Consider the following 72089-nt stretch of genomic DNA (forward strand, 5'->3'; position numbering starts at 1 on the left):
CAAGGTCAAAGGAAAGGTCTAGGGCGAAAATGTTGATGCCATTGAATAGCTCTCATCAATTTGTATAAGAATCTAAAGATTGGAATAAATATCTTGAATAGTTTCTTTGAAATTTTGCCAAACACAAACTTAAAATCAAGGTCAAAGGAAGGGTCAAGGTCAAAATATTGATGCAGTTGAATAGCTCTCACAAATATTTAGCAGCATATTAGATCTGATTAAAATATCTGAATAATTTCTTTGAAACTGAGCTTAACATTTTAAGAAAAGTGAATTCATTGTCAAAAGAAAAGGTCAAGGTAAAAAAAAAATTTGATGAAATTGAATAGTTCTGATCAGTATGTATCAGCATATAAGATTTGATGAAAATATTGAATAATTTCTTTCAACCTAATATAAACACTTAAGAAAAGTGGGGTCAAAGGAAAGCCAGGGTCAAAAAATGCTGATGCAGTTGAATAGCTGTTTTCAATATGTATCAGCATATGAAGTTTGATAAAAATATTTTGAATAGTTTCTTTGAAACTGAGCTAAAAGCAAAGTGTGACGGAAAGACAGAAGATGGACATGACAAAAACTATGTGCCATGGTGGGGCATAAAAACTATGTCCCAAGATGTCCTCATACATTTTATGCAACAGCCAAATCAACTTTTGAAATATGATCGGTGTGCTCTATAGATAATCAATAAAATTCTAGAATTTACATTTTCCTGGGACCAATTAGGGGCCAAAATTTAACATGCATTTTTTAAAATGAAAAAAAACTTCCTTCTAAAACTCTTTTTTTTAAAAAAAGAAAATATTCTTCTTTAGATTCTTTGATTATATCCACACTTCCTAAAGAAAGTTTGGTTACATTGTCATTATTCTACCCATCTGTCTGTCACACTATCTTTTTCCTCAAACTCCTCTCACATTTTAAACAGTAGCTATCATCTTTTTTGAATATGATTGTCGGTGTCCTGTAGATATGACATTTTCATTTTCACCATGGAGGGCAACTGGGGGTCCAAAAACGATGTTTATATACAAAAACCTGGTTTCCACAACTCCTTTTAAATTTTAAGTACTAGCTAAATCATCTTTTAAAAATTGATTGGTACACTGGAGGGTATCCATTACTTATCTGCTTATTCCATGAAGAATGGAAATGTAGCACTAGGACTCCACAGAGAGAGGCCAAGCTAAATATTTAATAATATATGTAATACTTGTATATGTTATTGTTCTTTTTTTTTTATTTAAAAAATTTATACATTTTGTAGCATCACTGTTTTGTAACAATATAAACATCTCATTAAATAGATGGTGCATACTGAAGTACCCTGAAAATAATGAACAGCACAGGACGGTGTTGGTAATCAAACATAAATGTAGACTATAACAATAAATATGTTACAGGAATTCCCTTCTGATACTTTTGCTTCCCTTCCTCTCATTTTTCCCCTTTATTTTACCATCCTACTATCTTCAAATCAGACTGATATAATTGTTAATGATTTTTTAAAAGTTATATGTAAACATATTTCATATCTTAATTTACCTTACCTTGTAAAAATTTAAGTGATTTCTAACTGATATGTATATGACATATTTTTATAATCAAAATTTTCATGCATATGTACTGTTAATTCAATCTACATTTACAACTGAAAGAGTGCATTTATTCAGGCATAAAATAAAAGAGATAAAACATTGTTGATATTCGTGGTATCGAAAATATCAAAAAACAACAACAGTAATAATATTAGTCAAAATGCGTAGCTATATCAATATATTGGGGACGTATTACAAACCGCAGGTTTACATATGAGATAACATTATTCTGAAAAGGTTTTATTTTCCCAAATCACTGAAGTTTTTAAAAGGAATGTTTTTTAGGAAAATTGAGTCAGGATATTTGTATTACATCATGAGATAAAAACTATGTACAAAAATTAGGTCTCTTCTAAAATTTAGCACTATAAAATTATATGTAAAGTTCATTAACAAGTGTTAAAATAAAAATATTTTAAAATGTACACATGCATAACAAATATATCATTTTAAAAAAAAATAACACTGGATATAAAACATGGAATGTTTATAACAATTCTTTCTTTGGAACTTTAAAAACATTCCAGATACAAAAAAAAAATATTTTTTCTTTTCTCCTAGCTGTTACCTTAAAATCGACCACAAGTCCCCAATATTACAGCAACGTAATATAAGTACTCAATAAATATTAAATACTTACAAAATGACTGAGATCCATTACATTAAATATAATACAAGCTAATGTTTTGAAATATGCATACATACATACAAAGCAGACCAAGTTTTTAAACAGCTTAAAGTCAATTTCATTTCACACAATTTGATATGCTTCCAACAGTTTGCTCCCTTAAGCTATCTATTTTTTAATATTTACAAAATGCACAAAACCACACTGGCAGTGTTGTAAAATGCTTGAAAAAGAAACAATATTCAAGAAAATACTTGACTTTAGTATGCCTTTGAGGCTGGTGAAAAATGAGATTTGAGATGATAAAGTTGATGAAAATCTGCCGAGACTACATGTGCACCGGTTGCATTACATGCATATATATTCAAGTAGAGAATGTAGACTATGCTTATCTTAATTCAGTGATATATAAGTTTGTGTCCATGAACAGAAAAGGATAAACGTCTCATAAAATTAATAATTAACTGTTACAACAGGTGCTTTGAATAATACAGATACCCATCACTTGATAAAGATGAGACTTTGTGTTGGAAGACATATTAATTTCACCTATACTGTCAATGGTCAGCGACAGCTATAAAATGGAGGCTTTTCTAAGATTGTCTCTGAGTATGGAATCCATGACAACTTGAAAAACTACTTGAATATTGCTTGTATCTGTGGCGGTGGTGAAATGTGGGTAGATGACTTTGGATGCTACTGTATTTTGATCCATGAACTGTTGCTGTATAAATATGGCTGCTGATTTCACATCTTTGTCTTTCCCTAAAGGGTATAAATACATTAAAGATAATTTCTATTTTAAATGATACTACTTCAAGAATCATTCTTTTAAACATTATACAAGAAGATTACACAGCACGTTTAATGTTTATATAATGCTGTAAACGAAGACTATAATTCATCTAATTTAAAAACATTAAATTCAACATAACACATTCTTTATTTTAAATTATTTATCAAACACACTAAAAATGGTTAAGTCAAAAAATTTTCATAAGTAAAAATTGACTTGCATAAACTTACCTCTGTATTCTTCAAAGAAAAGCCTTAAATGTCGACCAGAATAGCGAATTTTATCTTTGAACAAATCCAGCTTATTAAGGAAAAGTATCTACAAAAAAAAAGAAACAAATAAACAATATACATTTAATGCACCGACAGAGGAAGCAACAACACAAACTGTTAGACAATTAGAGTTATGTCCCTTACCATTGCTGCCTCTCTGAAGAATCTATTATTGCATATCCCCCTAAACAAAGTTAAACTCTCTCGAAGACGATTCTGGAAATACAAAAAAGCACTTTAAAAATACATATATTTTTATAAAACTGGAGTCTTGAAATTAATTTCAAGCACACCGAATATTTATATTTACTCTACAACAAAATCATTAAAGAAAAAACTCATTCAGATTATAATTTTACATTCTCATACCACATCAGGGTCTTCATATAAGCACATGTCATAAGCACTAAGTGCCACCACAAAGAGAACAGCCTTGACACAGTCAAAACAGGAGATCCACTTCTTTCTCTCTGACCTCTGACCCCCAACATCAAACATTCTATTAAAAACATGTTAATCTTTCAGATAGCGCATCACTCTCCTGATATTCTCTTTCACAAATAAAAAAAAATTGTTTGACAAAATGTTGTTTAATGGCATATTCGTTTTTTTTTATTGTTTTTTTTTTTAATTGTTTGTTTTTGTACCTGATGACGACATTTTCGATCTTGAAGCAGGTTTCTAGGACCCCCGTAGTCCGAACTCTGACCCTCAGCACATCTTTAGAGTTTGGCACAAATTCTGGCTTACATATTCTGTCCATATTCTCAAAGTAACTGGAAGAAAATTAAACAAAGTATTTTTTAAAAATATCTTAAATCATTTCTTTGAATTTTTAAGAAATATAGTTTCAGATGTTGTAAATAAACTGTGCTAGTTTTCTATTCTTATATTGCACGTTAATTTGTTTTTTTACTGAGAGTGGTTTAAATCATGCACCTGTAAAAATCTGACATCTAAATTCTACTTATCTATATTAAGACAAAATATCAGGTTTTTGCTTCCATCACTTTCTCATCTAGATACAACTTTCAAATAAAATCAACTAAAATTTGTACAGATAAGGCAGGTGAATTTTATCAGACTAAAAAAATGCAGATGAAGCAGTTCAAAAATGCCTAGTCATGTCAGATTCCTTGGATAATTGGAATTTTCTTTAAAATAAATCAACAAAATAACACCTGTCTTTCTGATGTCTTTCTGCATAACTTCAGGGTAATATATGCAGGTACATTATGATAAACTTAAATTTGAAACTCATAAATGGTACCCTAGTCATGACTTCTATTTGAAATCTAAATCTTTTTTATTACTTATTCAATAGATCTACTTAAAAAAAATACAAGCAAACACACAAAAATATTGTTCAAAAGATCACAGATTGTATTTGTAAAATTGTCAAGTTTTTGTTTGTCATTCCTAAACATACACCAGCTGACCTCATAAAGAAATTGTCCTACTGATGGCATAAAGAAAATCATAGACTGAGAGAGGTAGGAGCCTGGTATTTATCAAATTCACAAATCATACAAGCCTGGGGACAAAACTATAATGATGTGGTTATTGAAATTCATTGCTGATCTCAACCCCACATGGTTTTTAAAAAAAATGTATAAGCAAGGATGGGAAGAAATTTATTGTTTCTTTCAAATGTTTTTTTTTTTCATTAATTAAAAATTCTAATTTCTGTAGAAACTTGCCTGGATTAAAAATATAAATATAATCAAAGAGTATTTTTATCAAAGATAATGAATGAAATCTGTCAAAAATTCAAATAAAAACTGAAAAAGTACACAAGTTCAAATGTTTTTATCTTGAAAGTTCTGGTTTACCTAATGAATATAAAAATTGTTTCAATGGTGTAAGATTGATTGATTGTTTGTTGTTTAACATCCCTCTGGAGAATTTTTCACTCATATGAAGACCCCACCACTTGCAATGGTGTAAGAAAGATAAGAACAAAGATCAGTACAAGGTAATGCTGGTTGGTAGAAATCCTATATGTTTTATACATTGGAGTACATAGAACTTCAATCAGATATTAAAAATGTGTTTTTAACAATAAAATCAATTCAGACCAACCAAATAAAGACTTTCAAGAATGGGTACCACTAACTTGTACATCCCTCATCAACATTTAATAAGGTTAGACCATTATTAAAAGTTATTATCCAGATACACTGCCAACACTCAGAAAACATGCATCCATGGGATAAAAAAATGCTTACTCCCCTCCCACCCCCCTCCCCAACGACAAATATAAACCCTCCAACTTTGTTAGGCAGGGATAAAAATAGGGTATATACTGTAGATTCCTTATTTAATGCGATTACTTAATATCGCGAAATGGCCCAAGAGCGTCAAATTGCGAGAATAATAATTCGCGAATGGGTGATTTTTCTAAGAGATTTTACATACATTAAAGCACCATTAAAATAAAAGCGAGTAATTTTATTTCGCGAGCGGTGCTTCTCGCGTAATTACATGATAATTTATTCCTCGCGTATATTTAGGAATCTACAGTAATTCCTTTTCCCCTCTTTGAAAAAATGGATCATCATTTCCAAACATTTTGCATAAAAAAAAATAGATTTACTATATTTAAGAAAGTGTATCCAACCAAGAGATCCACAAATTCATAACTCTGGAAATCAGGCTGAAAAAACACTGCATGGACTTACTAAATAGCAGAGTCATTCAGTTCGTACTCGTATCCCCTTGAAACTGCATTCCTCACCCCTCGGTCTTGCCATAGGGCTCGGAGTGCTGTATACACCTGTGGAATCATGTCATGTCGCTTGTCAAAGCAACAGGTACATGTTAAAATCACCTGGGCATGGTGCTGAAAATTAAAAAGAAATTCAACAGTAAAAATTACTCATCAAAAAACATGCTATTCTTGTTACTTTTTTACAGGAAGAATAATTTTCTAAAAGCTGTTCATTGCATTTCTTATGGGACTTTCTGACTTTATCTGGTGAACCAATCACATTCAGTCAAAAATGTTTAAAATGCTCAATTTTTTGTTTTTTCTAAAAGTCATCAATCTTATTTACCCTGTTCTTTGGATTTTCCAGGTTGATGCGAAGCAGCCCCATGCCAGTGAGAACATACTTCATAGAGCCCAACAAATTGTCAAGAACTGCTGGCTGTAATTTAAGAAAGAAAATACTTTAACATATAATTTTCCTGAATTCATTATGTTCTTTTCTATATTATATCCTGTTTCTGTAAACCAGCTACTTATAAAAAAGTATTGTTTACCCAATTTTACCAACTACCAGATCAAGTTGACGAGTATTTTTTTTCTTGCAATTTATGCAAAGATTTTATTTCAGATTGGCTGAAATACTATAAATTGTAAACAAAAACTATTCAAATGTCATCTGATAGACTTTAAGATCTACATCTGAAATATAAAAAGATCTGGGCTAACAACCTTAAAATTAGTTGACACGTATTGTTAACCTAACTCCTGCAAGATGCAGATGGTTAACAGACTTTTGATTAATATACAGTGTGAGCCCATGACCACTCATATTTTCAACTCTTGTTTATGAAACAGACACATTATTAAAAAAAAAATTAAAAAAATCTCTTCCTCAATCGAGCAACTAAGTGCACATTCAACTTGCAGCCAGCATAGGCTAGCACTATCAAAATTCACACCTGGACAAGTAAGATACTTAGCCACAGGTAAATGTAATACCTACACGTATTAAGTAACAAATTAATTAAAATACAACATCTGTGCTTATCAATCTTCTTCAATAACTTCTTTCAATTTAGGCAACATCAACAAAGGCATCCTATTACACTGTAAACAAGGCTCTCTTGCCTATAAGGTACCAGGTCTGCCTATACATCAAATTTACTTAGTGCCACTGCTTTCAAAAGATCAATTCTTAGACAATAAAGATCTAAATCATAGTTCTGAAAGAAATAATTGTGTGTGCAACAGCTGTGATCAGCAAAATAGAACCATTGATGTTTCTTTCAATATTATATGTACGCATTTACAATCTATATTTGTAGTAATATAATACACTAAAAGCTTAAATATTTCTGTGTCCACTAGCTCCCTTTGACATTAAGATTTTTTGGCAAAAGCATTACTTTTAGAATAGAGAAGGTTAATTTCTCTGAATTGTTCTATTGAAATAAATCTATACATGTACTTCACTTTTTCAACTGACCAAAAGTTGGACATTTTCATTCCATGACAAATACCTTAAATAATCATTTTCTCTTGAAGCAGTTTAAGTCAAGAAATTTTCATACACAAAATATATGCAACTTTTTTAGATCATTTTCTCTGAAAAAGAAAGAGATTCTTGGGGACTAAACATGTGTAGTATACACACACACTAAATTTCTTCCATAAAATTGGAAATATTAATTGCAAATAAAATATTTGATAAAATCAATGTCTGAAAGCTTTTTGATGGAACAACAAAAAACACATTTCCTCATAAAACAAACTCACTAATTGCAGTAATAATGCCGGAAAATAAAAAAAAATGTTGAGAAATCAATTTCCCATAACTTAGATCTAAATCTGGAAATCAATGATGTTGCGGGCAATTAGAATCAAAACAATGGATGTTATTGATACTGGTGTCAGTAAATAATTCAATACATCTTCCAAAGACTTCAAGAGTCATCGAATGCTTCTTATTTATAATTTAAAATCATGACAAACTTGATTTTGGAAATGAAAAAGAAAAGACATATTGCAATGCTAGGTATCAAACTTGCAACTTTGTCTTTTAAAGAAAAACCTTCCACTAAACTGATTTAAATTTTTTTTAATGGAAACCAGGCCACCTTTAACAATAACAATAATATTCTAATCATTACCGGACACCCCTCTCATCATTAAGTGTCATTATCAAAATAGCGTGTAATCCAACAATAAATTTGATCCCGACACCATGTGAACCTTTTGTAATCGGGGCAAAATACTATAGCCGAATAGACATGAAAGACCATTGTGTATCTACCAAGACCCAACATTGCTGTGAGAGCCCTGGGGTGATGTTTTAATACTCTCCTAATCGCATTTTTCATCTTTTTCACTGATGGCCATTTTGTGGAGAAGATTGTTTATGAGTTATTTCATTTGGGATAGTGTCAATCTGCCCCCAAGATTCAGACTGTTCATAGCCATTCTAAAATATATGAATGATAAATATTTGATGAATGGTATCTTTTTCTTGATACCAAGAATCAGGAATTATTGATCTTGCGCGCTTGAACTTTTCCCTGGGTATTTGGGAATTATATTTATATTAATGAATTAAAAAATTCAATTTCAAAGTTGAATTCAAAACAATTATCACCAACAATAAAAAAAAATATTTTAGTAATAGATTTCATTAAAAGTTATTTGAAAAAAAAAAAATCAAAACTCCATCACATAATACATGTATGACCATTGCCTAATACACAGAAAATGATTGCAGGAATTGTCAAAAACCCAATATGAAGAAATTGCTAGAAAGATTTGTTGAAAGCCCCCTCCCCCTTTTTAATCATGCACTTTGAAGTAATATAAAATCCTCTTTTTTACGTGGGAAAAGCAAGCAAAATATAGAGGAGTATTTTATAGCCTGTTTACCTGAGTATCTTCTAATCAATATTTAAATGCATTTAGCAGATATTTTACTTTCCTGACAAATACTTCCTTAACGTTTTTTATCAGTATGATGTTTGCAAAGCACATGCAACTTTTAAAAAAAGGTCCAAATCTTTCATGTCTCCTCAAATATACTTTATTTATCAAAGATGTGTACCTTTCTTTGCATATTTTGACAAGTTTCTGAATGCATACAGAGGTAATTAGATGTCAGACTTCTTAAATATACTGAAGCTCTGAAATGACATTCAAGCAGTGCTTATATTGTAGACTTATGAGCACTTGTTAGCAGGAGATTGTCAGGTGCCTGTATCTATAACAAAGATACCTAATGGTCTGAGAAAGGTTCAGATATCATTTTAAAATCACCACTACACAAAGAAATGTTGATATTTTGTATCTTGATCTGTGGAGTTTGTACATCATAAAGTCACACCCTTCATCAGATCTCTGATTAATTAAGATTCTACTTTTCTACTGGTGTTCAATTATTTATAATTCCTAATAATAAAGTGTTAATAATTAAAAGTATATCCCAATAAAATCATTTAATACTCCATACATGAAAACTTGAATTAACACATGTTTTTCTATATGTCAATCATTCAAAGGTCATCTTGAAGATGAATGAGATCATTCTCTATTTTTGCCACTATTAGACACCTTAACTGACCATGTATATCATACATCCATAATCTGTCCACTGTTACAACAAATTACCATATCACATGCCCAATAAAATACCTTCTCTGGTCAGTCACTGAAGTAACATTGATTTATGACTTTTCTAACATAGAGATGTCTATTAAGGAGAATTGTACACTTCCTCTTAAGGGGTCTCAACCTTAAATGGGACATAAATCTTGCACTTTATATAGATGTTAACATGTTCAGGTGAAATAAGAAGTGTGCCCACATAATGTAGATGGTTTGTTTGTCCATCCCCCACTAACAAGGTATTTAGTGTTTGACACAAAGCGTTTATTGCCTTCTAATGAGCCCCTTGCTGATAGGTCCTCCTTATAGAGAAGCCGAGAGGACAAAGTATTGTACAAGCCTCACTGACAAGTAACATGTGAAATCACTCTAGTAGTCCAATTTCATTTCTGGAGAGGGTTGTTTGTTTGATTGTTCACCTGCACAGAGTACCACATTTGTACTGTGTTTAGAATAAACAAATTAACAACACTGTTTTCTTTTTCCCCCCTTTAATTGCTTCTCCATAACAACCTTTACCTTAAATGATCGCAGCTCATCGAATGAGAAGCCATCATTATGGATGATCTTCATCTGTTTTACCAGGGTACTCTTTCCACCTTCTGCAGCCCCTGTAAAATTACAAATATATTAACCACTACTGGCTTAAAGAACTTGTGCACTTTAAAATCAAAGAATGAGTCAACAAAATTTCAAGATGAGCTCATCTGCACTTTGCACATGAAATTCAGTCCAAAGAATTTAAAAATGTGTGTTTAGCTAGTTCACCTCAAACTTTAATTAGAGGCATTGGTATACTACATTAAACTTACATGTATATGATATATTTCAATAAAGTTCTCTAGCAATGCAGCTATAGTACAACATATTAAGAGTCCCCTAGACTTCCGGCTCATAATCACTGCTACAACAAACAACTTTTATTCCATAGACCATTCCTTTTTTTGACCGCAAGTACCCCCCCCCCCCCCTTAATTCTTAATTTAATTAAATAAGTAATTTCTTCATTCTCTTTCTGATCTGGTTTTGTCATTTTATTTAACCTGCAGATTAGTATGTTATGAAGTCTGTTGAATAAAATACAGAAACTGTAATTCAATTTATCTGAAAATTGTTTCCTTTCAAATAAAAGAAAAAGACAGACCAATAAGTGTAACAAATTGATATTCTGGCTTGAGATGATTTCACAGATATTCATCTAAAACATTACATTCAATATCTTTTTTTGAGATATCAATTGCGTAGGCTAATTCAATAGAACATTAAAGCCTGCTGAACTATGAAATACTCGTGATATTCAATCCAATAATTTAATCTTGTATTTTAAAGCATTCAAGGAATGTTTGGAATGTCAAGTTGTTACACAATAATCAATGTATTTGTTGCAATTCTCCTGACTGACTGCTTACTTTGTGTCAGTTTAAATTACCTTATTTTGATTCTTAATATTGGTAAAACTATTGAGAATACCATGTTTTATGTTGTATTTAATTAAACCAAAAACATCTTGTGCATGCAATGCTTTTCTATAAACAAGTGACTATGGAAAATTCTTCTTTAAGTCAAAGTTGACAAGTTTGTACGACCATTAATGTAAATTTTTACATACCATATACTGATAGTTTCTGTAAGCACAATGATAAATCAGAGCCTAGATCAGTCCGAGTCTCTACAAGTTTATCCCTTTCAATATGTAGATATACAAAAGTGGTAGCTAAGATTTATTTTTATTAAAGTTGATTATTATAAGACTTAAATTGACAAAGCACTGATGTGGATTTTCATAAAATTTAATTACAGGGATGGACCTTCACCCTCAATATACATAATGTATTCTCATTAATTGATATGAAGCTGGGTGTTTTAAATCAAAATCTTAGCTTATTTCCTAATTGCTGGAAGTTAAGTATTAGCCTAACCTGTCCCAGTCAGTGCATGTTCTTATAAGTAAAGAAAAACTTTGAAAAGCAGTGAAAATCTAAAATTAATGTACCAGGTACATGAAGGGCTTGGATCAGAATGTTTTGTATTTCACTTAAATACACAATCTGATCTACTACTGACTTGGAGAACTTGAACAATAAAGCAGCAATCAGCAATTCATTTTTCATCCTATTATTGTATCGATCCATACATTTCTTTTTATAATACCCTAATCTAAATGGATCATCAATTCCAAATTTATTTAAAAGTTCTCTTTAATCCAAATGTTGAAATCTGTTGACATATCCAGCATTTTCAAGAGGGGGATAAATCCTTTTTCAACTTTCACAATGACATTTTATCTGCATGGTGTTTGCAATAGGAGGAAATTCAATGACACAAGAATTAAAAAAGTCCATGTTTGGCTGGATATTAAAGGAACAAGGGTAGTTTTCTTTTTTCATGTTAAACATATTTAGATTTCACACACACAAAAAAAGTCTCTCCTATGCATAATTCTTCTTATGAAAAAGGATTTGTCAATTAAATGCTTGATCAGAAATAAATTTAAAAGGTTTCTTAAGTGTGGAGTAAATTAATGGTTACCATATTAGGAAAATCCTTTGGGTTTTTTGTTAGACAGTGCATGAAAAGTCATACCCCCACTGTTAGGACTTGAATTAAGAATACTTGTAACTCAATCCCTTCCGTTTTGGGTTGTTTATCAAATTTGACAGTCCCAGGTAACACAATATAATTTAAGGCGTAAGCATGAAAGTTTTTTTTTTAACTTTCTTGCACGCTATTTTCTTGTCCTTTAAAGATCAAGGCCCAAGTATTCTGATCAATAAACTATTCACAACAACTTAGGAAGTACCTTTTCTGAACCTTTAAATCAGCATCAACCACAATACAATTGCATTTCATAGACAGGTCTTATTCACTGAGCATGTTCTCTTTCCAATCACTTTATATGTCCAACTGGGGAAAAGGACATTTCTTCATAATGATGTCCTAGAAAACAATCATTTTCCTCGTATGGAACTGCATAAGGGCAAAGATTGTATATATGCAGTTTCATGGTATAAGATGCCAGAAAGCTGTTGCATAAATCAACAGCCAGTCTACATTAACTTACAAATATGTCTTGTCATTTCAGAATTTCAATAATGTGTCAGATTCTGACCTCACAAAATTTAATTTAACTTTTAACTTGCATGCTTTGAATGATGTTAATGTATATACAGTCAAACCTCGTTATCTTGAACTTCAAGGGACCAATAAAATACTTCGAGATTTCCGAGGATTCAAGATATCCAGGGTAAAATACTTAAGAAATAAGTGCTTGGGACTTCAAAAATCACTTTGACATATCCATGGTATTTCAAGATATCCTTGTTCGAGATACCGAAGTTCAACTGTATGTGTTTACTCTGGGTCTGCAACCAACAAAGCAAGTAGTAATGGAATCTACAACCAACACAGCAAGTGGAAATGGAATGGTACATAATTTTAAAACTACAAAGACTATAAAAATTACTGCAGTTATGTATATTAATGGATCTCAAACTTTATCCAAGGACTGGGGTCAGTTGAATCATATATAACCACAAATTACTGCTTATGAACAGATTGCCTTGTGATTCACTTCTACCATAAATAAGTTAATGCCATGCAAGGATGTTTAACTTAAGAATGACTTAAATTTAGCATAATTGGCTGCATTATGTGTAAGGTTTTAAAAAGAATTTAAAATTTTAATCTACACATAACAACACATCAATTACAAATCCCATTTCTTAAGAACTTCATATGGTTTAAAACCAGAGACTTATTAATTTTTTGCCTTCAGCCATTTTAAGTTAAGCTCAATAAACTAAAAAAGATGTTCAAGTGGCCAAGATAAAAAAGCTTCATTTATATAATTTCAAAATACTCTTCTTAGGTTGCCTTTTAACTTTGAAAGTCAACCACTTTTTGTATCTTTAGAAATTCTAGGTTCTTTGTATTCTTTTATATGTGTCATAAGCCTTTAATCTTCAGTGTAACATTTCCTTCAAGCTGACAAAACAACTAAAATGAACAAAATGAGACCTGCTTCAACCAGAACACCTGATACAAAAATATTTTTTGATGTAGATAATACCCAGAACACAGAATGTGCCTTAACATTGCTTTTAAAGTGCATGGTATGGGTGCAAATGCACATAATGTGTTGAATTTTCCGTAGCCTTATTCTTATGAGAACAGCTAAAATGAATGAAATTGAATTATTCTAGAATGATTTGATGCCACAAATATTTCAAGGGATTGCTAATTCTAAAGATTCCACTGAAGCACAAATATAAAGGTTATATCTATGATCCCTGTCAAAAACTGACAATACATTCTCAGGATGAATAAACCTCTATAAACATGCTCACAGAGAAGGAAGAATGCAGAATTATATATCAACGAGTTCTGCCCAAGACAGACAAATCAAAAAATAGACTGCGCTTATCGTGTTTGATCGAAGGCCAGTCTTTGTTTGTAGGTAAGCGTGGGGTGTTACTATTCTTTAACAATTCAAATACCTCTGATATCAGAATTTCCACAGGCTCTCTGGATGTGTTCATATATATTAAATACTTATCATTTTTCCTCCTGCAATACAATGCAGACTAACTCTATAATACTGATTGACAAATCCTGGACACACAAAAAACATTATATGTGATGACTTAAAATTCAGACAATCTTAATACTGGCATCAAGTAATCAGTGGACTATGAAGTTTACTATACTTACAATAAAACCTCATTATCTCGAACAGGTCCAAGATTTAACTTCGAAATAATGAGGGCAAAAAACAAACAAAATGTGGTTTTGGACTGCCAACTCATTTCAACTTATCCCTAGTATTCAAGATATTGGTCTTTGAGATGATGAAGTTAAATCAAATACTGTTAACATGGAAACACTGACAAACAAATTATGAATGTCAAAATATTTCAATGCTAATCAAAATTTTAATTATCAATAAAGAAATTAAGCTGTAAAATACTTGTTGACTGTCAAAGTTTCACCGTCAATTTTTTTAGATCAAGAATTAAATCATCAAACTTTTAAAACAATGTTTACAGTATTTCTTTTGTAAAATTGCCATGAATACATAATACAGAGCATGAGTTTTTCAACAACCTCTTCATTTTGAAGATGTTTAACATTCTGTTATTGTATGTAAATTTGTTGTTCTATAAAATAGATCAAGGTCAACCCCTTCCATCTGTGGACATTAAGTAGTTAATTAAATCAGTTTCACTGTCTCATTACACATTTCAAGTTTGTTAAATCAGGTGTTTATAATGCATATAAATTCATCTCCTTGACTAGAACAACTATACCCCCTCCTCCCTACTTAATGTTCAAATTATTCTTCAATGTTTGAGTGACCATAATAAACAATCGAATTTCTTGACTATTAAAGTTCAAAAGTTTTGGTGAATGATTAAAAACATGCCTTAATTTTAGATATAAAAATAATTTCCCTAGAGTTAAAGAAATTGTAAGTTGTGACCTTACATGTATGATCTGATGATTTCATATACTGGGTATTTCAAAAGGAGGGGGGGGGGGGGATTCTGAAAGCAGTTCATGACCCTGTTATTCAGAATGACAGTTACAAGTGTGCCCTCCTTAAATTATTGGTCAATATTGATTTGTTGATAAACTTGATAATGCAGAGATAATATCAAATGTTACCTTGCTTTATAAATATGTGAATTATAAATTAATCCTCGGAAAGATTATTTTACTTTGAGATCGGAGACAACAGTGAGAACAATGTGATTCAGCATTAATATTTACACTGATATACAAGATAATTTAGCAGATGAAGTCTAGACCACACCTACATGTATTCAATATATACTTTATATAAGAGAATGTGAATTTTGGCGAAAATATGTACATGTACTTATACTATCTTGCATATATTCTATCTCTCTTTCATTCATGTTTTGAATCCTGCTGGAATAATTAAATATGAATGCTGCAAAATATGAGGGAGAAGGGAGAAGTGGGGGGCATTTAAAAAAAATGAGAGAACTTTCTATAAGGAGGGGTTCAAGGAAGTACATGCGGTTCTTAGTTAAAGTCATTCTAACATTTATTTTTTGATCTTTGTTTTCTTTAAACTGAAAACAATGACATATAAACTTAATCTCACTGGATTATCTAAATCCAATAAACTCCTTATAATTGTGATAATCAAATTAATACAATCACAGCCTTGAATGTTTTTATAGTAATGTGAAACTCTCAGAAGATCACATGAAGTCAGCAGGTATAAACTGATTGTTCCAATCTTTTAACCCTCTTAATGCTGACTTTTGGCATCCGAAATTTTCTCACCGAAATTAGTATATAATTATAATTTATTGAGTCATATGACATAAACTTTCTTGTGTAGGCCTACTCATGGGCCAATTTGACTGGTCATTAAAATGTTTTTTTTTAATAACAATGAATCACGGTGTCAATGAATTGAAAAATACTCCGATGCATGAAGGGTGTCATGAGAGAATTAAATCTACAAAATTTTTAAGTCCTATTTTCAGACATAAATGCTTATGAAAACATAAACAAAAGATCATCTTGGTGTAGCATTCATAATTGAAGATAATTAAAACTTTTTAAAAACCAACGCTAAAAAATTTACACATGGATACCAACACGACATAAAAATTCAAAAGACCAGATCATTTAAGTAAATCATTCAACAGCTAATCTTAATACTCTATCAAAACACTCCATCAACATTCTGTGTTTGTCACAAACTGTCCTTTTAAACAGTTAAAAATATGGCTTTTTTAAGGAAAAAAAAATCTATCCATGCGAATAACTGTTGAGGAAACGCAACTGGATACCTGTGCTTTAAAGCAATTAAATGTGTTAGAAAACAAGGCTATGATATATTTCCATTGCTTATGTCATTTTCCTATTTTAATATGAAAACCAACAAAATTCCTTCATATTTTAGAGAGAAAGGAGTTTTCAGAATGCCTCTATCTATCTTGTATATGGTGACACATCAAAGACTTTATTAACCAACCTAAATAATTGACACTTGGTCTTATTACCTCTTGGCACTTGAACGATTAAATCAATGACACATATATTTAGCTAATAAATAAAGAAAAGTATGCATTGATCCTAAAAAATAAAATAAACATTGGACACCCACACCCAAAATACCTCTGTCAATCTGTCAAAATGATCCCATTTTATATCAAATTTAATAAGAATTTGATTGGTATTTAATTTCACTTATAATTGGTACTTGTCCATGTTAAGTCCATTCAACAAAATACACATTTCCCATCAAGCCTTGAAGTAAAATATAAATTGATAGATGACCTCTTGTCAAAATTTACACGAAAATGACACTCCATTTTGTAAATACTGTCATTAAGAGTCTGTAAATAGGAATAAGAAAGGAATTAAAGATAACTGAGTTGATTTAAACTAAAATATTTAGTTTTCTAGGTGTCAATATTTTCAAACAATTATGTGTGAATGTCCATACTCTTGGTCAGAAAAGTAAAGAATATTATTAAAACGTAGTTGAATCTACAATTACATCGGACATATATATACATTATCAAGGGTGAATAATTTAGAGAAACTTTGGTCAAGTCTTGACTCATTTTACATGTTATATATAAAACAAACTGTCCACATCTACAAAATAAGCCATATTTATGTGAGGAGGAAGACATGCTGTCCTGAACATGTGGTTACACAGAGAATGATAATTAAATTTTACTCAACCTTCCTGGTTTACTATTTTATTAGAAATGAGTGAGAGAGCTATTGTCTATTCAAACTTTTTTTCTTTTATGTGTATTTCAAAAAAATCTGTAAAATTAATAGAAAGTGAAGGTTGTGCATTTTGTTTATTGACAATTGATTCTTAACTCCCAGTCAAATACCACTGGTTGATTGACTTGATCCCAGTTTATCCCCCATTTATGACCCATGTGTGACATATGATTGGTCTGTAACTGATTTATGTGACCACTAAATATATGACTTACCCAGTAAGAGAATTTTGATGACATTTTGGTCTTTCTTGGCCCAGGTCTGTAGGTCTTTGTCTATTGCCTCACTCCGTGCCCGGGCCTTAAGTTCCTCCTGATCAAGACTCAGACACTGGCCCATAATCCGAACTACATACTGAGCTCTCAGCTGTCAATGACCATAAAAGATTGATGATTATGTAAAAGATAAGTTCAACTGACAGCATGTAACTTTTTCTTGTAGAAATCACTGACATGTCTATTCAAATGATGGTTATTAAGGTCAAGATTTCTCAAACTTGAGAAATAAATTCCTTTTATGATGCTTTATAACTATAGCTCGGTCAAATAAGGTGTATCAGGGCATAATTTGCAAGAAAACAGGACGAAAAACCATCTTGTAAACTGTCATTTTCAATGAAAAATTAAGAAAGCCAGTCACGAATATGGGAGTTTTTTCCATATCAGACAAAGGAAATGTATTCAGATTGCCTACAGTCTCTCAGAAAACGGTAATTTGTATGTTCTTAGCCTCTTCTTTAAAATAATGTAAAATTGAATATAGGTATCGGGATTACTTTTCACATGATTTCAAATTGAATGCCATGAAAATACTTTATTTTCTACATAATTCTATTGGAGCTGTAAAGTACGGGAAGAGGAAAGTTTAAATTGATTTTGACATCATAATGGATCTAGCACCGAAAAGACGGTCTAAAGTCATTTACTAGATCTTGACCTAAAATCAATTTTTATACTTTTTTAAAATCTATGATCACTGTCACTTAATTTAGTTATAAATACACAATTATTATTGAAGTCTTTTATGGGGGGGACCCAAATTTGTGCCCTAGATAGTTCCTATTACCCTCCTCAGAGAAGATTAATTTCTCTTCCAACAGTGGAAGGGAAGATACGTGTTTAAATTCATATATTATATTAATCAATGATAAATGTTATTAGTAACTTTTAAACTTTCTTACAGACAAAACAAAGTTAAATATCTGAAAACTGTTCTTTCTCTCATTTTCTTTGACAATATTTACTAATAAACACATGGAAATCTATTCTCACAAAGTGTTATTTCCTGAGGTTTGACCTGAATTTTCTACCCCAAGAGTTTATCTTTTCAAAAGATGAGAAAACCATACGCAGTTTAGATTTACATTTTGCCATATGCATGGCTGGCTAAAATCTTGCACAAATGTTATCTGTAAATTTTTACCGAGCACTGTCAACTTACCTGTGGCAAAAAATATTTCCGCTTGTTAAAAAAAAAACTTTTAAAAATCCTGCATGTGTATCTTATCTCGCTGGCGTTTACACCTGTAATGCAATGTAAACACAGAAAGCATGTGTACTTAAACAGTTAAAGGCAACATTTGAGGTCAACCGTGACGAAAAATATTCAGCTGATGACAACTCAAGAGAGATTCCGAGAGAACGGCATAAAAAAATCCGCGAAATTTTGTATGCTTATCCCGATCGTATTTTAATAGAACAAAATAAATAAATAAATAAAAAATAAAAAAAGGACACTTCATGATTAACTCCAGGAAGTGAATTTTAGAGACATGTTTTTGTCCATCGTTTGGGGCCAGGAATCCGACATCTGTGAGTAGCTAAAATTCACTTCAATCATACTAACTTACATGAAAAGAATATTTCACTATTTAAAAAAGAACTATTAGAACTAGAGACATATCTCTGTTAGAACTAAAAATTATAACCCCTTGTAACTTTAATTTGAGTGATTAATTTATATATACTAAGTATGAAATCCCTCTCAGGCCTGAAATGGTATTTTAATTTCATTATTACTCTATATTATTTTTGTCCCTTATATGACAAATAGCACGCAACGTACATGTACTTTACAGTGTACGTTTCCCACTGATAATTTTCCGAGAAAATCTAAATTTGAAATCTTAATGTCTTCTGATGTTCTTAGAAAAAAAATCAGCATACATTACCAGAAGTTTTGAACAGATATCAAATGATGAGAATTATTTTTTAAAGAAAAATTAACAACGACAAAAATTAACTGGTATTTCCTCAAAATTTGATTCAGATCAAGTGTACAACATTACTAGGCATCGTAAAATTGCACAAACATCTTTCAATTATTGGATTTCTTAAATGAAACAGAGAATAAGATAATAAAGTCCAGAACTACAAATGGTACGTTGCGTATGTCGCGTTTGTGAAATGACCCTTGACTAAACCAAAGCTGTATTTTTTTTTCATTTAAAAGCTGTACAACAATTTCCAAATTTAATTTTTGAGAATTGTCAATTACCGGTAGAATATGTCACATAACAAAAACATCTTGTGATACTATTGTCTTCAAATTTGGGGTGGTCTGATCATATTGATTACATTGTAAAGAAGGCTTACAAAAAATTTGGTTTAATGAAGAAAAAACTAAAATTCACTGTTGTCCTAGATGTATATTTCTTTCATCAGATCACAACTGGAATACACTGTTGAAGTTTGGACTGGATGTAGAAAGGCAGATATTAAAAAGCTTGAAGAAAGTTCAGTTATTTGCTGCTAGAATAGTTACTGGTCTCATAGGCGTCGGAACCGGGGGGGGGGCTAGGGGAGCTTATCCCCCACCCACTTTTTTTGCAAAGATAGACATTATATAGGCATTGAACACTGGGGCGTAGGTTTAGCCCCCCCCCCCCCCCCACACACTTTCAACAGGGACATTGCAGTTTAATCAAAGAAGGGTAAGTGGTAGCGTTTTAAAAAAAAATTTGGCACCGAGAGAAGTTCGATCCTAACCCTACCACCCCTAGACGAAATAGGATTTTTGGGTTTGGACAATTTTCATTTCTTTTTTTTTTTTTTTTTTTTTTTTTTTTTGCTTGTCAGGTTTGAAATTTTTTCTCTTTCAATTATAGCCCCCCACTTTTAATTTGCTTTCGACGCCTATGGGTCTTACACTTATCGCTACCAAAAGTTCACTTTATTTGGAAACCGGTAAATTGGGAACCTTTTGAAAATAGAAAAAATCGAGCTAATCTGGTAACAATGTACAAAATGCACAACAATTTAGTACCTTACATTCAAAATATAGTATCTGATATAAGAGGCGACATTTCACAATACTCTACTCGAAATTCTTCCAACTATTCCTTGCCAGATTAGAATTATTCAATAAATCTTTTATTTCGGACACAGAAGGTGGAATGCAATTAATTAATTTTAACACAAGGGAGACAACTTCCATATAAATGTTTCAAAAACATTTTCGTCGAGCAATATTTGTAAAACCTCCAAGTTATTGCTCTTATGGCATGGCCGTAGGAACCGGGGGGGGGGGGGGGCTCGATAAAACCGTCTGATGACCTTTTATTTTCTTTGTCTTTTTTTTTCTTTTTTTTTTTCGCTTGTCAAGGAATTTTTGGTAGTCGATAGTGCAACCTCAGCTGAAAATGTATGGCTGTCCCCCCCCCCCCCCAACTGAAATTTCTTCCTACGGGCCTGTATGGAAAGAGATTTTGGAATATTATTCACACAAGGTTGAGGCATATTTGTATTTTAAACTTTGACCCATTTCCCTGTAATTCAATAGACAGTCCAAACTGCTCATGGATGTGAACGATTAGAAGATTCATACCATTTTTTTTTTTGTTTTTGTTTTTGTTTTTTTTTTTTTTTGTTTTGTAGAAAATATGCAACAGCAAGACATCTGATGAGTAATTTATTATCATTCAACATTTTGTACATTAAAGATGTGCATTTGCTGCTGGAGTGTTGATTCATTCTCTGATCAACAAAATGTAGAATTTTTTAAAAGTTATTCAAACTTTAAAAAAAAAAAAAGAATGTGGTAGATTTTCGATGATATATATATTGCGTATCAAGAATTTTCAGTCTTTGACACTACTAATCGATTTCTACTGAAAATATTATTGCAATTTTATAAAATTCTGTATAAGGCCGAAAAGACTATCTATGTTGTAGAACTTGTGTCTTATCCTTTTGACTTTGTCAATAAAATATGTTCATTTCAATTCATATTTCATAATTATTGGATTAAATTACACAAAAACTTGAAATTCAATAATTCCAAGTTGTTCTCCTGGCACCAGCACTTAAATCACTTTGTGACTTAGGATAGCTCGTCGTCGTCAAAAACTAAATAGGGTAGCTTCGGTGACCTCACTTTGACATGTGTAACACAGGGTCTTGAGACAAACTGAGCGAAAATTTCAATCTTCATTAGGATGCAAGCAGGACTGAAGGCGGGCACTGTATATCGATCGGGAACGATATTCTTGGTTATTTTGATTTCGGAATTCCTCTTGAATTTTCATGGTTGTTGAGTAAATGAGAAAATGTGCATGATGCTGAGAAGGTTTGAAGTATATTATTAGTAACTTGATGTCACCTACAAGTTTAGTAGAATTGTTAACACAATTTATCATTTTGTTTATGAAAAAAGTATTGATAGTGCAGCAAATTAAAAATGATTACGCAAGTTTTCTCACAGTTTGCACCATCAGCAAATGAACATGATGAACTTTAGAATATTTCATGCAAGTAAGCTTAGATGTTGAATTATAATTTTATTCTTACGTACATTATAAACCCATAAATCGATAAAATACACAAGTTTGTATGATAGTGCTATAAATATTCACATTGTTGCTGTTAGGTATGTAAACACGGAGTTGGAGTTATATCTCCTGGACTGATAGATGGCGCTGACTACGTTGATTGCCAATCAAACCTCACAGCGTATATTGGCGGAATATTCGCCTGTTGCTTACAACATTTGCGCCAAATCACTTTGTGTACACAGTTGCAGGAAGGACATAGGTTCATGTACAAACCTCAGGATGTTGGGTTCCGAACAAATAAAAAGGATCACAGAGAAAGGTATTTTAATTTCTTCTATATGACTGGAAAATAAATAAAAATGCATGAAGTAATGAAAGCATTTTCTACATTTTAATCATTGACGATTGAAAAAAAAAAATTAACGCGCAATTATGACTGAGACTATGAATCAGTGGCTTAAGCTTTTATCAAAGACATACCAAGGCATACATTTATGTATTTGCTTTTACTGAAATATAATGTCTTCTAATCTTTTGTACAAATTTTTAAAAATTATATGTATGTTGATATTGCACTTGAAATTCTCTCAATATTTTGTCTATAACTATCCATAGCTTGATATTGATACAATTCTACAAATTCAGAGCTGAATAGGCCAAGATAATTATTAATTATATCAGGGAGATCTACATCCAGTACTAAAAAATTTTATAGCATTCAAGAGAAGGAAATACAAAGCATATAGCCAAATACAAAATCATGAAAAAACGCCATTCAGGTGTCCATCGACTTATTCTAAGGATGGACTGTTGTTTTCAGGTGCGTAGCTAGGCATACGCAAGTGCTTCCACATCATTTTCGAAAAAAAGAATAATAAAACAAAAAAATTAAATCCCATCATAAATCAGGCAATTCTTTTTCTTCTTTATCGTTAATTTCATGATGAGGAAATAAGCATTTTAAATGTTGAAACTTGGATGATTTTAATGTAACCCTCTTTTGGATACTCGAAATTAAGTGTCAAAAATGCTGACTCGCCAGCTTCTGGGGGGGGGGGTCGCCCTGGACCCATTGGGGGCATTAAGGTGGCCCCTAAACCCCCTGACTTGATTTTCTTCCACATTAAGCACCCCCTAGCTACGCCCCTGGTTTTAATATTTTGTATATTGTGCCTACCACCACCTGCCAATATGATTGTTGGCAGTACCAGGCACAAACAACCAGAAGCATGACTGGAAATGAAAAAAAAAAGGATGGAGAAGGGGGGATGCTACCAAACCTACACTAGGGATTACATTTTTCTAATATCTTGAGCAGGGTTCACTTTTTTTGGGGGGGGGGGTGAAAGATGATGTTTTAAGTCATTTCTAGCATATTGTAACTAAGTTTCATAATGCAGAAAAACTGGACTTTTAAAAATTTAAAAAAGTGTGTTGTGGAAGCCATTTTATTCAAATATGTTATTGAATAATTTTCAGATATTTTATTGAATATTTTGGCCGGTACAATCACTATTTCAGCCGAGTAAAAGAACTAGGTACTTTTGAAAGGCCTGAGAAAATCCTTAAGGTGTAGACAGGGTTCTCACTAGGATTTTGCTAACTTGAGTCCCAGGACTCAAGATTTCTGAGAAGGTTGCGTCCTAGCTAAATTTATGCGTCCCAGAAAAATTATGTTGAGTCCCAACTAAATTATTGCAGTATCCTTCCATCCAAACATGAATAAAAATCTTTATCATTTTATCAGTTTGTTTACGCAATATTAACATATTCAAATATATAAACTGGTAATGCATTCAAGCCATATATTCTAAAATACACGCGTAATCGATTGCCATAAAAATTAACTTGGTGTTTATAAAGCTAAAATTAACTGTTGAATAATCAACTAGTATACAATCACAGGTGTCATGTGCAATGAGGCATAACTAATCCTGTCGGTTGTCTGCACTGGGTGAAATTCATGAGATAATCACGCCGCATTGTGTATACAAGCAGTAATTATGGTTTCTACATGTAGATAAAACTCAAGATTACGAAAAAGCTGCAGTGTGTTTACAGCTGTCGGAGTTTGGCATGTGATACTAAATTATAACTATGGACTAATAAACATGAAATATCTAATAATCAATCCCTTTTTTTTTTTCTTTTTTTTTTAAAAAAGAGACATAAGTACAAGAAAAGTTGTTTCTTTGATAAACTTTATGATATTAACAAGAATGTTTCGATTTAATATTTCTTTGACATCTTAATTCCCCGTTTTCGAAATCACCCGAATTTTCTCGCTAACGAGGACGCGCCCACTCATGAGTCCGCGGACGCATTGTTTTTTAGAAAATTGCGTCCCAAGTAATTTTGCTGCGTCTATGACGCAGATTCTTGCGTTAATGAGAACCCTGGTAGAGTGTATTTGCTTGAGCATATTGCTCTGTGGTGCTATATGTATGTAGATTATTTATATAAAGCCACAATACTCCACTTCTTACTGGTAACAATGTTAAAAACAGTCTCATGAAAATCACTGAAATATCTAGGTTTTTTTTTTTTTTTTCAGTTTTTCAAGATGAAAATATTCGAAGGATTTTACCGAAAGGAAGATTATTCACAGTAAGTTAGTAAAACATTGAATTAAAAAAGCCACATATTTAATGATAATTGGATCTGATTCCTCAAAATATACAACATTGTCTGTTTGTTTGACTTGGGGTAGTTTGAGCGAAATTTTTGTGAAACTAGTAATAATATAAACAAGTGGTATCATATATCGAGGGTATTTCACTGTCTTTCCATTCGTTTAAAATATTTAAAAATGTTTCAAAATTAATATTTTCAACTTCTGTAAAAATAATCAGTGGAGATGTTGATGAAACTTTTTAAGTTTGACTATTTCTTGCAGGTGTCTGTGGAGGGAAATATTGGGAGTGGGAAGACAACTCTTCTGGAATATTTTAAAAATTCGCCAAATGTAGAGGTGAATTACATTTATGTTTGAAAGTATAATGGCAAAGGCCGGAATTGTTCAGAACATAAAAGAAGCTTAATAAATTCCAGCTTGGGTGTTGAAAGATCTTAAGCTTTACATATATGTTGTAGGCAATAAGAGAATAACATATATATTGTAGGCAGTAAGAGAACCAGTGGAGCAGTGGACTAATGTACAGGGACATAATGCACTGGTTTGTAGTGGTTTGATATATATAAGTTCTGTAATTTTGTGATTAGACATTACATCATTACTGAGGAGAAATCCATCGTCAGAACCCACGGGTATTCTCTCCGTTACACTACGTTGAATGTAGTGTAACGGAGAGAAAACCAGTGGGTTCCGACGATGGGAGAAATCCAGAGTAATGTGAAAGTGAGAAAAAAATAATCATGATAATTAAATTTCAATGTAAAGAAAATGTGTTTCTGATGTTTGACAATGACGAGGGTTGATTTTTATTTACTCCAACAGAAACTGCTTTATGAAGATCCTAAGAGATGGAGTTTCACGTTTAACCTGTATGCCCAACTGACAAGAATCCAGATGCATGCCAAACAAACTGTATGTTTAGTATAATAGCATTCTTTTAATTGTTCATACATTTGCAATGAACATATTTCAGCTATTTTCAGATATTACTAAGTCATAATGATTGTTAGTAGAAAGAATGTAGGCAATTGTGTTAATTTGAAAAATTGCTTGTTTTCTGTTTTAACATTTCTTCCTTCTGAAAGATATGGATAATGTGAAAGATAAACATGTACATGTAAGTGGGTCAAAAGTATGATTCACCAAGTTCACATAAATTTTCTTGTTCATATTTCAGGAGAAGCCAGTCAAATTATTAGAAAGGTCCCTTCACAGTACAAGATACTGCTTTGTGGAAAACTGTTACAGAGAGTGAGTAGTATTGTTTTCTATGATACATGTGTATAACTTTATAAGATACAGATAGTAAATATTGTTATAAATGCATTCTCTGTTAATATTTGGTATACATGTTTTCTACAGGCAGGTGATTAATGGTTTAGAGTATACAATACTTAATCAATGGTTTGACTACTTGACAAAGAAAGACAATACTGGATTGGACTTAATAGGTAATACATTGCCAATAATTATTAAAAAAAAAAAAAACACTAAAGACTAATTCTTTAGGTTTTAGACCATAAGATTTCTCTTGATGTTAATCAGTACAGTAACCCATTTCCCAGAATGATCCACATATTTTTTGTTTTCCTGTTTTTTCTTTTCTTTGTCTTTTGTAAAGTTTTCTTAGGTCAAATGTTCAACAGTGGAGACTGTAAAGTTAATTTTTCCTTTCAGTGTATCTGCGGGCAGATCCAGATGTGTGTTATGAAAGAATCAAGAAGAGAGACAGGAAGGAGGAGGCATCAGTACCAATGGTACTTTTTTTCTTCATCAATTCTTGGTGAAATACAGAAGATCCTTTCAGATTTTTAAGTTACTTTCTGGAACAAAAAGAGTGCAGGGTTTTAGATTAAATTTCTTTGAACGTTAGCATTACTAAAAGTTAAAAAAAAAAATTCTCAAACTATGTTCTTAAGAATTTTGTTTTTTCATAATTTGTCCAGATTCTATTATGCTGAGGACTTGCCTTAGATTGCAGATCAGAAACAAATCTTTTGATGCATTAATTTCAATTTAAAGTAATATATACATTGTATCTTATTATACATTAAGTAAGTATTCAGCTCATTTCCTGTAAACATGGTTATTTTGAGGGTTTCAAAATGTTATCAGTACGTTCTATTTCCACTATGGAAGAGTTATCCTTCTTAGTGCGTTCTTTTGTGAAAAAGTCGGAAAATGTACAAATCTCGCGGGATTTCTGGGACAAACGTAACGTAAACATGTAAACAATATGTTGAATATCGATGAACAAATCCTAAGAAAATGCAAATGAAATATTTTATTGTTGTGGACTTTATATACATCAAGAGTAGGGATGACAACGATATCAATTTATATCTATTGTTGATCGTATGTATCTATTTATCGTATGGTACATCTAAATACAATACACATGCCTCGGAAATGTCGTATTTTTTATTTATGGATGATAAATTTAGGGTTCTCGCTCTCTTACATATGTCTTTTAGTTCTCCTGTTCTTTAATTGGAATGACAAATACATTTTACATTAAAAATTGGATTGAGATTGTCATGTTTTGTATTATCCGCTACGCCAAGCTGTCCCTGTCAGACGACCATACGTGCCTCTAATTTTGAAGAGTTCACTAATGAAAATAGAACGTATTTGCTTAATCTCAAAGAACACTCTGGATTTTAATGTTAATGGGCCCATCAAGATTAAAATCCATGGGCCATATGCTAGGGGTGTGGGGGCCAGGTTATGCCTCCATTGGGCTTTGATTGATTTTTTTTTTTTAAGTGAATTGCCAGGGCTTTTTATTGATATTTCTAAAACAATCAGTTTCAGGTTTCAAAGTTGAATCTATTTCAATTCTTGAGGACAACCCTGCTGTTGACAACAAAGTAGTGATGAAAATATTAGTGATGAACATATTACTTAGTAGTACATGTAATCAGTCAATTCTTCACCCTTTTGCAGAGTTAGAGAGAGAGCATCACAATCCACCAGAAAGTGTACTGTAAATTGTCAAATTTCAAAATCTACAGGACATTCATAAAATCTACATACCATGTCAATAAAATGATTTTTAAAAAAAAAACAAAAAAACAAAGATAGTTAAAATACACAGTTTTAATACTTGTAAAGACTTTTTTTTAATTACATATCATGTCATATCTTAGCCATTTAGTTTGAAGTTTATAAATTAAAAATGTTAATTCAAGGTAGGTCAGTAGAAAAATGAAATTAAAAAAACAAATATTTACAAGGCTAAGAAAAGCATGGATTTTGGTAGGACAAGTACTTTTATGATGGAAATCTCTCTGAGGGCAACTAGTGTGAAATTCTATGTCTACCCCTGCGTGTTGAAATATATGTGCAGATAAACTTAGGGTTCATTCTAATACACATTATAGTGTAATACATATGTACCAGAAAGACGTGCCAGACTGACTAAGATTAAAATGTATTTTAATAGAAAAACTGTTCTTTGGGTTCTTAAGTATATTTATATCCCCGCTCCGAAGGACAGGAGGGTATACCGTTTTATTAATTTTCATTTAATTGTTAGATTTTGATAAATGCTCTAAGACGGAAGTCATTGTATAGGTCTGTGATGTAAATTTTGACATAAAGTTCAATAACTGTTACATATACTTTCAGAATTTAATACAGGACCTACATGATCTCCATGAGGAATGGTTAGTTCAGCAGAAATACTACAAAGCTCCTGCACCTGTTCTGGTTTGTATCTTAGTTTAATGTAAATATTTTAAATGTACGTTGAAGAAAATCAAATTTGTGCCCAAGATAAAACCCTTTGAAATACAACTCAAGTAAAAATATTTCATCTCTATAAAAAAAAAAAAAAAAAGTGATACTTTGAGAAATTATCCAACCATAAGAAACAAAAGCAATTTCTGCAATGTTGAATCTCATGTGCAGTATTAAATTAGTATTCAGATATTACTGTACAGTGTATGTATGTTTCCCAATGAACTGAAATGAATAAACATATACTTAAAAAGAAATTCACCATTATAGGTGTTAGATGCAAATTGTGAATACCGTAAAATGACAGAGCTGTATGAGACTAGGCGAGAGGAAATCCTATGTGGTTATGTATGATGACGTCTTCAGGATAGATTCGCTCTGTGGATATAAGGCTGTACTTCCTATTCTAAGGCAGCCCTGGAGCGGAATGGAAAAGAGAGTTCTTAGACTGTATACTGAATGGAATGGATGAGTGCCAAAATCGGAGTATGTATAAATGCAAGATACACTGGAAAGGATCTCAGAATGTGCTGGTCAGAGTTGTGTAGTAAAGGGACAAAAGTGGTGGTGTACAATAGTTGGAAAATGAAAGAAGATGGGTGAACAAGGCGTGCAGAATGCCTATAGCTTCAGATATCTATAAAATCATATTCAATTTGTGAATTAAGTATTCAAAATAAAGTTCTCATTATTGAAATTTATGAAATTATGATTAACAAAACTTTTCTGAGAAAAAAGATCTCGGACAAAATCATTCTTTTATTAAAAAAATAAAATGGTATTCATGGGATTCGAAACCCTATCAATAAAAATCCGGAGTATCATATTGTTTCGAGACTAACACGCTAACCACTACGCCACGCAGCTCCTGACGAACAGTGGCATTTAAATCATATTTGTGATATGACCCTTGACTTAATGGACTTCAAGTATTTCTCGGAAAGATGCGAATGCTTTGTCATAAAAGTGTACTTTTAAGGTATAGTGGGTCTTTGCTCCATGTTTTTGTAGACCAAAAAATGTATATTTTTATGCAAACTTTTAGGATCAACTTTTAAAAAAATGGAGCGAAGACCCACTCATATCGAAAAATTTTGTTAAGTGTGAAAAATGATCCTTTTTGTCCTCTTTAGTGTGTTTATGCTATTTCGTAGGCAAATAATTTCAGTCTTTGTGAGATTTTTGTAAATTGTAGAGATTTAGCATAAAATATACTTTAATGTTAGATGAAATATCAAAGAAAATTTTTATATAATTGAAATTTTATTTTTCACTTCATGTTTGTCGCACTATAGGCACTTCGCCCGCCTTGTTCACCCATCTTCTTTAGAATGGTAACTAAAAATGATTGTGTTCAGTTAAATACTTTAGAACCTTTCAGTTGAATTGTTTGATGTCATGAATTTTTCTTATACCTCAAATAGTAGATTTTAATTCAGTGTACACTTAAATTGGGTTTTTAGAATATTTTTTTATGGCATGAACAGTTTTTGATTCCTATATGCCAGGTGTGTTCACAATTAATGTTGTTCCCAAATATAACTCAGGTGTTTATTTGTGATATTATACCTCACATTTTTTCTATATATGCTTGGCAATAGTTTGATCTGATAATTTCAATGGAAGTGAAATATAGTGAATGTTTGGTGGGAAGACTATCATCACTTCATCAGCTGTCTCATCCTTGATGCATTTCTTCTCTCCCGAGTGAAAGATTGTATGGACATATGGACAAGTGTGAATACTATATCAACATATTGTAGTGCTTTAGCGTATTATAGTTACTGATTAAATGATGAGTGTTTTTCATTTTGTTATTAAATAAAAAATAATCCTGTGTGTACTGTTTGTAAGAAGGCCATGCCTGAATTATTTGAATATGTAGATAGAGGGACATTGTAAAGTATAGTAATGGTTTTATAGTATGAACTTGTTGCAAATTTTTTAACAAAACATTCTTTTAATTTTAGAAAGATTAAAAAGTAAGAAATTCTGAAAACATTTTATTTGAAATAATGGGTACCATTTAATATCTTGCCTAAATGTATGAAATGAAAGCAATTGAGTGTAAAGTAGATTATTTTACTATTTTATATTGATGTTAAAGTATTCAGATAGCACAAAATTTTAGTTCAAAGTAGTTTGGGCATTTGCTTTTCAAAGTCAGTGTTCATTACTTTATACTGTTCATGATATTTACTGTATGTTCAGTATTTATTACATTAAATATTTATTGAAATGTATACTTTTTTCATCTTTTTTTATACGCCCGTCTTAAGACGGGACATATTATGTTATGGCGTTCATGTCAGTCCGTCTGTCTGTCTGTTAGCTTTTCTCATGTCCGGCTCATAACTTAAATACTATTAGGCCTAGAATTATCAAACTTTGTCAGCTGATACTTCTTGGGTAGAAGGTGTGTCACGCATTAAAAGTAGGTCGCTGTGACCTTTAATTAAGATACTATGGCCAAATATGGAAAAATCCTGTCCAGCTCATAACTAGAAAACTACTAGACCTAGATTCATCAAACTTGGCCAATTAATGCATCTTAGGTAGAAGGTGTGTCGCACCCTACTTCAAGGTCACTGTGACCTTTAAGTGAATTTTTTTAAAAATACGTCTTTTAACTTTTAAATCACACAATCCCAAAAATGTAAGAGTATTGCAGTATCCTTATTAAAACAATGTTAAATCAAGAAAATACTTATTTTTTTCATGATATACTTTACAGCAATCTATAACAAATGTAATGTTATAAGAGAAATTCCACCTCTCCCCATGGGTGTAATTATCAAGCAACTGGTCAAGGAGAATTTGATAACAGAAAATTGCATGTCAAATTAGAGAGAAATTAATGAGTTTAGTGTGAGGAGATAACTGGTAGAGCATCTCTGATCAAGCAGATGTTATCTTTATCTCTTGGGAATTGGGCAGAAGAATCAGCTTCTTATTGCTTGTGTTGGATTAAATAATTTTTGGCAACTAGCCCCTTAACTTTCAAAATAAATTTGGTGTAAAGTAATTAAAACTAATTTGATATTGTATAATATAATTAAAACTAATTTGATGTTTTATAATATAATTAAAACTAATTATACCCGGGGGGGGGGGGGGGGTGCATATTGGAATCAGCATGTCCATCTGTCCATCTGAATTGCAGCTTAAAACCAGTCATTAATTTCAAAAAAATCACCAAGTATCAAAAATATGCTTTATGGTACATGTACATAGTACCTACAAATCTAAGAGTCATGCAGTAACCTTATTAAAAATGTTGCATCAAGATTATACAATTTTTTTTTTCAAAATCTTTGCAACAAATTCTTAAAAAAAAATTAAAAATATTTGTTTTCAACAGAATGACATAACTATGCATTTTATTGCGACTGCAAAGCAGAAAGTGCAGATACATTCATCCCTTGGGAGTAATGAGTGGACATGCATCCAGTTAAAGATTAATTAATGTGTTCAATGTAGGAAGGCTAGCTGTCTCAATCACTTCTGTTAGAGCAGCTCTTATCTGTATCCTTTGGGAAATAGGCAGAACTGCTGGTCTCTTTCTTAATTGTAGTTGATAGCAAACTATGTCACTTGATGGCCACTTTCAAAATTAATTTAGTATAGATTAAGTTGTTAAGACTAATTTGATATTGTTTAATATGATATTTTTATTTATTTATTTTTTTTTTAAATTTTCAACAAACAAATTTCAGAGTATCATGTCACAAATATAAAAGATGGTTGCAATCCATCAATTTTTACAGAGTAATAAAAAACAATATAATGATTAATATTTTGAAGTTTTATTAGGCTGCACTAGCTTAGCTAAGTTGTAATTAAATTTTAAAAAAAAATCGGGGGGGGGGGGGGGATGAGACGAGTCAATTAAATGCCCACGCCCATTTTGCGGCGTAATATTTGACGGGCGTATCATGCTGTGGCGGGGCACTTTATTTTTTTTTAACAGTGTACAAGTGTATGAGAGAGGCCTGTGATTTTTATTTCATATTTATGACAAGGGATTTCACAGAATTCATAAACATAAAGATTGGTCTGTGCTTTTTTTTTTTTTTTTTTTTGCCATACATATATGTACACGCAAGAATCGTCAAATTGGACAATTTTTAGTAATCATTTACTGGCTTAATTTTCCGACTGAGTACCCGGTTACCTGGATGACTTCGTTACAGTTTCCATATCTTTTATTTATCTCATCCTTTACTTCTCAGAAGAAATAAAACACAAATGTACTGTATATGAACTTTATTTACAATTACAAACTCAAACACACACACAATATCTTCAAAGAATTTTGATCATAGATGTCACTTGAAAGGGGCAGTTTGTTTTTGTTTAAGAAAATCATTTTATTGACACACAAGGACAAACCATTTCGCATGCAGCTTGGTGATGATATTTCCTGCCATAGAGAATATGCGGTATTGAACTAGCTGGAATGGCTAAGAATTGTTGAGCAAGAATGGAATAATGGGGATATTTTAACGAATTTGTCTTCCACCGTTGGAACTGATCTGTGTTGGTGTCCACTCATTCCCTAAGATATAGATCAATTTCCGATTCATTTGCACACTTGTTCATTGTCAATTAAAAAGTGGCATATATTCGTCAATATATGTTGCGATCGAGGAGAATTAACATACACCGTTACTGCTAGTTGTTTTTGTGAAGTGTTCAGTAAATCACTGGTTCCAAATTGTGTTAAATCTTAGGTGAATTAACAAATTTGTAGTCCCACCCAGTTATATGATAACTCCAATTCATATAATTTACATTTTACATATTTTGAATCAGCTGTTCTTTTAAAATACTTCCAAGCTTTAGATGTCTTGTTAATTATGTTCCTCTGACTAGCACAGGTCTAAATGAGGTACTCATAACTCAGGTCCTCAAAACTTGTATACTCCTGGGCAATTCAAAGCTATCAATTATATAAACTGGGAAAATTAAACAAATCGATCCTATTTGTGAACCACTGGATAGAGTCTAACAATAATAATAATCAGGGAAATGTGTAAGTATATAAATAATATAACATTTATTTTGTACATATTTACTATTTGTAAAAGTGTATTATGACAAGAATGAAAGTTGTTTAAAAGATCTTTTATTGAAAAAATATGTAAAATATCGACATTTGAAAGACCTCAAATAATCATGTGATACAGTTTCCACAAAAAACATATCTACTTTATCAATGAAGTACATGCATGTTGGCAATGCAGACTTACCTTGCATTGGAGCAGGTATCTGAAGTTTTTATAAAGTTGACCAAAGTAAGTTATAGAACAAGTTATGGCTGAACCTGGAATCAAACCTTGGACCCCTGCATTACTATAGTCAGGTGCTCTAACCTCTTAGCTACCCAGGCCAATTTCGAGGAATAAATGAGTGGTTCACAATAAAGAGGCTCGACCAGAGATGCCTAAAATGATTAATTTGACAAGAAAAAAGTCCTTCGAAGCGAATGATGTCATTTTAAAGTAGGTTAATGATTGATATATTAACAAAATACGAGCTTGAAGCGGGGTGCCTGAAATTGAGTTAGGTACCTTGTGTTAAAAATAAGTAGGGGTGCCCCGTATACGAAACAAGTGCCTGTGCAATATCATGGTCCATATAGCCCAAACCTATTTTACAACAGTAATTAGGCCTCACAAGGATTTGCAGGTGCCCTATAGTAATATTTCTATTCGTCCCTCCACAAAATGTCTTTTTTTCTAATAACTTCTTTTACAGTTGTCCCTACTAAGTTCAAATTTAGTGTGTTGGTTGATAAGGCAGTTAGACATATTTTGATACCAATTTTGATTCTGAATCTCATTCGGTTGGGAGCTAGGGTGGTGGGGTAGATTCCTAATTCCATAGCTACCATGTATACTTGTATGTCAAAGCAACCACAATTTTTTTTTTCAACAAAAATAATAAATTTATTAAACACTAAATTAATTAAAAACAACAACAAAATTCTTGATGAAAGAATGTATTATGTTCAAAGACCCATTCTAATACTCTTAGATATTTTTTTATGGAGCTTCAGGGGGATTCTTTAACCTGGACCTGCTGCTGAGGGGGTGGGAGGCTAATGTGGCATCAGACCCTCTGCAGTCAGAAAAGCATCAACATTATTTTTGTCTAGCTATGCCACTGTAATTTATAGGAACATTGTCATCAGTTATCTCTCTTTGTCCATTCAGTCATATATTGTAAACTGAAAGCTGCAACGATTCCATTGTGATTAATTAACTTGCCTGCTGCAGAAAATCCAGGGCCTAATCTTTATCTGTTGCATAAAGATTAATTAACATCCTTGTCTGCAAGTGATGTTTATTCTGAAGTCAAGCCTGTCTGTCTTGTCAAGCCTGGGTAATGTTTGCAATCACTGAAGGGTGATCATTTTTTGAAGTGTAGAATTTCAATCTGGTTCAAATACACATTTTATTGCAATTGAAAGGGAAAAAAATATTAAAGATATACATTCTTATTGCTGCCTATTATAAATTCAAGGACACTATTAATTTTTACAGGTAGTTGGATAATAACCTCATTTTGTAATTGCTGAAAGTCCTTATGTTGTAGACTTGGAATAAGAATATGAGACAGCAGTAAAATGAATCCCCTGGGATTATTTATCTTGCCTGCTACTGAAAATCCAGAGGCTAATCTTAATCTCTCATATTATGATTAATTACTAGCATTACCTCTGTCTGCAAGTGATTACCGGTAATCTATTCTGAAATTAAGGTCAAGCCTGGGTGATGTTTGCATTCGATCACTAAAGGTTTGGATTCTATAATTATGCATACTTCAGTTGGTTCAAACATACATTTAATTGACTTTTTATTTTTATAAGATATGTTTGAATGCCTTTAGTAAGTTAACAAGGATACTATCAATTACCCACAGATAGCTGGATTATAACCTCATTTTTCAGTTAGGAAATATCTTTAAATTTCATAATTACAGTTGCTGTTTCACATTCTTCTTCATATATTTTAAAATTTCCTTTGCATTTTTTTCTTTATCGAATTATCATTAATCCATCCCTTATGCACCCTTAGATGTATATCCATCTGCGGGGCCCTTGCTGACTGGTCAGTTTTCTTGCTGATCCCTACATAGTAGCTTTATTGGACAGAGCTTCAGAAATTCCTTTCATTTTTGAAAAGTTTAAAAGGTTATGAACTTTTAAGACTTCTTTCACATGCATGTATTTCAACAAGTGGTACTTCATGAAAAGTTAGCCTGGATAAGAAGTCTATGAAAATGATAGACATTACCAATATTATGTATTGTTTTAATTCCATTGCATTTGCATTGAAAATCTGTGGAAGGATTACTTTTCTGATATTAGCATGAAATGTTTTGAACTGCTGGTTCTATGTAAGCTTCAGTTATTGTGACATCTTTACTGTTCACAGAGGAGGACAGACCCGTAGGAAGCAATTTCAGTTTGCAAGGGGGGGGGGGCACAACCACACAACCTTATCTTTTCAGTTTTGGGGGGGCACTATCAACTACCAAAATTTCCTTGACAAGCAAAAAAAAAAAAAAGTCATCAGACCTTATTACTGAGGGGACACAAACATATAGTAGCTACATTTTCTATAGTATTCTATATATCAGCAAAATTATTTGGGGGGGGGGGGGGGGGCTCAGCTCCCTTTGTCCCCCCCCCCCCTCCTATGGCCATGGAGGATTATGGGTGATTCATTGTAACTGCTAACTGTGTGATGCTGAAGGAGTTGAAACATTGCAATGTAAATATGTGATTATAAACAGAGTAAAACTGAAACATTATTCAAAGTAACATTTTATTGAAATAAGACAGTAAATCACGAACCAACCACAGGAAAATTCCTTGCATTATGAACAATAACAATGGTGTCTTAAAAATTATTCTTAAAAAGTGCATAATTAATCACAGTCAGAATATCACAGTGGTTATAAGGAATGTAAACAAAAGTGCCCTCCTCACATACATGATTGTATTACTTATTTGTAACTTTTATTTTTAATTTCTATCACACAAATTAATATTTTACAAAATCACAGGATCTCTTTTATATAGAAAATCTTTCAAGTCTGTGAAGAACATACTGCCTTAAGAAATTAAATGTGTAACTGTTTAATACATGATAATTTGACATAAAATTAATAGTGATGTACCAGAGCACCTTTGCCAATATTGATTCCATACTATTCATATTTTTAATGCATTGAGAAGGAAATGCATCTATGTACAGATCAATCATGAAAAGAAATGCATCTTCATCAAAATCAAGTTTGTGAACGAGAAATATTTGCATAAGACTTTGGGTACATGACATAATACATTGCAATGGACTAAAATATGTACCATCAATATATATGCAAGAGCTCATAAATACATCATAGTAAGAGTTTAGTCAAAAACCAGTATATTAGACCTTTTTACAAAAGACTAGACAACTCCTTGAGTTATCTTCCCTTTAGGAACACCTCAGTGCCTGTAACGAGTTCTCTATCGCAGTATCAGCTCCAGCCGACAATGAATCCTCAGCCCTCTGTAAAACACAAATATCAAATCTGAGGAACCTTTAAGAATTTTGATGTTCATCAAACTTGCACAGTTTAAAAAATAAATTAATTTAGTTTCATACATTTTATAGGTATAAGCTTAATTAAAAAGCTATATACTTGGTACCTAATAAAGGTATCCTGATCATAGGACTGAACACACAACAAACAAAAATATCATTATAAAAAGTCAGAAATTAGGATTTCTTGGATATGTATTTAAAAGCAAAATTATGATTTAAATGACAATAATTGTAGGCCAAGAAATAATTTTCTTTGATTCTCCTGCAAAACTAGACACAGATTAGAAAGATTATGTCTTCTGAAGCACACAATTGTAATGCCACATCAAGTAAAAGAAAAAGAAAGCATTCAAAATCTCAATCTCTGTTTCCGTTATATACCTATTAATACTAGTAGTTTCCTGCTTAATAATTTGTCACATTTCAAACAAAACACAGTCACTAAAAGCTCCTTTGAACACACCAATAGTTAGATATTATTTGATTTGAATGAATTTTTTAAAATACATGTATATTTTGTTACTTTTAGATAATTTCAATGATCAATATTATTATTGAATAGACTTTATATAGATCTGCCAATACTTAGTCTTAACCTCCACAAGGAGACATGCTACAGTTATTAAATTTTATAAAATTCAGTACATTAATTTAATTGCAGATACATGTATTAACTTATAAAGACCTAGTACTTGAATCAATATACGGTCATCACCACATTTTGTGTGACAACGCATTCAGAGTCTGTTCTATAATAACTGCTGGTTCGGCTGAATCTGACTCTAGATCTTTCTGCAAGAAAACATATATACATACATGGATATTTCATTATGAGTGAGGAATTTTAAAACTTGAATTTTGTTGTTCGAGAATAAAAATCTTAAAAACACAACAGGTCATAATTAAATTCCACAATGCTCAGCTGACTGACATTTCTTTTTCTGAATATCATCTTCACTAGCCAAAACACAGTAGAAATAAACCAAAAAAAAAAAAAAAGATAAAAAAATAACAGAATGCATTTAGTGTTTATTCATCCTTAGAAGACAGGCAGGCAATGGCAGACAGACAAATGGACAATGGATAAAATTTGATCTGAAAAGCTCACATGAGCCTCAAATTGAGCAAAAAAGATGTTAAATTCAGTGCTCCAAGGAAATATGAACAATGCAGTGGATACGGGTATATATGGATGATTATATGCAGACATTTTTAGGCATGTGCTTAATCTAAGCAGTGATATTACAGGATAAATATTTTTAAAAAATTCTTCAGTGGAAGGGAAAATTATGGATTATGATTAAAATTTTCATCAAAGAGAAAAAATGTTTCATGGATGTCAGGCTCATTGTGAGGTTGATATATGATATACAATCTTATACAGTAAAAAACAGATTACAACAAATCTCAGAGGGCAGCCACGACTGCTTCCATGCATCTATAATCTATTATGCCAAGTAAACATAGAAATACTTGAGTTTGTGTACTTTACTATGCATTGCCAATTGTACAAATTATTTTGACTGATATTTTACATAAGTTTAAAGGGTTGGTAAAAAACTGTTGTAATATTATTATAACGATTTTATACTAAGTTAATAAGTAAAGCAGAAATTGAACCATTTTGCTATAAACCATTAAGAACATTATTTAGAGCATATAAAGTCAATTTTCCCTCTTTGGTTACCCTTTGCTTGGATCTTTTTATAGAAAATAACCAAGTCTGGGTTCCCTATAAAATGTGATAGAAAATAATGCAAACCAAGTTCATTATAAGATGTGTTTTACTGTACTCATTTATCGGAAAAGTATTTGTGAAATGTAATGGGTGTGTTTTTAATGATAGTGCTTTAAATAAGAAAATATTATAAGATGAGATCATCTGTTAAGAACTTTACCTCCTGCTCGAGTATGATGAGTTCTGTTAACCTTTTGACCTCCTTTGGATTAGACAACAATAACTTCTCTAATTCTCTGTGTCTCTTGTCTGCTATTCTATTTCTCATCATTGTCTCAACATGCTCCTTAAAGTTCTTTTCAATAAATCTACAAATTAAGATAGAAAAACAAATAATGAGAACAATTTTTTACAAACATATACAATACAATCATCTGTCCATATAGAGGTTCCAGTGTTCCTGGGATTTACAATGTCAGTTTTCTACTCACTCGTCATACTGCTTCTCTATATCCCTGGCTTTCTTGAAAGATTCTCTTATTACATCTCTATATGTTGGTGCATCCAATGTAAACCAGAGTTAAGGCACATGTGTGGAACAAGTTTAACTTTTTTTTTAAACTACTCAAGGACATTCAGCAGGAAAATTCTTACCAAGTTAAAAATTAACAGTCATTTACCAAAATTTTTAAAGTTTTGTTTTTTTTTTTTAAAACAATTAACAACAATCAGTGACACATCATTTTGAGTTGATTCTTTGTTTTTTCCATATTTTTTTAAAGATTTTTTTTCATTTCATTTTTTTTTATTATACCATTAAGAAATATCTCATTTGATTGTTTTTCCTTCATCAAGTTTTATTGACACAAATTGCATGGAAAAAGATATGGAGGTAAGTTTTGTATTTCTGTTCGCTGTACCAGGACGTCTGTGCCAGCATCATACTGTAGTCCCTTCATCCTTAAAAAGTGTACCACCAGGGGGCTCTGTCCATTAATGTTAAAAACAGACTTCACATAGTCTGGACCTCCACAAGCTGGGTGGGACTAGAAGTAAGTAAGGTAAACAAGTTTCCTTGATTAGTTGACAAGATTTAAAAATTCATAAAACATAAAAAATCTTTAGATAATATGCTCACATATGCTTCAGAAAGAATTCAGCAAAAACTTTGCAATATACATGTAACCAAAATGATGATATAAAAAATAAAAGTTGCTATAACATTTAACTTGTTGCGAGACCTATGTCAACTTCACCAACCAAGTCATAGTGTTTACCTCGCACAACTTCCTGCCTGGAACTTTTGTGGGGGCCTTGGTCAGAGCGACAGACACAGTGGATGTTTTGTCCCCTCTGTGTGTGTCCAGCTGTTGAGCGTCCTCTTCATATGTTGTCTCTCTAATTGGAGTCAATGCATCTCGTAATTTCCTAGGATCCACCGCACGTTCCTTCCCCATCTGAGACCCAGATGGAGAGGGCTTTTTTCCATAACCTCCCAGTCTCTGATTTTCTGACACATAGTCAATAATGGCCCCATCATGGGAGGATCCCGGAGACTGGAGGTGCTGTTTAGATGAGATTGAAACAGAGCTCTGTATACTGCCACGTCTGTTCAGGCCTCGTGAGAGTTTTTTCCCTCGGCGACCCCCGAAGCTCTGCATTGAGGACTTTGACATGGATTGGTTTAAAGAAGTGGTGGAGGTGTACTGACTGGCATTACTGGAGAATAGAGAGTCCAGGAAATCAAAATTTAAGGACATGGATGCTGAAAATAAAGAATTATATCAATATAATAATTTTATATTTTCAAAAATGAACACACCAATTTTAAGCTCAATATTTTTTTTTCTCATGCAAATATAGCCAGCAATTTCTTTTCACAGAAAATGTTTAAGAGGAAATAAAAATGCAAATGAAGAAACTCATGGTCACATTGCTCACTGGAGTCTAATTTTACTATTCATTTTTTTAAATTATAAAAAGAATGTAATCTGATTAGTGCAAAGTCTACTTCCTTGGGGCTCTCTATACAAGAGTTGTAAAGTATGAAAACAAATTCATGTACAATAATTAGGGCCCCGCTCTGCAGGCACCCTATAGTGATCAGTCTGTCCGTCCGTCCGTCCTTCTGTGATCTCTTGTCCGGAGCATATCTTCTCTCTCCTTAGCTCAGTCTGGCTCATACTTCACCCACAGAGTGCCTTTGGGTAAAGGGTGTGCAGTGACCTTGAACCATGTTTCTAGGTCTAAGGTGAAGGTCATAGCAGAATTATATGAAAAATCCTTGTCTGAAGCATATCTTCTCTCCCCTTGGTCCAATGTGGCTTATATTTCACTCACTGCCAGTTGTCAATGAATGTGCAGTGACCTTGAACGAAGTTTCTAGGTCAAGGGTCAAGGTAAAAAAAAGCCTCTCTGTTTAAAATCTTTGTTCGGTGCATAATTTCTTTCCCTTAAATCCAGTCAGCCTCAAACTTTACCAATTGACTTAGGGTATGGAGAATTTGTGATTTTCCTTCCATATTTTGATAGAGGATATGCAAAATTTTCATAGAAGATATGCAACATTTGTGATTTTTGTGACGTTTTTTGATAGAGGGTATGGAGCACTCGTGATTTTCATGCCATTTTTTATTATAACAAGGATGACATAGAAGCCCTTTAGACTCAAAACACATCCCTTAATAGTACACAAATATTCCTCTTCAAAATAAGCTCTTTTCAGCTACCTTACATTTTCATGTCCGTTGCTGAAAGCGGGGCCCTTTGAGATGGCCACCATCTCAATGATATCTAGTTTAAAATAATATTACAAGACGTTAGTGAAATACATGTGGACAGTATAAATTACTATATGCAGGGAAATTTTTGCCCCATTTTATTTTGGCCCCTTTTGCCCTCATGGGCGAATTTAAAATGGGGCAAATTAAAAAAAAGACAGCATTACATCCTTGACACATTACTGTGTCTGAGCAAATTTAAAACAGGGCAAAATTGTTTGCACTGTTAAATGACGGAAAATAAAACAGGACGAAAATAATCATGTATACAGTACATTGGACATTAAGAAAACTTGAATGGGATTGACAGTTAAATATTAAGAAATATGTCCTGGCAGATGATAATCTGTTTTTTAAAATAGTTTTCACAAGTTGGTAAAACTGTACATGTAAAAGTAAATTGTTCCATAAATGAACACAGGAATTTTAATTTTCTTTAAATTTCAATTTATTTCCCATGGAAAGGGACTTCACATTTCTTTGAACAAATATGAATATGTTATCAAGTCTATTAATATAAGCAGACATATATTACAATTTGACAAAGTATTTAAAATGAATGTAAATGTAACATTTTCCTGTGTGTGTAACTTTGTAAAGTCTGTTCAGCTGTGGACATTGAAACTATAAATGTTTCATACACACGATTCCTGGAGATCACACGTCAGATATGCCCATCTTCTTTATGACGACAACAACAAAGACAAACAATACACAAATTTGATCAGAAAAGCTCACTTGAACCTATGGCTCAGGTGAGCTTAAAGATAAAAATATAGAGAGACTACACAGAATTCAACATACAAAAAGTGTCAAATTTTACTTTTTATCATTTCCTTATAGAGCAAGCACTTCTTCGAACAACCTTCTGTTGCAAGTTTAGTTAAAACCAAAATCTGACAAAATTGTGTAAAAATTAAAATTTAAGAACGTAAACACTCCAGATGCGTCCAAAACTTCTGCTTTTTGCAAAGATTTATTTGAAAATTATCACATGGTTTTTTTTTTTAAATGTAAGATATGCCTGACGTAAATGTCTGCCTGCACCTGCTTCCTTCCCTACAACATAAATTACGTAACTGGCAGATCAAAGATTTATTTTCTGTATGAAGAAAACACAGCAAAGTTTATTATTTGTGGACATTGATTCCGGCAGTTATTGTTTACTTAATATATCGAAATTATATTTTTTTAGCAGACTTAAAAAACAGTTTGAGACAATTATTATGTTTACATCAATAATATGTTACACTCAAACTTTTCATTAAGGATGGCAATTATATAATTCTTTTGAAAGATTGTTGTGTGTGACTTAGTGGTGATGCTTTAATTATTTCTGGGCTCAGTCTTCAGACATATTGAAAACCAAGTATTTGTACTGAACAATACCAGGCTTCCATTGGGGACTGCCCTGTTACATAACAGCTGTCAAAATAAATGATGGAAAATTGGCAACTAATATTGATGAAAAGCTTTCAATGATTGTAATTGAATTATCAGTGATGAGCCCATGAGAATTATGGATATATAAGATGTGTGAAATGTACATCATAAAATTTGATGAGATACTGCTACTCGATGTACATAATTACAAAAGAGAGAATGGGGCACAGTGGGTATGCAGTTTCTCTGATGACATTGCAATGCCTCATATGTTCCTGATGCACACCATGACACAATGCACTGACTATCAAAATAAAACTAGTCCTAGTCAGTTATACGAATTCAAAAGTTGTATAAATGCACCAATGTACTTACAAATACTTATCAGCATATAGTTTGATAAAATATGTTGAATAGTTTCTTTGAATCTGAACTAAACACTAAGTTTAAACTTTAAGAAAATTGAGGTCAGTATTGAAGAAAGCTATTCAAAGGCATCAACATTTTTTACTTTGACCTTTCCTTTGACCTGAACTTGCATTTCAAAAACTTTCCTCTCAGTTTCAAAGAGACTATCTAAGAGGTTTTTTTTAATCAAACCTTATATGCTGATACATATTTGTAAGAGCTATTCAACTTCATTTACATCTTTCTGACCTTGACCTTTACGTTGACCATGATCTCATTTTTCTTAAATTTGTGTTCAGCTCAGTTTCAAAGAAATTATTCAACATATTTTCTCAAATATCATATACTGATATATGTTGATGAGAGCTATTCGTGTTTTTTTTTTTTTTACCTTGACACTTCCTTTGACTTTACTTCACTTTTCTTAAATTAGAGTTTAGTTCAACATATTTTTATCAAACTTTATTTGAAGAGCTATTCAACTTCAGTAACATTTTCTGACTTTGACCTTTCCTTTGACCTCAACCTCATTTTTCTTAAATTTGTGTTTAGCTAAGTTTCAGAGAAACTATTCTAAATATCATAAGCTTATACTTATGGATGAGAGCTAGTCAATTGTGTCAACATTTCTGACCCGACCTTGGACCTTGTCATCACTTTTCTCAATTTTGTGTTTAGCTCAGTTTTAAAGAAACAAATCAAGATATCTTTATCATATATGCTGATACATGTTGGTGAGTGCTATTGATCTGTATCAATTTTTTTTAATCTTGACCTTCCCTTTGACCTTGACCGCGCTTTTCTCAAATTAGTATTTAGCTTAGTTTCAAAGAAACTACTCAAAATATTTTTATGTATAAGCTTAGTACTGATACAAATTTAGTGATAATTCATCAACATTGTCCAATTTTTTTTTTTACCTTGACTTTCCCAATGACCTTTGACTTCACTATTTATTGTGGCTAAATCTCAGTTTTAAAGGAACTATTTAGGATATTTTCATCAAACTTCATACACTTACACCAATTTTCATGTTCCATTACTAATGAACCCTAGATAGGGCATTCATGTCCTATGTTTTTATTTTTTTTCCCCAAAAAGTAGTCTGACAGAATAGTAAATGGCTATAAATTTGTTTTAACTTTGACTCTGACAGAATAATAAATAGCTAAGAATTTTTGAACTTTGACCTGGAAGTATAAAATTTGTCAGTGATTATTGTTATAAATCAGTGTCTCTACGTAATTACAATTTCTTACGTTTCTTATTCTTCTCTCTATTCATCAGTTCCTCTCTCTGTTTGATATTGGGTGGCTCTAATTTGTTGAAGTTCCACAACAACCAACATCTGGATGCTGGTTTGATACCTGGAAACAAGACAAATATAACTTTTACGGTAAAAAGTGGTCAAGAAAAGTCCATCTTCCCCTTAATCTTGCTCATGAAACAATGTACATTATATGATAGACATAGAATTCACCTGCAATCCAGCTATAGACCAGGGTAACTAAATCTTCCTTGAACTGCTCGTTAAACTGTCTGTAGGAGTCCGGGAAAGAGTGGCAGTAGGCAGCGTAGATCGCCTGGGCAACCAAAGTGGGGTAGTCCTGGATAATATACGGCAAGTATTTAGTACATGTATTCAAGCTTGTTTCACCCCAAAGAGCTGAAACTATGATACATGTATGTGCTTTCAAACTTTCACTATTATAAACTTCATACATTTAAGGAGGAGAAGGACCTTGAGCTGAAAAAATACTTGTCATTCAATTTTTTTCATATTTTGTATATTTCTAATTAAGTATGTCCCACATATCTTAAAGCAGTTATATCATTAGGTTTCTTACCTTATTTTGGAGATATTGATTGACAAATACTATGCCCTACAGTATCTAAGTGGAGTTATACATGTAATTCTCCATGTTTCCGGGCGCATTACTCTGTCCATAATGGGATTTTTTAAGCATACATAAAAAATATCAAAGTGGACATGTATCTTTTAAAATATTTCAGAGTATAACTAGAATTTAAAATTCGAAAAAGCAAGTTTTGTCTATCACACTGCATCTGGATAGGGAAAATTACGCACTTTCTAAGACAACTTAAACAATAAAAAACGTAATTTACAAAAAATTCTATCATTCAATATTTTTTAATTTATGTTGAAATGCAAATCCTTCAAATTATTGATTAACTGTAAAATTTTTCGAATGATGAAGCTGACCTCATTATTTCACAGGACATCGTTAAAGAGGACATAAGCATGACAAAAACGTGTCATGTTACATTTCTCGAGTACGGGAAAAACCAACTATGACGTCACACTACAGCTAAATAAGCGAAATAAGATATACCTACATAAGATTTCCGTCATCAGCCATGCAAAAATAATTTTTGTGTTCCACGTTTCTCAAAATATTTCATCATATACCGATTATGACCTGTTTTTACATAATAATACCGCCCCTCTGTTCACAGTATGATCTTGCTGTACTAACAGATCGTGTATGACGTCACTGACTTGTTGGACGCACAGTTTAGGGAAACAGAGGAGTGGATCAATCTTTTTCATAATTTGTTAATGTTTACAAGAATGTTAAAACTTTTTTATTTTTTATATTAGATGGTAATTAAAGTTAAAAAATTGTCAAAAAATTATACAAGAATTGATGCTTTACACATTTTGCACTTATATAAACGGAGACTATGTGACCATGTGTCCTTCATCCCCTTAAATAAATACTCCATTTATTAAGTTTCAACAAGATATCTTAATAAAAGCAAAAACTGATTAAAACTACCAAAAAGAAAGTTAACTTTGTCATATGAATTTAGTTGATGTAAGTTTTATATTTCATGTATCATATTAAACTCTATTATTTATTTGAAATAGTCCCAAGGTTTAAAGCACTATGTTTCACTATTAATGAATGAAATGATAATAAATAACTAAATTTTTATGTTTATTCTAGGTCATTGACCTTTATATTCATTTTTTATGGTTTTCTTGGTTTTTATTTCCTCTTCCTTTGAAATAAGTCACATATATGATAATCCAAACCACAAATAAATCTAAACACTGTCCCACTGTAATTATTCCAAACAATTTATCATTAGGTGTAATAGCGGCAGCTGACCTTGAAGAAGACATCTCGATACTGGGGATTCCTGACGTATAACATTAGCTTCACATAGTTGTACGCTGCTCTGTTAAACAGCTTGACTTGGGAGTTTTTACTCGACTGAAACTTGTCCAAAAATAGGTACCAGAAAATGTCCTGTAAAAAAGGCAGGAAAATCAAGTCTAATCTAAATTCATTTGAATCCTTGTTGTAATTAGAATATATATCATAGGAATAAGTTTCAATGATATATTTAATATCTGTGATATAAGATGCTGAATATATAATGTACTGTACAGGGTTTATCTTATATGCTAATACTTACAGAGCATACTGCTTGGGACATTTCAGAATAAAACCATTTTTCAAATTCTGGTCTGTAGTCAGGCTGAAATAAAAAAAAGGGGGAAAAACTATGAATACATCTACACCAATTTTCTCAAGCCCTGTATTTCATGAGTGTCTCTTGACCTAAATATACTGAAACGCAAAAGAAACGCAACATCCTATTTTAGGGGGAAATATTATATATAGGATATAATTTTGTATCTAAAAAGTAAGGATATCTTCAACTTTGTAAATATCGGTAATTTAACGGTTGAATGATTTTCATACCAATACCGGAAGTTAAGTTTGAGTCCGCTTAACAGAAATCAAAAATTGCATGTTTAACAAAACATTTGGCAATAACATGGACTTTTAATGGTTTGTATCTGTTCATCATAAGTAATGCAGCAATATTCCGAAAAATAAATTATCCTTTCTTTTCTGTAAGCTATGCCAAGGCTTCCTGAAAATGACTTAAGTACGCATTTTCATTGCTCTAGCTGGAAAATCTCAAAATAAGGGTGATGGAGAGTTGCAGATGCAAATATGCAATACATCACGCCTCAAGAGGCTCTTACGTATCATTAGCATAAATGACAGTCCTTGGACGCTAGGCTAGAGGAAATTCAACCTCGTCATCTTAAAAACAGGCATTTAAAAATGGCAAAGAATGTTTCTTTCGCTCAGATCTCGAGACCGATGAACCTACTGCATCGTAGAAATCAAGCTGCAATTGTTGTGCATGGCAGTCTTGCACGCTGTTATTGAATGGCCGGGGTGGGGGGTGTTTTAACAGTCATGAGTTACTTTCTAAAGTTAAAAGATAATCATTTAACATTTTTATCAAATCTCTGATGTTTTTAAATCGAGTTCAACATTACTGAATTCATGTTTGAAAATCATTAGATAAAAAATTCAAATATTTGTAGATCACTGCTTGTTGCGTTTCTTTTGTGTTTCAGTATAAAATTACATGCAGTGTTTCCCTTTATTTCAGAGTATAGGGTTAGAGATCAATTGTAACAGGCTTTGGGTTGAGGTTTTACAAATCTCTGTGGACTTTACAACAATTAAATTAAATTTTTGTTTAATTCAAAGTGGCATTTTTATCAAATGAAGCGGTCAATTTGGCTGGTAGCCGGTTCTTAGGGAAAACACTGATATATGACATCAAGGTCTTATCAAATTCCGAAGGATTTTTTTAAAAAATGCTGTCCCCTAAAACATCCTAAGGCAAGTAGAATTAGAGCTTGAAGTTTACCTTTTTATGGAGCTGCATGTGAGCTGCAACTGCTTTTTCTAACATTTCCACCAAGGGGATTTCGTCAGGGAGGGCTGTTAGCTCCGTGGAATCATACCCAGGATACTGGTGGAGCTAGAGTTATATGTCATCACATAAACATATTGTAAACTTATAAGTATTCAATCTAATTAAAATTAGACGTTCCAAATCCGCTACTGCTTCGAAGTGGAAGCGGATTCGGAACATCTAATTTTAATTAGATTGATAAGTATTAAGGATCAAAAATGCTGTTTATCAATGACATATGAGGTATTCTTGGAACACTGTTTTTATTGTAAATTTTGATGTTGCATCTTCCACCTTAGATGTATTAATGGTGTATATGAATAATTGATCTGCATACCTCAACAAACTTTGGTTTTCCTGATTCTTTCTTAATCTGAAATGTAAAAAAAAAATTAACATTTATCCAAAAAGAAATTCAGCTAAAGTTTTGTAATATATGTTTTAGACTACTTAAGGAGCAGACTGCAATCTTTCTGAGGTGTTGTTGACCCATGGAATGTAATGCTTAACCACATCATCTAGTTTTTATTGAAAAAAAATTATCCTAAAAACATTTTCTTTCATATATGTGTGTGTCAACCAACAATATATTCTATTGGGATGGTTGTAAAACTTTGCTTTGTTCTTCCAGAAAATAATCTGTAAAAGAATTTCTCCATTCATTCCTGTGAAAAGTTTAGGATCCTTATTATGACCCTATCCTGGCCCTTGTGGTCTATATTTGAAATAATTCAAGTTGACCTTTATCTTACCACAAATTATGCCTGTTAATTATATTTTAAATATGTAGCCCACTTTATACCTGACAGCTGTAGCTATTAATTACATCAGAAACATTAATTCAAGCAAGAACTGTCTGTGTAATGGCAAAATAAAGATTAAAAACCTTAAGAAAAAACAAAAACAAAACTTAAAATTAAAAAATAAGTTTTTTTAGTTTACAATAAAAAATATAATATTTATAAATAATAAATATATAACAAGTACCATATGTGTCCAAATTTATTTCAAATTGAATAAGTTACTAACCAACTACTTCTGACGCTGTACTGTACTAATTATTTGAGGAGTCATTTACCACTTTTATGACACTATGTACTAATTAAATGAGGAGTCAATTACCACTATTATTACACTGTGTACTAATTGAATGAGGAGTCATTTACCAATTTTATGACACTGTGTACTAATTGAATGAGGAGTCATTTACCACTTTTATGACATTGTGTACTAATTAAATGAGGAGTCATTTACCACTTTTATGACACTGTGTACTAATTAAATGAGGAGTCATTTACCACTCTTATGACACTGTGTACTAATTAAATGAGGAGTCATTTACCACTCTTATGACACTATGTACTAATTAAATGAGGAGTCAATTACCACTTTTATGACACTGTGTACTAATTGAATGAGGAGTCATTTACCACTTTTATGACACTATGTACTACTTAAATGAGGAGTCAATTACCACTATTATTACACTGTGTACTAATTGAATGAGGAGTCATTTACCACTTTTATGACACTGTGTACTAATTAAATGAGGAGTCATTTACCACTTTTATGACACTGTGTACTCATTGAATGAGGAGTCATTTACCACTTTTATGACACCATGTACTAATTAAATGAGGAGCAATTACCACTATTATTACACTGTGTACTAATGGAATGAGGAGTCATTTACCACTTTTATGACACTGTGTACTAATTAAATGAGGAGTCATTTACCACTTTTATGACACTGTGTACTAATTATAGGAGGAGTCAATTACCACTATTTATGACACTGTGTACTAATTAAATGTGATCTTACTGTAGTTTTGCTAGGCTGCATGCTGACTTTAGAGATATTTTTAACCCTCTCACTTCTCCCAGGTAGGAAAGCTGCATAATAAAACAACATATCAGATTTAAATAATTTCACCTGTAAATTTACAAATTTTATCCATTTTCAACATTTATCTTTCAAATATCATAGACATAAAAATTCACTCAAAATCTTGATAGTTTGTTAAGTAATACAAACTGATGACCTAAAATCACAAGACCTTAATTTATATACGTGAATGTGTGATTTAAATTCTTACTCTGCTTCATTGTAAAGTACCCTGCAAATTTGTTTATTTCTTTGGTTTCTCTCTCTGAAATAAATGTAATAATAATAATAATAATTCAATCATAGTTTAATATACATGCCATATTTTTCAAATTTTCATTTCCTGCATGCTTGAGCAAATATTAAATTGTACAAATGAAGACCTCTTCTTTCATATCTGTCTCTTCCTCTGGCACTAGCCACCGACATTGTATCGTCAGTGTCTTCATAGTTGGAGGCTCGACTTTCTACAACCAATGCTGTGTACTTCTGTAGTTTTCTGTCTAGTTTACTGATTTTCTTATTAACTTCATCAATGGATCCAATGAAAAAAGCTGATAATTCAAGTTAAGAAAACGATAAAAACTACTCTTTATTCTTGGAAAGAAATAAAATATTCTACCAAATGTATACATATATATTTCCCTGCTCTATAAATCTGTCAAAAAGCATAAAATGCTTCAAGTTAGTTCATATACGTATGTATGAGATATGAGCAAAGTAAAGTATAATACCGGTATATTATGTTTTATAATTATCTTCATAGAGAATTATCTTCATAGATGGCACTCTATTTTACAAGACATTTTTTGTCATTTAGTTTGTAAAAATGACAAACTCAGAAGGAATTAACAATAATTAACATTATAACTTAGTCAATTTATTACTAGTACATCCAAAAGAGGCAGGAAGGAAATTACTTTATACATTATTACTTTAAATGCATCATCATAAATATTCAAATCACCAAAAACCTTAAAATTCAAGGTTTTGGGTCATTTTTAAGATTTATTTCATACTATATATTTATTTCAGGGTCAGAATTCGGAAACTAAAAGAGGAATTAGAAATAGCCAATGAAAACAAAGATATCAGATGAGCAAGAATGATTAATTTGTGTAGCTTAATGCCAGCCACCATAGCCACCTCATTTCAGGTGTCCTACAACATTGAATATTTATCACTACTGCATACATTGCTGTCAACTCCTATATATCAACACGTGGTTTTAGATGATATCACCAATGTCCTAAACTTAAATGTACTTGGTCAATTTTAGGCCATTATTTTTTTTTTTATTCTATACATTTACGATAATTCAAAGTAGTAATCTTTGATTGCAAAGTATGTAGAGGAAATCTCTCAGGACATAAATAATAAAATTAATCTAGAGATGTAATACAGAAAAAAAAACACAAGAAGACCTAGATTTAGTTGGATGCTCAGTGGATGATTAAAAATAAACTTAGTACAAGTCTCCAATAAACACAATGTAATATGCTTTATGGCATGTCTACAAGATTACAGAAATGTCAAAAGTTAGAAGATAACTTTTAAATGGTAGGCAAATATTTAAATTTGTGAAACAGACTAAGTGATTGGGTGTTTACAATTAGATACATGTAATATACTTTATCATGGGATGTACATGTAGAGTTCATGTAAAAGAGAAATTGTAAGAAAACTTGCTGTGTTATAGGAGAGTGAGCTATTTTATGTTACCAAATGTATTTCTTAAGTTTTTAAATATTGTATTTCCACACTTTACACATTTAACTTACTGCCACACTGTCTGGTGTAATGTTAAAAATCAAAACTATTTAGAAAAAAAAAGTTCAAACTGCAGAAGAGGGCACTATATATATCAATACTTAAAAAAAATCAAGACATTTTAACTCCTACTAGCTTTTTATTTTCTATTTTAAACTGGATGCCAATAAAGGATTATTGTATGTTTAGAAAGGTTAATCTTTCTGTTTTAGGTTTCATAAACAATCAAATGTCAAAAATTAAACTAAATGTGTTTCAATTAACAAGAGATGTCAGTTGTCACCAAACCTGCTAGATTAAATGCATGATAGTATGTCAGACTTAGTAGACAACAAACCAAAACAAAAAATTGCTAACATCTGTAACTACTGTGAGCTGCTTATCTGCATTTTTTAAAACAACTATTACAAAATGTTCAAAAGGCTAGTGTCAGCTGATATTTTTAAATCAGTGTAGCTAATGGAATACTTTGACAGTATCAATACATAACAATCTTTTATTTTTATTATTTCTGCATGTGCCAAAGTCTTGAATGCTAAGTGACAGTATAACTGTTAATATATTTATATGTCATGCTTGATTTTTTAAAATCAATGTGTGTTTATACTTAGCATGCTTAGATACCAATCTTTAATATGCTAATAATATGTTTGTAAAAATGTTTTAATGCAGGACCACAGTATTAAAAATAACTGTTTGCTAATTGTGCAATCCTGATAAAAACTATTATCATTATTACATAATTTTGTCCATGCAATGACAAAAACAGTGAATACACTTTCAGTCTAACAGATAGTTAATAGAAAGAGAAAATAACAGGTCCTGTCTATACTGAGTTATTTTAAACTCCTCAAAGCAACTCTACTCTGGAACTTTTTTTTAAATTCCATACTAAGATAAGTTTGCAAAGAAGATAGGGAAACACTTAACTTACTCATGGTGACAAACCTTCATGTTTTTCCGTTTTATTAAAACTTAAGTTTAGTACTAGCTAGTAAGATGCTTAACAAGATACTGGTAGCTAGTAAGATGCTTAACAGTGCTTATGTATTTTTACTACTGTTTTAACTACTATTTAATTTGAACAAGAGGCCCATAGGCCACATCACTCACCTGAGGACATTCAGGCTAGGAAAAAAAAATTTGGAAATCAGTTCAGTATATTGATAAGTGATCCCCATACAACATCCCCCTTCTGGCAGGGGAGGGTGCATAATTTGAACAAACTTAAATCTACACTAACTGAAGATGCTTCCATATATTTATATGACTAATCATAGCGAGCACAGCAAGCGGCACGAAGCGCTGCTCGTCACTGCGAGCTCTAACGACAACGCCTGGGCGAAGAGAAAATTCGGACTACTGCACATTCATTCAATAGAATTTAATTCTGGACCCACAATGCATCGCTTGTTTAAGCTACGTTCTCGCGAGAATAACAACAACAGTTTAACTCACAAAAAATAAACTCGCCTTGATTTAATGGATATATTGCAGATAAATAGTAAATAAAACGTTCTACATTAAAGTCAACAATGTTCAGGCTTCAGTTTGGTATTGCAACTTATACGACGTCATGTGACGTCAGAGTCTAGATGCAACAAATATCAAGTGCAGTTTGACGAATGAGCCCGATCTAAATTAAACCCGAATAAATGTCTGCGCTCGCCCTAACGGTCGCACCATCAACATATTAGCTTTAAAAGATTTTTACAGATTTTCCCTATGTATTCCTGTCTAAAAGTTTAAGATCTCCTATTGTGACCCCACCCTACCCCTGGGAGTCATAATACAGTCAAACTTTGTTATCTTGAACTCGATGGGGCCAAGAAAAACTTCGAGATATCCAAGGATTCGAGATATCCTGGGTAAAATACTTAAAGAATAAGCAGTTGAGACATAAATGTCACTTTGACATATCCATGGTATTCAAGATATCCATGTTCGAAATACCGAAGTTTCACTGTATTCACAAGCTTGAATCTACAGTAAATGAGGATGCTTCCATATCAAAATGACTAATCATGGCTTTGCTGCTCTTGAGGAGATTTTTCTTATATATATTCCTATGTAAAACTTTGATCATCCATTGTAGCCCCCCTACCCCTGGGGGTCATGATTGAACAAACTTGAATATACACTACATGAGGATGCTTTCAATTTATAAATATGACTAATCATGGCTTTCCTGTTCTTGAGGAGGAGATTTTTCCTACATCTTCCTTTGTATAACTTTGATCCCCTGTTGTGGTCCAACCCTACCCCAGAGGTCATGATTTGAACTAACTTGAATCAACACTAGTAACTAGTAAGTAGTAAACTTCACAATTAGTATAAATTTAGTGTTATGTGCAATGGAGCATAGCTAATCCCTATCGGTTGTCTAAACGGGGTAAAATTCAAGATAATCAAGCCATGATGTGTTTACAAGCAGTAATTGGGTTTTTACATAGGATCCAAGTTTCCTGGGTGTGAAAAATTAAATACCATGTGTACATAGGTATATTTTGGTCCATGAAAGAAGCATTGAATATGATAGATCCAAAGTCAAATTGTGTACATTTCATTAGTTTTGAATACAGGGACACCAGATGTGGACTGGAAGTTGTGACAAGTGATTCGATATTCGGAGTCTAAGGACTTATATTTGCATCAGAAGAAAAAACATAAACGTTCTGTTACTATTAAACAATAAAATAAAAAAACAATTATCAATACATATCTTAAAAAAATTAAATGTGTATCAAAAAATATTTACATTTTCCAATGTCTTTCTCTGTGATAAAACTACAAATAAGGTAATGGCTTTATAACCCCATAAAGCGATTTGCTCAGCATGTGACAGAACTGCATGTTTTTTCACTTCATGTTGCTTAGTAATACACCTGGCGGGGATGCTGAGATTTCTTATTATTGAATTTTTTTATTGAATCAAGAATCAGGTAAAAATGTAAATATAAGGAACAACTGTCTGGTTTTTGGTTTTAAGATGATGGTCAATCAATTTGCTCGTGTGACAGTTATTCCTTAAATAAAATAAAACAAAATAAATAAAGATTTAATAACAGAACTCTTTTGCATTCAAGTGCCTAATTGCATTCCCCCATTATAATGCCACCCTTGTTATAATGCCAAAATTGTCAAGGTACAAATGTTGGTGGTAAAATGGGGAAGCACTGTACATTAATTTCATATTTACAAATTAATTAGAAGTGTCAATACAATTCCTATAAACTGGAACATGTTTTACATAAAATATATTTAATTTGTTTATTAGGATTGAAGTGCAATAAGAAGTAAATATTCTTATAACATTCAAAGCACTTAAAAGTTGAACAAGAGGCCCAAGGGTCAAAATGCTCACCTGAGTCACAATAACCTTACTGTTCTTCATCAGATTTTTTTCCCTTTATATTCCTTTTTAAAACTTTTATCAGTATCATGGCCCCACCCTACCCTTGGGGTCTTGATTTGAACAAACTTGAATCTACAAAACCTGAGGATGCTTCCATATAAAAATGACTTATTATGCCTTTGCTGTTCTTGAGACCATTTTTTTAAAGATTTGTTCCTGCCTGTTTACATTCCTATGAAAAACTCTAATAACCCAGTGGTCCCACCTACCTTGGGGGCCTTGAGAATCACACTATGTAATTTAGCTTTAACATAAATTACAACTTTCCTGGCCTCGTGGTTCTTGAGAATCTCTCCTTGAAATAGGGTGTTGTACAAACATGAACCCCCTTCACCCAAGGATGCTTTGTGGCAATTTTGGTTCAAATGGTCCAGTGTTTGTGGAGAAGTTGAAATTGTAAAAAGTTTACAAAAATCGTAAAAGTTAAGTTCTAGCCATCATTATTTACCCTTCTTTTTTTATCAAGTTCCAACACATTAAACCATAAAAACTAGAGATGGCAATTTGTAACCGGTTAACCGATTACTCGGTCGGAACGATGGCAATCAATTAGAAAATCTGTAATCGGTTAATCGGAAAAAATAAAATATTTGTTAAATTGAACACATTTTTTAAAAAAAATTAAAAAAAAGAAACCTCTGCACAAAGGATGATCATTTAGGATTTAAAGGATCTAATTTGGATGTTTATGAATCTCCAGATTGAGACCGTTGCGTAATTAGTCAGTTTATGTAGTGTTAATTACTGTGAAAATATCATGTCATTATCCCGACTGTCCTGTAATTCTTTAATGATAATAATTGAGTCATTGAACACTGTGAATTGTTTTGTTTGTCGTTTTCAGTTTTCAATCCAATTTACATATAGATATTAAACAAACATTGTAAATTAAGGGCTATAGAGTTCACATGTAGTTTTTATTATCATGGTGAAAATGCAGAAAGAACCTTTGTGACATCTGCTCTGGAAAATTATAGTTTCTTCGACTTTTTTCATGGTTTTCTCAATTTTTTCTTGTCTACCGAAATTTAAATAAGAAATATGTGCCCCTATTTTTCTGATCCAGAATCAAGATAATGGAATGTTTTAACTTCTATCGTCTTTTTTGGGTCAATTTGTGTACATACGGACAGAGTTACTTGAAAAACAATTGTCAAGAAAACGTGCATTTTGATCAATTAACCGGTTAATTGGTCAGAACGTCTTGCGGTTAACCGATTAGCAATTCTGTAATCGATTGCCATCCCTAATAAAAACGTAAGTCAAACTATTCTGAATAGCTTAATAAAGCTATATAGCTAAATCAAGCTATATTGCTAAAGATAATCCTTTCTTTACTAGACATATCTTTTTTCAAAACATGACTTGAACTTACAGAAAGTTTGCCCCTTCAACAGGTCCGGCACAATCTCTTGATTTAGCTATATAGCTTGATTAAGCTATTTAGCTTTATTAAGCTATCCAGAATAGCTTGATTTAGCTATTTTATCACACTTTTTTCTTAAATGTGTTTTTTTTCTCAGCATGCACAAAAAGTCGCACCTTGGTGCAGTGATAATATTCAACCTTGAACTCTTCTGAAAATAATTCATGTAAAAATCATTCATCAAATTGTGTTTCCTTAAGAGACTTTGTACTCCAAGTTCTAAAAGTTTTGGGGCTATATAAAGCATTTGATACAGTTACTTCTTCAATGAAATTATAAAGGAGGCCAATTATGGTCAACAAGTTAATTGATTGGTAATAATTCAGTACAATGAGAAGGGTGTCCAGTCACTTCGTACACAAACCGAGTCGTACACAAACCAACTCGTATACAAAAAGTCAACTCGTACACAAAAACCAGAAGTCAAGTCGTACACAACATTTATATACAATCGTTATGATTTAATTTTATACAAATAATGTTTGATAACACGAATTGTTACTTTTCTTTAAGTTTTTTAAGTTTTTTTCCCTAAATATTTAAATAATTCAACTTCCCTGATAGGATAGGAACATCAAAGACATCCAAGAAGTATTGTTAAACCAACACCCGCGCGGTGGTTTCTTGGATCTGCAACAAACGCTAATTACGAGATGCTCATAATTCGGTATCCTTAAATTATGAGATACTATATGTATCGAAAACGTCTGTTTTCATTAATAAACCACAACAAAGAATGAAAGATGAGAAACGGCCTCAAGACGGCACAAGAGAATAACAATGGGAAAATTATGTTATATGAAGGAACCAAAATGACCATAATATTGCCCCCCCCCCCCCCCAATAATTTTCTCGATTTAAATACATAGCTATTTTATGATTGTGTCACCTAAATCATGTAAATATTAACTTCTGATAACTTTTGTATGCTCTATAAGGAATTTTTCCTTGATGGTGTCCACCATAAACTGCACATTTCTGAAATTTCTTCCAACGGGTCTGTTCATTGGATACAAAGATAAAACCAGTCTTTTTGAAAGAAAAAGTTGCAACATATAAAAATCTAAACATCAATTGGTGAACAATTTTGAAAGTTAAGAAATGTCTTATTTAAAAAAATGAACGTAGCTAACATCTTTGCATTTAAGGACAAATGATACAAACAAAAAATGGATATCTGGATAGGTGTATATTTTTGGATCTATTTTGATTGCAAATGATGCAAATAATAAATTTCTAAATTATTAAGAAATTGTAAACTTTCTATGGTGTTCAAAATTCTACCTGCCTTCAACCATCCTTATTAATCTATACAATTTTTGTCACTTTAAATCTTATTAATGTGAAATTTCGAATGAAAAATTAAAAACTATGCGGTTAAATTTATTCATTTTACTGATATAAACATGGTTGTAGTTGTTATTTTCAAGATATTCAATAAATGTTTGTATCATCTGTCCTTAAGCAAAATAATATTCAACATCTATCCTTCACTTCGATAATTTTTGAACTATGTTATAGTTACATTATAGATATTAACTGGTTATTGGTAAATACACTCACAATTTTTAATTCACGAGGGATGGAAATCAAACATCTGCAAGTTATGAATATGTGTAGATTTATAAAAATTCTAAAGGTAGAGAGTCTTAGTATGTATTGAAAATAAACATCCATTAGTTAATCTGATAAAGATAATCGACAAGTGTTGACCTGATCAGCTTCATTCCTGCTGTTGTGCTGGACATAAATGATATGCATTCGAGAATGGCCAAATGTTATGTAACCTGTAATGTATAATGTGATAATAAATAGGTCCAGTACTCTGGCTTGTTTGGGTGTTTAGCATGATTGTTTTCTGTACTCCTCATGCTCTCCAACTGAGTATGAAGTTTCCAAGATCAAGTTATCACAAGAATTAATTCTATTGAACAACTTGACCAACAAGCCTTGGCTAAATCTAATACTGTCTGACGCCATGACGTCAGACAATAAAAAAGTATAATAAATAAGTAGTACTATAGAGAGATAGAGAGTATATATAATGACATCATGTGTCAATATTCATATAACAAAATTATGTACGACCAGAGACATATCTCTTATATGTCTCTGGTACGACATACATTCCGGAAAATCTTGTCAACGAATCAATCTGCGCATCGCATCGCGCATATGGTATAGGCATAAACTAGTTAAAAATGTACAGAAAACACATTTGTGTATGAGTTGACTTCTCAATTTTTTTGGAAACTATGGCAAATATTACCTTAAATCACATAGGAAAACGTATGTATGAGTTGTGTACGAGTTGACTTCTGGTTTGTATACGAGTTGACTTTTTTTGTGTACGAGTTGACTTTTTGTATACGATTTGGTTTGTGTACAACTCGGTTTGTGTACGAAGTGACTGTAAATTATGAGAAGCAATCATACTTATCCATGCCTCAACGTACACAAGGTAGTGTACAGTTACTCAAACAATGGAAATTCATCTTTTGCTTAAAAGTTTTCAAATGCTGCAATGTTAAAACTATCTTTGATTCCGGTTGTTGTTTTGATAGCCCACAGTACATATATGAAAAGTCAAATACTAGCGACTTTTTATCTATTTCTTACCAAAAAAAAAACCAACATTTTTTTGAAAAACTGCACATATAAAGCTTTATCAAGCTATTTTGAATAGCTTAATAAAGTATATAGCTTTTTCAAGCTATACAGCTAAATCAAGAGATTGTGCTGGACCTGTTCAATATGAACAGATGAATATAGCATGCATAGCAACGGTTTGCAAACATAATATATAAAAAAAATTAGCATGTATTTTGTATATACAAAAGGATACGTGAACGATTTCTCTGTTTGTTTTCCAAAAACTTTTTCTTATTGTCAAGAACTTCTTGTTTTAAGTCATAGTTTTCTTCACATAAATCCATAGGCGAGCCTACCCGATTTATGCTCGCCATCTTGGATGCCAGACGTCTTGGTGTCGTAAACGTTTTAACAGGGTTGCTTTTTATAGTCAATTCGTTCCAAAATCATTTCACCTTTAGGATAAATGTTTTCAGAGAGGCAAAACCAAGGAAATTTACAGATAAAAGTCGCAGTGGAACCATGCTCAGATGAATAATTCTTGAATATACAAATAATATGTATATATTTGTTTCGATATGTATCGAATTTCAAACCGAATGTTTTTAAAGAAGCATGCATGGGCACTTGCACACTCTGCAACATAATGCCTGTCTCTATCATACGAAAGATGTCTGTATTACAGTATATTGCGCATATCAGACAGGCAAGGCCAGTCTAACTCTGCAACAACCACAGCATTCGGCAGACATGCAGACAAGACAGGACAAAGTTACATTGTGATTTGTTTAAAAAAACTAGATTAAAAAAAGACCTTTAGAATTTTTTTGTTATGCCCCCGTAATCGAATATTTTATATAATTTTTGGTCTGCCCGTCTGTCTGTTTGTCCTTCAGAAATTTAACCTTACCCATTTATTTTGAGCGGTTCACTGTTGGTGATAGAGCTTTCATATTTATCAATCAGAGTTTGATCTACTTTTGATTTAACCTTGGCCACAACTTTTGAATGGTTTGATTGCTAGTCATATTTCACGTGTATTACTTGTGACAGGACCTTTCTTTGGGCATCAACATTTTTATCTCATGACCTTGACCTTGGAGTTGACATATTTTGAAAACATTAACCTTGTGTATAATTTTTGAACAGTTGGTGCTAGGGCTTTCATATTTCACTCATGTATTCCTTGTGACAAGACCATTCCTGGTACATGTACCAATATTTTTTACCTCATGACTTTGACCTTAGTGTGTGACCCACTTTTGAAAAAGCTTTACCCTTGGCCATAATTTCTGAATGGTTGGTGCTAGGGCTTTCAAATTTCACATGTATTTTTTGTGACAAAATCTTTCTTTCAGTACAAACATTTTTGACCTTGGAGTTTTACTTACATTTGATAAGTTTACTCTAACCTTGGCCTTGAGTAGCCATATGTGGAGATCAGTGTTTATTTTGTTTTGTTTGTTTTCTTACAATGGTCTGGTATATATCATGACATAATTCAAAGGTACATGTATATGTAGCTGGCTATATGTGCATTCACAATTATCTCCCTTAAAAGGAGATAGCCCTAACCTTATTGATATTTTATTTGAACAAAGTTTTTTAGCTCCACAGAGCCAAAAGCTCAAATAAAATTTTCTGATCAAAGAGTGTCCAATGTCCCTCTATCTGTCTGCAATGTGTCTTCTGTAAAGTTTTCACATTTTCAACTTCTCAAAAACTTTATTTATGTGAAAACTTTCATATATGTCTATTTAAAGTGTAGATTCAAGTTTGTTCAAATCATGGCCCCTGAGAATAAGGGATTTAAGCTTTACATACATGTATTCTTTGTGACAAGATGAAAACATTTCTAAACAAGATGTGTTTGTGAAACACTGATGCCCCCGTATGGCAGCTTATGGTGAAGGTTAAAGTTTCTCAAATGCAAGTCAAAATCCAGGCCAAAAGATAAAAAATGTTGATACCCAAAGAAAGGTCTTGTCTCCAGGAATACACCTGTGAAATTTGAAAGACCTAGATACAACTGTTCAAAGGTTATGGCCAAGGTTAAAGTTTTTTAAATAAAAGTCAAGGTCAAGGTCAAAGTGGTTGGTATCCAAAGGAAGATCTTGTCACAAGGATTACATATGTGAAGTATGAAAGCCCTAGCATCAACCATTCAAAAGTTATGGCCAAGGTTAAAGTTTTTCAAAAGTAGGTCAAACTCCTAGGTCAAGGTCAAAGGGTCAAAGTGGTTGGTATCCAAAGGAAGGTCTTGTCACATGGATTACTAATGTGAAGTATGAAAGCCCTAGCATCAACCATTCAAAAGTTATGGCCAAGGTTAAAGTTTTTCAAAAGTAGGTCAAACTCCTAGGTCAAGGTCAAAGGGTCAAGGTGGTTGGTATCCAAGGGAAGGTCTTGTCACAAGGATTACATATGTGAAGTATGAAAGCCCTAGCATCAACCATTCAAAAGTTATGGCCAAGGTTAAAGTTTTTCAAAAGTAGGTCAAACTCCTAGGTCAAGGTCAAAAGGTCAAAGTGGTTGGTATCCAAAGGAAGGTCTTATCACAAGGATTACATATGTGAAATATGAAAGCCCTAGCATCAACCATTCAAAAGTTATGGCCAAGGTTGAAGTTTTTCAAAAGTAGGTCAAACTCCTAGGTCAAGGTCAAAGGGTCAAAGTGATTGATATCCAAAGGAAGGTCTTGTCACAAGGAATACACATGTGAAGTTTGAAACCCTAAGCACCAACTGTTCAAAAGTTATGGTCAAGGTTGAAGTTTTTCAAAAGTAGGTCAAACTCCAAGGTCAAGGTCAAAAGGTCAAAGTTGTTGGTATCCGATGGAAGGCCTTGTCACAAAGAATACACATGTGAAGTTTGAAACCCCAAGCACCAACTGTTCTGAAGTTATGGCCAAGGTTAAAGTCTCATAAAATTTTTGCAAAAGTGGGTCAAACTCCAAGGTCAAGGTCAAAAGGTCAAATATGATGGTACCCAAAGAAAGGTCTTGTCACAAGGAATACACATGTGAAATATGAAAGTCATAGCTCCAACCAATCAAAAGTTATGGGCAAGGTTAAAGTTGACAACAGACAGACAGACAAACAGACAAACGGACAAACAGACAGACAGGACAAAAACAATATACCCCCTGGATCTTTCGATCTGGGGGCATAAAAATGTGTGAGAACCTTAGAGGTCAGGAGTCAGATGGTCAAAATCAAACCATCCCCATATTTTCCTCCTCTCACTGGGACATCATTCTTTCTCCCCTTATTTTTTCTACTTTGATCTCTGTCTTTCCCCTCATCTCCCTTTCCTTTTCTCCCTTCCTAGTTTACTTGTACAGTGTTCTCTTGTCCCTAACCTTAATCTATGCCATTTCTACCCCATATTCTCCCACATTCCTTTCATACTATTAGCCCTTGTCCCCCTTTTAGCTTCAAATTCACTACAGGAACAGCAGATGGTCGAAGGATTTTGGATCAAAAGTCAAAATTACTGATCTATAGGTTTTGCTTTATTTTGCAAATGTGTCAATAAGAAGCCATTGCATGTGGTTTCATCTGAAAAGAAAAATAAAAGTAGTTTTGTGACAAAGTTGACAAAATTATTCACATATTATAGTTCTTACATTATTGCATCAGAAATTTTGATATATAGTACCATCATGTTTAAAAAGTTAATTTGATAAGTTTTATATTCTGGAGCAAGCAGAATCTGGTTCTGTTAAATAGTAAAGTCATTTCCTTTTATTACCTAGGTAGGTCACAGAGGTGGAGTGAAAATGCACGCCAGTGTCCATTTAGTCAACCAAAATTTTCTCAGCGTTTTATCTTATGAAACCCTGATACCATGTATTGGCTGTCCATGAATTAAGCTAATTGGATACAGGTAATTCAATATTTTTCTGTAATAGATATAAAGACTAATGTACATATGATTTAGACAGATGCATGTGTGTGTCGCATTGTTTATGAGTGAAAAATCTTTGAACAGTACTAAATGGAGCATCCAACTGATACATTATTATTCCATTTTTATATTGCTTCATTTTAGCAAAACCTTTAAGACATGCAGTGTCTTTATAATGTAAACAAAGCTCATCAAATTTTAAGAAAAAATCAATTTTGTTGTAAGATTATAGCAGCAAATACCTCAACGTTCTATAGTCTATGTAAGATTCTTGAATCCCATCTTTATTCTTTAAAGGGTGGTTTATCATTTTCTAAAAGATTGTTTCCTCTGAAAAGGAAGTTGTATAACTTCCAAATGTAATCAATAATATTTTCCCACATCAAATTTAATTACACCCAAGATTTTTGTTGCACTTTAATTAGATATAAATGTCATTTTCATTGCATTTCTTAGAAGCCATGGACAGATATATATATGTGTTAAAATAATGAAGTACCTAGTAATTTTCATAAATTTGTAACACCTGTGGAAAATACTCATTTATAATAATTAAGATCATGTCAAAACTCTTTGCCATTATAAACATTTATGTATTATTTTTAATGCTGTAGGTATTTTTTTTTTTAGACTTCTTTTCCTTCATTCTGACAGTAATTAAGATTATTCAAAAATGGTAATGGATTATGTTCACAGATTACAGTTTTAATTAATTTAGGATTAATTAATTAGTTGAAAGTTAAAATCAACAGATTTAAAAAAAGATATTGAGATTTTTTTTTCTCATCATGTTTCTAACTTACTCCTATAAGTAAGAGCCTTAGTTAACATCCCTATGCTCCTTATGTTATGCGGTGCCAAATCAGAAATATTTTTTGCCCAGGAAGTTTTTTTTTATTAAATATTTTAAAAATTTTAGGCCAGACAGCAGTTATAATCTTAGACTAGAAGAATTTTTTGAACATTACAGAAATCTAGGAGTGCATGTATTAATGTAATTTAATAATACTGATTTTTTTTAATATACAGAATATCAGGGCTTTCAATAAGGGGGAGTAGGACGTGATTTATTGCTATTTCATACTGGGGTAATTGGCAAAATGAACGATTTGAAATAATTCTAAAACAGCCTCTGTAAATGGCTAAATTCACCTCATAATTTCAAAATTATTGAAAGCTCAAGAATATGATATGAATACTGTATTTCATGAACTAGACGTTACATGACTATACTGACGAGGTGTTTGTAGTTGTCATAAAAAGTAAAAATAGAAAAGGAAAAGATCGCCAACAAAAAATGCATGGTTCATGTTCTACTTCACTCATATCAATGAAATGATGGAAATTATTTGCCATTGTTAAGTACAGTGGGTCTCATTTTATCCAATTAGTAGTTTAACTGATATTTTGGCTATTTCAATATAATATCAAGGCACAAAACGATTTCTCATATATCTATTAATAATTTCACCAGATATTCTGTTGAGAAAATTGCGTTATCTGCTACAAAAAATTGGACCATCATACTGTTTTTTGATTATCATCACCTTTTTCACACCTTTAGCTTTGTATGCAAAGCCTTCGTTTACACTGTCTGATATCTCTCAAATTGAGTATTACAATAAGGGATTAGTTGCAGCTGAGTTACTCAAGTGACCTAGTGCAATCTGTTTTAAATTTGTCTGTGGTTGTGAATTTCATATTTCCCCCTCCCCCAAGACCTCAGTGCTGGGGACAAAACAATCAAAATTACAATTTTGAAAAATCTTCCTCTCTACTCCTGGACATCAGGCAGTCAAACTGTTGGCCATTATAACATACAATGAGTCCTTTACCAATTCATTGCTCCAGGGTCAGGGGTTTTGGTGCTAGGGTGAGACTCTATGGGGTATATAATGAACATACATTATTTCTTTGAAAGTCTTCTTCTCTGCTCCTGGGTTTTAATCAAACAAACTAAGTGCATGGCTATAATAAGTAAGGGTGCCTCTTTCAAATTGCAAACTTCATGGCAGCTGGGTTCAAGGGTTCTGGTGTAAGGGTGGGGCTTTATTGATTACCTTGTGGAATGCATTAATTCTTTGAAAATCTCTACTCCTGGGTATTTAGCAAACAAAGTGCATGGTTATGATGAGTGAGGATGTCTCCTCCACAACTCTGAAGTTCAAAGCCCCTGGGTCAGGAGTTCTGGCTCTGGGGCCATAAAACTTAGACAAGCTCACTTTTGATTGCAGTCTCTCTTTTACCAAAGGAATTAATAGTGGGAAAAGTGAGACTGAGATCAAAAGTTAGCTTGTCTAAGTTTTATGGCCCCGGGGCCTGGTGTAAGAGTGGGGCTCTATTGATTATTTAGTGTAAATGTATAAATTCTTTGAAAATCTTAATCTTCTCTGCTGCTGGCCATCTAGGAAGCATACTGAGTACAAAGATGTTAAAAAAAGTATTTTTATTGTATAATACAAAATTTAATGTACCTTTTTTAGTTTTTACTGGTCAGGTAGACCTTTAAAAAATAGATTATAATAAGGCCATCTTTAAAAGAATGTTTGTTTGCCCTCTTCCGAATCATGGTAAAAAGATTGGGTTGGTAGGTAGGTGGGAACATTTTTTAAAATAATATTTGAATATAATTGTTGATGAGATGAGAAAATTCTGAGAAAAAAAGAATTTAAAAAATTTTGTTAAAAAAAAAGTTTTGAGTCGGGTCATTTTTAGCGAGTTGGTCGGAAGAGGGTAAACAAACAATTTTTCAAAGATGGCCTAAATAAAAATGAGACAAAAATAACTTATATTTGTACGTTAAATGTGAGGGCTGTTGTGCTGGGTTTAATCTGTATATACTGTTTTATGTGCTTCAAGCACTATTGATTTATTTAGCCTGGAGATAGTGACAAATGGGAGAGTACAGGCAAGTACAGGCAAGTAAATAGGAGTTGTTGCTGAGTACAAAATTAACTATTTTTTGATCCATGGTCATTCTGTTTCTCTTGTTTTTGGGCCACATATCTTCATCTATCAGTTTATTTTGTATTATTTTATACTATTATGAATCCCTTATAGTTTTGTATTATACTCAGTGAACATGGAGGCTCTTGAGCCTTTTGCTTTGAAAGGCTCCCTTTATGACATGTTTAGGAAATGCCATATTAAAAAGTATTTCTTTAATACTTTGTATAATTGTTCTAAACAGAAAATGTCTATAAATTAAGAGAGGAAAATTCCTACAGAAAACATAAGCACTTGGAGACTCGCAAAATGATAACTATTAGTAAAGAAAAACTTTTAACCAAAAATATTATTTTTGGTATGCACATACCAGTCTTTTATGCATTAAGTTTTATCAACTCTTATATTTTAGTGTACCTAACTACTTATTTTTTTAAAACATTATGTAATACACAGTTTTAAAGAAAATAAATTTAATATTATGACTAAGTGTGCATGCCAAGTAATTATGTAAATGCTTGTGTTATATTATGTTCACATAAAGATAAATATATTTGATTAATATATACATTATTAACATTATACAATGTACATATTGAATGTGAAATTTTCCGTTTTAATGGAACGTTTTGAGCTTTCTTTGAAACTTGGTTGTTACATAATGACATGCCCATTTTTTCAGAAAGAAGAAAGCATTTCTGTTCTTTTTTGTTTAAACACAAATGAAAGTTGATTTTTATAAAATAATTAAATAACATGTTTATGGGTACATAAGCACTCTCTAAATTTCATCTTTACATCTTCTTTATTAAGCTACACAGACAAATCAACCTAGTATATAATCATTAATGAAGATGACATATTGAAGGGGCAAGTGGGTGGGGAAATATCCATCAGCATGGAGAGAGACCCCTTTTCTCATACAACAAAGCATGCATACTTTATTCAAATACTTGTTGAAAAAGTATTCCATATATGTAATAGGCAATCAGATTTGCTGTCTACATAAATGCTGGGTAATCATTACATGGATAAAACAACAGACACATGTATATGTACATATTCTTTGCAATAGGTGAGTTTTATAAAAGCCAGGAGTCTCTCATTCTCTCTCTTGCTCCACAAAATCCCATCTTCAGCAAAATCACTTGCTGGTCGCAGAGATTAGGGTGTTTTGAAGCATTGCAACATATATAATGTTGCTTTGTCAGTGGCAGATTTAGGGGGGGGAGGGGGGTGGAACCCCCCCCCCCCCCCCCCCAACTGTCAAAGCATAAATCATAGTTTCGTCAAGAAAATGTAAAAATGTCTACTTGGTAGACCTCATTTTTACCCTACAAAATCTCTAGAATCCAGGAGCTTCTGGGGGCTTCGCCCCCTGGGCCCCCACCAGGGCTTTCCCCTGGACCCACTGGGGGCCTCAAGGCGGCCCCAAGACTGCCTGCCTACTTTCTGTGCCCCCCCCCCATCAATTCCTGAGTCCGCACCTGTTTGTCATTTCTAAAGAAATATACATGTCATGATGTAACAACCGACACGAGAAAGACCCAAACGTTCCATTCAATTGAAAAATTTTACCATTTCAATGCACATTTTTGTTCATTTAATCACTGGGTTTTGAGGGCATTGCATGTATTTCATTGGACCTAAAAACCCAACTGTTGCCTGAGGCAAAGCACATTCTGCCCAGTCAATATATGTTTCACCTTGCCTTTTACGTAATTGTTGAACAAAAATAAACGCAAATAAGCTGTAACTTGTTGACTTGTGTCAGATGATGCAAACTTCCCTGACGATTAATGAATGCAAATTTATGTGATGTAAAAAATGGAATAGCAATCCAACATCTTGTCAATCAGTCCAACATCTTGTGGTAAAAACATTGCAGTCCTAAAACTTTTCTGAACCATGGATCTGCTAGTCTTTGAAAACTACAAGATTCCTAGGGATTTAGAAGGGTCTAAATGTTTTTCTTAAATTTACAAAAGTTTTCTTAATTACCAATGATGATGTAACTGATATTCATTTTTAGTAAACGTTGTCTCGCAACTTTTTTGTGCCTTTCTAATGAGAATGTAAACAAAGGAGTCACCAAGTGTGATCTTTGTAGTACATTGTATTCTCTAATTTTAAAGTGCTATTTTGGAAAAAAAAGAAATTTACAGGCCCATCAGACTTATTCTGATTTTCAATTTTTTTCTGGCCTTCAGCAGATTTTACTGATCTCGGGGTTTTAGGAATTTAAAGACTGCATTTGGAAATGTTAACATTGTGTAAGGGCTGGGTATCAGTTGGGAATTTCGCATTGCGATATATTGCAATATTTTTAACTGTATTGCGATACATGTAATTGTATTGCAATATTTTTAATAACAGTTAAAATGCTCTTTTTCTTTTTTTATTAGCCTCCATTTATAAGCAGAGTGTATAAAACTTTTATAAATATGTTGTAACAAAAACAGTTCTATGTGATTTCATTACAGTTTGGCAATGAAATGCAACCATACAACAGAAACCTTTACTGTTTGGTACTGTTTGGCACGATTGAAAACATTTCTGCCATCTTAAATTACATATTTTACTCTATTAATCTAAAGCCAAGGCATTTTGCTGGTATATCGGTACTGGAAAAAAGTATAGCAATACAATATTTTTTGTTAACAAATTGCAGTATACCGGAATATCAATATTACTGCGCAGCCGTACATTGTGTTTTGCTACACCCCAGGAGTTGGGATCAATGTTGAGGTCAAATTTCAAATTTCACCAGTGATATTTATAAACTTTATAGAAACCAACTTGCATAGATGTTGCACACTACCAGAGAAAGAGGACTTACATAGGCATTTTTCTTGCTGATTCTTTTTCTTTTGTAAAGATTGTACACTACAAGATGACTTGCCATTGCAGTAACTATATGACCTATGGTGACGGAGTTTGCATGGGTGATAACTTATTACTATCAGACCTGCTTTGGATGCTGTATTAATCTGAATTTTTAGGATGAGTGACTGGCATTGGGATCATGAAACGTCTTAAGCTCAAGTAAAAATTATATTTTGCTAAAATGTTGTAGAAGTCAAACAGACCAAAATTAAAATATTCTTCTATATTGCTTCACAAAAGTGTTGTTATCTGCAAATTTAGAGATTAATTCAATGATAAATAAACATTTTACAGGCAATTGAAAATTTGACTTAAGTCTAAGTGTGTTTCATGATCCTGGGACCTGGGCCCCGTTTTACTAAAGAACTTACGACTAAGATCAAAATGCTATTATGCAAATAATTTTCCTTTTTGCGTTACTAATTGAAAATGGTTTTAATCTTTTTGAAAAGAATTTAGAAAGATATCTTTATAGGCAAAAATTTTTTAACAGAAACACAAGTTTTGTAAGATTTTACAATCAACTAAAGTTTTGAGCCTTAGTCATAAGTTCTTTTGTAAAACGGGCCCCTGGTTTATAAGGTTTCAGAACAGGTCCATTACAAAGTAACTTTCGGTTGTATGGTGACCAAACTTGCATGGATGATGCATCATCATCTAGGGATCTGCTTTGTATGCTGCATCCGACATACATTTTCTTGGTGATTGAACAAAGTTTCTGGTAGGGTTGGATACCTGTACTCGGTACCAATACCATACTGAAGAGTTACTTAAAAAATACTGGTAAAATACCGTTTCATTTAATACCGGTAATAATAAGGGTATTCCTTAATCTTTGAAACATTTTAATATGTACATGCATATTTAAAAATAAAATACATTCACATTAATTATGTTTTAATTTTAATAATAAAAACTGATAATAAATGTAAATTTTAAAAATGGCAAAATGTTGCAAAAATGTGGTGTGCATCTCTGTCCAGTTGCTGATGTTTCGTCGGTAAGTGCGACCAAAGAAAAAGGGTCTTGGCAATTTGGGAGGTTGTGTATACTTGTGATTATGTAAAAGTCAAATTATCTCCAGAAACAGATTCTAATGACCTAAATTGGAATCTCATACACACATGTACTACCCTAAGTTGTTTAAATACTTTATACTTATTGATGTCAAATTTACTTTTATTAGTCTATTATTCATAATTTCTATTTGGAAAGAATAGCAGGGCCATAGTTACTCAGGTGAGCGTTGTGGCCCATGGGCCTCTTGTTTCTTCTCTTCCCGCAGAAGGTTGTAAAAAAAATCTCCCTGGCCTGTTATAAGACAGAAAGGGTAAATGAACCATCCTGACATAAACTGCCAAAGTTTCTCCATGTTGTTGAAATCCATGTTAACATTATATTTGATCTTGCAATCACTAGACAGTAAGTTTTGATGTCTCAATTAACTGCTCAACTTTGATGTCACAGACTAGCTATCCCAATGTGTAATGAAAAGACAAAGGCAAATGGAAGTCAAAGAAAATGTATGCGTAATGAATAGAAAATTCAATTTTTTATAGTTGCATATGAAATTTATTTCACATAATTTATAAATAAAAACAGGATTTTTTCAAATGTTTCTTGCTTCGCAAAATATTTAAAAAAATCCTGTCCCACTCATGAAATAAATTCTACATCCAGCTACAAAACAATAAATATCCTCTTTCTCTCTCTATATATATAATTTAATATTGGTTGTAACACGTCATTTGATTGGATGAAAAAATTAGTTTATATCGTATTACCTGTATTGCCTTCATCACAGTGCCTTACATAAAAAAAAGTATCAATCCGCTTTACATTACATTTAAAATAAGTACAATTTGAAGTCATTTTTGAAGGAGAAATTGTCTTATTTCCTATACTTCGTGGTTTATAAAACGTAAACTGCCCCAACCCAGGTTATGCAGTAATAACTTGGGTAGCTATGTAATTCATTCCTTAAATGGATAAATTTGTCATTTCACTGTATTTGAACATCAGTATTTCCTTAAATTAAAGTTACTTAATCAATTGTATGGAATATTCTGTAAAGTTTAATTTTTTTTGGCATGGTCATTATTAAATTTTCTTGAAATTTTTTTTTTTTTGATTTCAGCCTTGTCCTCATAAGTATGCACATCTGCTGTTAAAGACGGGCACATGCATACAGTGGAGCCTCAATTTTATCGGGACACTTTCCCAAGCAGATTGTTGGAAACATATGTGGTATATCTAACTATAAATTGTTTCCCACAAATTGGAAGGTGAAGAATCCAGATTGCATCAGCATTAATGAGGCTCCACTTATATGACACGTTGTAGGTGAAATACAGGATCATGCCTCTTAATCGTCATGAGTATGGAGTCCATGCTTCTAATTATTACAAGGTAAGCATTCATGTCTGTGTCAAAATGTAGATGTAAAGTGACTTTGGTGTTAAGCCCCTTTACATGGGCCCATTTAATTACACAGGCATATTTTACATATATATATGCAAATTTTGTATCTGGGTTTATTTTAATTAGCACATGTGAAGGGGGGAGGGGTAAGCAAGATTTGCACTTGAGTATTTTTACTTCTATTGCAAAATTTTCCTCTAGTCAGACTAGGGTTAACTGAAATAATGGGATTAAATACCAGTATCCTAAAATTTAAAGAATTTCTGTTCATTTGAATGTACTAAATTTACCTTATATACATTTATCTTGATCAATACCTTCTCCAAATGAAATCTTCCAACCATCTGTAATGATAGCCAACTTTATGCTTCTGTTACCTTTTGGATTCCATTTATCCATTTCCATTTGTTAACACATTTGTTAACATTTGTTAAACAGCAACCTGCTAATCAAGATTTAATGATAATAACACTAAATTTCCAAACTAGTCAAAATACCGATTGCACCATTAACTTTACTCACACAATACACCTCTTTAACTTTTGAAATTGAAGCTTTATTGCTTTCTGAACCAATTTAATCATTATATCAATATATCTACATGATTGATTTATAGAAGTTGGAACATCTGAGTCTGTTATTTCAAAG

General features: G+C 32.3%; 3 protein-coding genes across 4 annotated transcripts; 1 reads left to right on the forward strand and 2 right to left on the reverse strand.

The window, feature by feature from the left end:
- Positions 1-1938: 1938 nt before the first annotated feature.
- On the reverse strand, positions 1939-19026 carry LOC133176815 (guanine nucleotide-binding protein G(o) subunit alpha-like). Of its 2 annotated transcripts, none has more exons than XM_061311883.1 (10): positions 18875-19026; positions 17650-17800; positions 10169-10260; positions 6351-6443; positions 5976-6136; positions 3942-4070; positions 3664-3793; positions 3439-3510; positions 3253-3340; positions 1939-2991 (listed from the first exon to the last, which is right to left on the reverse strand). In XM_061311883.1, exons 2-10 carry the CDS (start codon positions 17771-17773, stop codon positions 2801-2803), a joined length of 1080 nt encoding a protein of 359 aa, XP_061167867.1. In that variant the 5' UTR covers positions 17774-17800; positions 18875-19026; the 3' UTR covers positions 1939-2800. The 2 variants fall into 2 exon arrangements, with proteins under 2 accessions (XP_061167867.1, XP_061167866.1); XM_061311882.1 differs by having other exon boundaries at positions 17650-17795; positions 18864-19026.
- Positions 19027-22304: 3278 nt separating this feature from the next.
- Positions 22305-29177, forward strand: LOC133176716 (thymidine kinase 2, mitochondrial-like). The gene is made up of 10 exons (XM_061311791.1): positions 22305-22524; positions 24760-24812; positions 25102-25176; positions 25328-25381; positions 25663-25752; positions 26018-26091; positions 26203-26291; positions 26518-26597; positions 28471-28551; positions 28852-29177. The coding sequence occupies exons 1-10, from the start codon at positions 22344-22346 to the stop codon at positions 28933-28935; spliced, it is 861 nt and encodes a 286-aa protein (XP_061167775.1). The 5' UTR covers positions 22305-22343; the 3' UTR covers positions 28936-29177.
- A 7224-nt stretch (positions 29178-36401) lies between these two features.
- Positions 36402-59678, reverse strand: LOC133176739 (protein FAM227A-like). Its single transcript, XM_061311812.1, has 16 exons — positions 59533-59678; positions 50460-50630; positions 50288-50341; positions 50014-50084; positions 48529-48564; positions 48144-48257; positions 46881-46943; positions 46571-46711; positions 44914-45040; positions 44693-44800; positions 40140-40627; positions 39751-39908; positions 39354-39431; positions 39083-39230; positions 37944-37976; positions 36402-37148 (listed from the first exon to the last, which is right to left on the reverse strand). Exons 1-16 carry the CDS (start codon positions 59651-59653, stop codon positions 37074-37076), a joined length of 1986 nt encoding a protein of 661 aa, XP_061167796.1. The 5' UTR covers positions 59654-59678; the 3' UTR covers positions 36402-37073.
- Between the last annotated feature and the right edge of the window lie 12411 nt (positions 59679-72089).

This window comes from Saccostrea echinata, unplaced genomic scaffold, assembly GCF_033153115.1.
Source record: "Saccostrea echinata isolate AGI-Se365-2 ecotype Australia unplaced genomic scaffold, CSIRO_AGI_Sech_v1 ptg000081l, whole genome shotgun sequence".
Classification (NCBI taxonomy): domain Eukaryota; kingdom Metazoa; phylum Mollusca; class Bivalvia; order Ostreida; family Ostreidae; genus Saccostrea; species Saccostrea echinata.

Coding starts and splice junctions, on each gene's coding strand:
- LOC133176815 (XM_061311883.1), bottom strand. CDS start 17,773: ATGGGCCAGTGTCTGAGTCTTGATCAGGAGGAACTTAAGGCCCGGGCA. Junction 6,137..6,350: donor TGGAAAATCCAAAGAACAGG/GTAAATAAGATT, acceptor TTTAATTTTCAG/CACCATGCCCAGGTGATTTT. Junction 3,511..3,663: donor TATATGAAGACCCTGATGTG/GTATGAGAATGT, acceptor TTGTATTTCCAG/AATCGTCTTCGAGAGAGTTT.
- LOC133176739 (XM_061311812.1), bottom strand. CDS start 59,653: ATGGCGAGCATAAATCGGGTAGGCTCGCCTATGGATTTATGTGAAGAA. Junction 39,231..39,353: donor ATAGAGAAGCAGTATGACGA/GTGAGTAGAAAA, acceptor CTTAATTTGTAG/ATTTATTGAAAAGAACTTTA. Junction 37,977..39,082: donor TCATCATACTCGAGCAGGAG/GTAAAGTTCTTA, acceptor GTTTTCTTGCAG/AAAGATCTAGAGTCAGATTC.
- LOC133176716 (XM_061311791.1), top strand. CDS start 22,344: ATGGCGCTGACTACGTTGATTGCCAATCAAACCTCACAGCGTATATTG. Junction 25,382..25,662: donor TACAGGGACATAATGCACTG/GTTTGTAGTGGT, acceptor TTACTCCAACAG/AAACTGCTTTATGAAGATCC. Junction 28,552..28,851: donor AAGCTCCTGCACCTGTTCTG/GTTTGTATCTTA, acceptor TCACCATTATAG/GTGTTAGATGCAAATTGTGA.